General features: G+C 44.9%; 3 protein-coding genes across 3 annotated transcripts; 2 read left to right on the top strand and 1 right to left on the bottom strand.

Annotated features, from left to right (window-relative positions):
- Positions 1–48,966: 48,966 nt before the first annotated feature.
- Positions 48,967–50,267, top strand: LOC125521528 (putative aquaporin TIP2-2). The gene is made up of 3 exons (XM_048686581.2): positions 48,967–49,188; positions 49,286–49,533; positions 49,626–50,267. Exons 1-3 carry the CDS (start codon positions 49,059–49,061, stop codon positions 49,992–49,994), a joined length of 747 nt encoding a protein of 248 aa, XP_048542538.1. The 5' UTR covers positions 48,967–49,058; the 3' UTR covers positions 49,995–50,267.
- A 10,695-nt stretch (positions 50,268–60,962) lies between these two features.
- LOC125521708 (uncharacterized) lies at positions 60,963–62,321 on the bottom strand. The gene is made up of 4 exons (XM_048686766.2): positions 61,960–62,321; positions 61,783–61,881; positions 61,551–61,682; positions 60,963–61,455 (listed from the first exon to the last, which is right to left on the bottom strand). Exons 1-4 carry the CDS (start codon positions 62,198–62,200, stop codon positions 61,250–61,252), a joined length of 678 nt encoding a protein of 225 aa, XP_048542723.2. The 5' UTR covers positions 62,201–62,321; the 3' UTR covers positions 60,963–61,249.
- Positions 62,322–66,287: 3,966 nt separating this feature from the next.
- On the top strand, positions 66,288–67,326 carry LOC147960178 (uncharacterized). Its single transcript, XM_087533195.1, has 2 exons — positions 66,288–67,170; positions 67,271–67,326. Exons 1-2 carry the CDS (start codon positions 66,288–66,290, stop codon positions 67,324–67,326), a joined length of 939 nt encoding a protein of 312 aa, XP_087389321.1.
- The last annotated feature ends 4,763 nt before the right edge of the window (positions 67,327–72,089 follow it).

Here is a 72,089-nt window from a genome sequence, read left to right as displayed (position 1 = left end):
GCTCGGGCCGCATGTATATTTATGGAAGGATTGTCGTGGCTTACAAGGTTTGGAATATCGCTAGGATACTTCCAGAATACATCGAGAGAGGGAGATATAACTTTGAGAGGAAGAACAGAACATAAGAAGAGATAGGAACAGAATACAGTTTAAACAGATGTCTCTACAAACTCTATTCTAACACGCTGAAGCGAGGTCCCAGAGGCGGCATAGAGCTTTTTCTCATGATGCATCACCGATGGATGGAGGAGGAAGAAGACTTCAGCACCCCCAAGAATTTGAGTGTATTTCTATTTTTTGTAGGGATCACTGTGTAAGGACCTGTCATAGTTAAGGTCAACTCTAATGTCACACACCAAAACATACATGCCCAATATTTGCGGACATGTCTGAATGTATTCGCGGACATAGATAGGGGAGGAGGCCATCCAACAGCAGGCTTCAAATTCAGACCGTGTGATGGCTAATATATTGGGGAACGTAGTAATTTCAAAAAAATTCCTACGCACACGCAAGATCATGGTGATGTATAGCAAAGAGAGGGGAGAGTGTTGTCTATGTACCCTCGTAGACCGACAGCGGAAGCGTTATAACAACGCAGTTGATGTAGTCGTACGTCTTCACGGCCCGACCGATCAAGCACCGAAACTACGGCACCTCCGAGTTCTAGCACACGTTCAGCTCGATGACGATCCCCGGACTCTGATCCAGCAAAGTGTCGGGGAAGAGTTCCGTCAGCACGACGGCGTGATGACGATCTTGATGTTCTACCGTCGCAGGGCTTCGCCTAAGCACCGCTACAATATTATCGAGGAATATGGTGGAAGGGAGCACCGCACACGGCTAAGAAAACGATCACGTGGATCAACTTGTGTGTCTAGGGGTGCCCCCTGCCCCCGTATATAAAGGAGCAAGGGGAGGAGGCCGGCCGGCCCTAGGGCGCGCCAAGGAGGAGGAGTCCTCCTCCTAGTAGGAGTAGGAGTCCTCCTCCTAGTAGGAGTAGGACTCCCCTCTTTCCTACTCCTACTAGGAGGGGGAAAGGAAGGGGGAGAGGGAGAAGGAAAGGGGGGCGCCGCCCCCCCTTTCCTAGTCCAATTCGGACCAGAGGGGGAGGGGCGCGCGGCCCACCCTGGCCGCTCCTCTCTCTCTCCACTAGGGCCCATGAGGCCCATTACTTCTCCCGGGGGGTTCCGGTAACCCTCCGGCACTCCGGTTTTCTCCGAAATCATCCGGAACACTTCCGCTGTCCGAATATAGCCGCCCAATATATCAATCTTTATGTCTCGACCATTTCGAGACTCCTCGTCATGTCCGTGATCACATCTGGGACTCCGCACTAACTTCGGTACATCAAAACTCATAATATAACTGTCATCGAAACCTTAAGCATGCGGACCCTACGGGTTCGAGAACAATGTAGACATGACCGAGACATGTCTCCGGTCAATAACCAATAGCGGAACCTGGATGCTCATATTGGCTCCCACATATTCTACGAAGATCTTTATCGGTCAGACCGCATAACAACATACGTTGTTCCCTTTCTCATCGGTATGTTACTTGCCCGAGATTCGATCGTCGGTATCTCAATACCTAGTTCAATCTCGTTACCGGCAAGTCTCTTTACTCATTTCGTAATACATCGTCTCGCAACTAACTCTTTAGTTGCAATGCTTGCAAGGCTTATGTGATGTGCATTACCGAGAGGGCCCAGAGATACCTCTCCGACAATCGGAGTGACAAATCCTAATCTCGAAATACGCCAACCCAACATGTACCTTTGGAGACACCTGTAGAGCTCCTTTATAATCACCCAGTTACGTTGTGACGTTTGATAGCACACAAAGTGTTCCTCCGGTAAACGAGAGTTGCATAATCTCATAGTCATAGGAACATGTATAAGTCATGAAGAAAGCAATAGCAACATACTAAACGATCGAGTGCTAAGCTAACGGAATGGGTCAAGTCAATCACATCATTCTCCTAATGATGTGATCCCGTTAATCAAATAACAACTCTTTGTCTATGGTTAGGAAACATAACCATCTTTGATTAACGAGCTAGTCAAGTATAGGCATACTAGTGACACTCTGTTTGTCTATGTATTCACACATGTATTATGTTTCCGGTTAATACAATTCTAGCATGAATAATAAACATTTATCATGAAATAAGGAAATAAATAATAACTTTATTATTGCCTCTAGGGCATATTTCCTTCATAATAGTGGGCCAACAGTTGCACATGGCCGTGGAGGGAGGTGGTCAAACTCATAGTTGGCCAAGCGGACTATCCCGACACTCATGAACCTCCTCTAGTTTGTGTTCCGATTAGTGAGATTTCAGAGACCCGGACTGGTTCGTGAACGTTGTATACATGACATTGGATGAGAACAAGTGTCCAGATCGCACGGTCCGGACAATTAGGGGTCACTAGTGAGGGCAGGATGAGTCGTAGCCCATGAAATCATCTCACAATAGTGGGGAGAGAGCAAACGAAGCCGGTGGCAATATATGTGACTAATATCGCACGACAAAAGGGGTTCTTCATAATGGTGAATATGGAGATGCGCGCATTGTCCAACACTCAGTTTCCGACATAAAACGATTTAGGCTACTCGTAATGGGTAGTATCATGCATATGATACTAGTGTATGATAGTACCTCCGTAATGCATAGTATCATAGATTAATATCTTAGATGACCTTATTTATTGACATGCAAGACACGTACTAGTACAATATTTATTATGATACGGTATCATGATATGATACTCAACCCTTCTTTCTTTATTTAATTATATGCCATCACATCAAAATTGCATATTTGGCATGCATGATACTAGCTATGATACTCCCATTACAAGTAGCCTTACAACACGCAAAGGGAGGGCACGCGTGCATGATTCAGAAGTTTGTTTTATGATTAGAGCTTAATTACTCCATGCATGCAACTTTCGATACAACTTTTGCCAAAGAGTGCATGCCTCCCTCACCCACTCCACCTCCCATGTTTTTTATTGCGACTTCTAAATTTGAATCTATAATATCTTTTTGTAGCGACCCGACCTGAATGGATCAAGTCTCTGTGCTTAAGTGTCATCCCTGGATCGGTATGCTGACACACACAGTACTCGAGGATTTATAACAGAGGTAAATCACATGTATAAGTAACATAAATACTATTACCTCGATCCGAATAGCGGAAGTAACAAGGTTGTGGATTCCCATCAACCCAACGGCAAAGTTGAGTGTAGAAATCATAACCCTAACGTATCACTTACTCGTCGTAAGATTCCTGCAACATGAGACGTTGCAGCCACAAAGGGTCAGTACATTGAATGTACTGGAAAATTCACACCATAGAGAATGATGAACAATGGCTATCACTACATGCATATTTGGCTGGTGGGAAAGCTCTATGGTTATAAGGTTTTTGCGAAAAGCCAATTTTTCCCTACTGCAAAGAAATAAATTTTATTTAACTATCATGGTGGTTGTTGAACATTGAGAATGGTTGATAGCATTCCCAATCCCAATTAAGTAACATCATTAAAACCCAACAATATTAATTAAAGTAACATGATGAGATCAACAGGATAATCCAAGTACTAGATACTCAAGATGTCCATAACCGGGGACACGGCTAATCATGATTAGTTTATACACTCTGCAGAGGTTTGCGCACTTTTCCCCACAAGACTCGATCTACTCCGTTGGATTTCTCGCACTACATGGTGTTTGAGAAACGGATGACCGAGACATAGTCTTTCAGAAGCGTCTGCACCTTACGATGGGTAGACTGTACCACCTACAACCCCTACATCTGCTAGTCTACCACTGTAAGAGTTCACACGACTTAATCAACTATGCTAGAGCCCATAATAGCTTGTGGCTGCACACGGAAGTTTCTAGCATGAATAACCTTATGATCCCTTTGAGCCTGGGTGGCGAACCATAGGATGATCACACGGTATATCCCCGGGATCTCCTAGGACAACACTGGTATTTCCCTAGGTGTCCGGGCAAGTCCACTGGTATATCCCCAGGGTGCCCCAACCAATCCACCCAGATGTGTATTAAAGTAGCCACCTTAAGTTAAACCTTAGTTAACCATAATCCCTCACATCTGTCATGAAATACTCTCAAAACCCAATCCACGTCTACGAGCATAGCATGGCAATGTAAGCATAATGTAATAGTAACTCCCAAGGGTTTGAAAATAAGTAGGTAATAGGTTCTACCTCGTCATCTACTTCCCAACCCACAAGTTAATGACATCCTAACCATGCAGTGTTTGAGGATTGGAACTAATGCATAAAAACTGGGTGACAAAAGGGATATGATCAAAGTGTGAACTTGCCTGCAATGTTGATGAAGATGATTTGCACTCAAAACTCTTGATAGATCTACTCGTCTCACTCCGGTCAATCTATCGTAAGCAAGCAATAGTAACCACACATAAGCAATCACTCAAAAGACCAGAAAGAACGAAGAAGACGATTCGGAAAACTTCAAAACCAAGAAAATAACTCTTGCAACATAAAACAATTTCTAACAGTACCAAAATTATGTGAATTTGGCCTTATTAGAATGTTTAGGTCAAGAGCTTCGATTTGCAAAAAGAATCAACTCAAACGGAGCTACGAAACTCAAGTTATGATCAAACGAAGTTTGAATTCAAATCTGATCTAATTAAAATTTAAAACTTTTCAAAAACATGTTTGAGTTGGATTATTGGATAGAGGGGATCATAACGAAGACGTGGGCGTTGGTTTCGTCTAATTCCGACTAGCGAGCAAAAAGTTACGGTGTTTCAAAGATCATGGGCTATTCTGCAAATAAGTTATTCACAAACGGGTCCCTGGCCGAAATTAAAAAGAAAAGAAAAAAACCTATCTAATGAACGTTCGCTACAGAGGCATATTCGAAGAAAACCATTCACTAAAGAGGCCTAACTGGTGAACGCTCGCAAAATAAACTAAACTAAATATAGAAAACCGTTCTAAAAGAAAAACCGATCTATATATGTATATAAACCGAAGAAAAACCGGGGTAGGTTAACTCGGTTTATACTGGTTCAAGGAAAAAAAGTCCGGCGGCGGCGGCAGTTAACTCCGGCGGGCGGCGCGGCAAGACGGCGGCTCCGGCGAAGTGCGGCAGCGACTTGCGGCGCGTCGGGCGGCGCGGGGCAAGACAACGGCGCAAGCGGCGGCGGCAGCAGCAGCTGCAGCGGCGGCGAGTAGTGGCGAGGGCGTTGAGCGGCGGCGGTGCTAGATGCGAGCGGCGGCGGCGGTTGACCACGGCGGCGGCGACTGCGGGAGGAGGCGGCGGCGCGAGGGGAGAGGGGCGGCGCGGCTTTATAGGAGGGGAGGGGAGGTGGTGGCGTGGAGGAGGGGCGACGGGCGCCGTGGAGGGGCCGGACTCCGGCGAGTCCCTGTCGGGCACGGCGGGAGCTAGGCGGTGGCGGCGCGGGCTGGCTGGGCCGTGGCCTGTTGGGCCGGCCCAGTTCGGCGGCGGAGGAGATTTTTTTTAACATTTTAACAGACAAAGAAAAATGGTAAAACAATTTAAATAGGGATATTATATAGGCGTATAATATACCAAAATTTTCAGAAAAAGATTTTCTACGACTTGAACATTTTTCTAGAATTAAATAAAATACACACAAATTCTAATAAATCAAAGAGTGCTACTGGTCTATTAAAATCCAACAAAAATCATTTTTAAAATACCAAAATGATTTCAAATTAATTTTTCTCCAATTTTCCATTGTAGGGAATCATGTTACCCTAATTTCCATATATTTTATTTTTGGAGAAAAATAATTTGAATAAAACTCAAATAACCCAAATTGAAAAATAATTTCAAATGGATTTTAGATTTGAGTTCTTTGAAACTCCCAACTCATATTTCATATAATTTGAAGAAGTCATTTTATCTTCTCTCGCGAAAATCATTGAGTTGCATAAAGTTTCAGAATTGGAGATATTCTCAAATGAAATTCAAATATTTTCAACACCCCTTGTCATTTAATAAATGGAAGAAGTCATGTCATCTTCTCTCCAAGGTTTCGTGATGAAAAATTATTTGAATTCACGGAGAGCATAAAGGCAAAAATGAAAGTTTGGGAAAGTCCTTTTATTCCCTCTCATTTAACTTTCAAAAAGTTTCGAATTTCACTCACTTTCAGTCAATCAATCAAACAGTCAATCAAATCTATCTATTTATTATAACATTCCAAAATTTTGAATTTTGGGATGTTACAAACCTACCACCCTTAAAATGAATCTCGTCCTTGAGATTCAGAGAGGCTAGCAAGAAAAGGTTTGGGTTTGGGGGTCTCCTCAAAATTTCATCAATCGTGTCCGGGGTCTGGGGTGCTACCACCCTTAGAAGCATGGTTACGGTTCCATCAAAACTCATATACTCCATCCATATTGTTAACAGTGTCGGTCTTCTCAGATCTTCAGTATAATTCCTTTCTCTGGGCTCTTCGGTAACGGCATAACCTTTTCCTCAATTCTTTGTTCTTTCATCTTGGTAAGGTTATTTCCGAGACTGAGTCTTCTTAGCTGACGGGTCTGGCGCCAACACTAAACAACTATCGATATCTCATGGTGGTCAACGATTTATGGTTTCTCCTGCAGGAAATGGGTCTGGGTTGATCCTCACCGTATAACCTACGGTTGGCAAAAGCTGCCTTGTATAAGGGAAAAATTTCTTATACCATTCTAAGGTTCAAACAAGGTTTAATACCGTCGTCTCTCTACTATAGGTAGGTCACTCAGATTTACCATCCCATATAGCAAGGCGAATAATAAGAGTAAGTCGGTATGGTGATCAATCCATCCCGCACCCAAATCATTACCTTGTATACGGTGTAGCGAATCTCGCGTTCTAACACTCGGTCATCCTCACAAGCATTGCAGAATTTCTCTTATCCACGAACTGCGTTCGGAATAATCCATTGATTCTGCAAGCCAAACAACATTTATCGTTCCTTCACAACTCTCAGGTTTTGCGTTGCTCCTATAAAATTGTCTTATTGATAAAATCGTAACTTCGCCTAGGGTTTTTCCTTCAGCAAGAATGTGCTTGCTTCTGGGCAGGTCCTGGGGCCTGTGGGTTATGGCACACCTCATCACTTGTAGTCCTTGAACTTATCATCGGGCAACTGATCATTATTCCAACTTCCAACTTCCTAGTATTCTTAAATCCATCCAATTGTACTGTCTTCCTTCCTTCTATTGGCACCAAACTAAGATGTGATTATTCAAACTCATCACAGAGTTACAATCGTTCCATAATACCAACATCATACCTCCTTTATATCCAATAGTAATTCATCTCTTCATTCTCGTGGGTTATCCCACATACCAAGATATAAACTTATACTTATGGAGTCCATATTCCACTTCGTGGAACATTATTATCCTTTCCAGGGTCAAGCGTCCTTACAGGGGAATATTGGCCATCTCTGCATGGCACTTCTTCAAATGGGAAACGTGAAACACATCATGAACTCCTGACAGTCATTCGAGTGACTCCAACTTGTTGGCCACTTCTCCCATACGCTCCAAAACTCGGTATGGTCCTACAAATCTCGGGGCCAACTGTCTCTTAACTCTAAATTGTTTAACTCCTCGCAGAGGGAACACACGAAGACATGCTCTGTCTCAAATTTCATAGACTACCTCCTTGCGTTTTTGAGTCTACATAACTCTTCTGCCTGGATTGAGCTACCTTAGTCTATCTCGAATCAACTTAACATTCTCTTCTGACTCCTTGATCACATTTGGTCCAAACAACTGACGGTCTCCACTTCATCCCACAAACTCTTGGGGCATCACACATATCGAGACAAAACTCGTATTCATTTTGTCCGAAATCCACTCAGTGGAGTATTCTTATCTTTTCCAGGGGTCAAGGGTTCTTACAGGGTACTACCACCCTTAAAATGCACAAATCTTCCATAGACCATATTTCTCTTATCCTCAAAATGGTCAAAATCCTTCTTCATAGAGTAACAACTCATAAAATCCATATCAGTACCAACGATGCTACTTTATTCATTCTCAAATGATTACAATCTCTCGCTTCTCCATTGCATGTCTCAACTCAACACCTCAATATAGAAGAAAAATGTTCTCACTTCTACTACATTTCTTTTGTTGCAAACTCAACTATCTAGCACAAGTTTCCTTCTCCTTAGGGCATTCTCTGGCAAAGTGCCCTGCTCCATTACAACTAAAACATATTACTTCTGACAAGTATCGAGATTTCCTTTTTGGGCAATTGTTGAGGTAGTGCCCTGACTCCTTGCACCTGTAACAGGTGATATGACTCAAGTTTTTCCTGGAATCCAATCTTCTTCTCTTCTTGGACCTTTCCATGCCAATCATGGCTTCTATTTCTTGTGGGTCATATTCTACTTCCTTTGTCGGGAATTCTACTAGATCCCCATTCATACAATTCTGGGAGATGTGTCCTTCTTCTCCACATGAATAGCATGACTTGGTGCAGGGTTTACTCGGGTCTTCTTTAGATGTGTCCTCCATATCTTCCTTCATCACGGGTTCTTCTAAAATTTCCATAAGGGCTCCTTTCTTTACTTCTTTCTTCTGCTGGATGGTTCGTTGAATCATGGGGTAAATGTGACACTGAGCAGGATAGTGGGTAGTCCCTTCACACAAGAAACAAGTAATCTGCCTAGTTGGGCATTCTTCAACTGGGTGACTTCCTTCACAATTTGGGCATTCATCCTTGTGTTCTTTATGGGTGTGTCCTATTTCTCCATAAATCTTGCATGCATAAGGTTTCCTCATATCCTTTCCATAAGGCTTCAACTTCTGGGACACAAGGTGAGATCTTTGTAGGGTCAACTTAAATTCTTTCCAAGTGGTTACTCCTTGCCATCCATTGATGGTTTGGTACGTCCTCCACCAAGTAGCAGCACCTCTTTCAAAGCACTGAAGAGCATGCTGGGTCATATCTTTTTCGACTATAGGGTTGTTCTCCATATGATCCTCCATGTTCTGAATCCATCGGTCTGTCTCCAATTGACTCATCGGTCCAGAAAATATAAGCTCATCTTTATTCATCCTCTATAGGGTCCATGGGTTTGGGGTGAGATAAGAGAGGTAGAGAGGGATACACACAATACAAACAAAAGTTTTGAAAAGACAGATTTTATTTTTGGCTGTCAGGAAAAACATCAAACAATTGACAGCTCACAAACATCGCATCTAACGTAGGTATATAACAGGGGTTTGGTCTTCTAAAGGTCAATAAATCTTTAACGTCTCCAAACTTTTCAAGCCGTGTTCTTGCCTCCAATGGCTTCTTCTGATCATACTTGTCTTTCTCAAATCCTTTTGCCAGATCATTTCTGTTGTCGCAAAGTCTATCATGACGTCCTTTAATATTATGGAGTTGCATTCCAAACTTCTGGTTTCAACATCCATCGCATGAACCATGGTCCTACTGTCCTTCAGTTCCTGACGAATCTCCGGTATCTCGAGGTTTTGCTCCTCCAGCTTGGCTACTTCAGCTTCTTGGACCTAAGTTCTTCACGAAATGCTTCCTTGTCAAAATACAGCTTCCTGCGGGTCCATCTTAAAATTCCTGATGTAATTCTCTAGATCCTGGTGATACACCAGCTAAGGTTAAAATTGCATCCTTTGCTGATAGATGCTCCATCAGCCTTCTTCCATCAAATCCATTCTGAAGAAATGCATCCTTAACTCAGCATGGTGACAATAGCATCAGCGGGCGATGACATCACGGATAACCGTGTTTCTGCTCTTGCCATTCCCATGAGCTATCATTCCATAGTTGATATCTCCCGCCTTAGGGTTTTCTTTGACAAAACTTCGAGTTCTCATGCTCCTTGTTTTAGTCTTTCTCCGATACACCTTGATCTCGGGTATTGACAACTTCCATAGTATGCCAAGTTCCATAAGGGTAGCCTTCCTAGGTCATACAAATCTAGAAATTGTACAGGGCCTTCAAATTCTCCTAGTCTTTGGAGTCTTCAACCATTGCAGTTTCCATTATTATAATGTATGGTAAAATCCTCTCCATTCCGAATGGTCTCAGTTGTCCGATATCTTATACTTCTTGGAGTGGTCTCATCAGTCAAATCTTCGTGTGGTCAAAAGGGGAAAGGGGTATGGTCTCACTAAGGGAATTTTTGAATAAGCTCAGAAGAGAAGAGAGGTAAAAGATCTTTTTGAAAGGGAAAGTTTTAGAGAAAATCCTTTCTATGGGCTTGCCAGTTTCTAGGGTCACGTCCTACAGTCAACATGTGCTCTGATACCATCTTGTAGCGACCCGACCCGAATGGATCAAGTCTCTATGCTTAAGTGTCATCCCTGGATCGGTATGCTGACACACACAGTACTCGAGGATTTATAACAGAGGTAAATCACATGTATAAGTAACGTAAATACTATTACCTCGATCCAAATAGCGGAAGTAACAAGGTTGTGGATTCCCATCAACCCAACGACAAAGTTGAGTGTAGAAATCGTAACCCTAACGTATCACTTACTCGTCATAAGATTCCTGCAACATGAGACGTTGCAGCCACAAAGGGTCAGTACATTGAATGTACTCGCAAATTCACACCATAGAGAATGATGGGAAAGCTCTATGGTTATAAGGTTTTTGCGAAAAGCCAATTTTTCCCTACTACCAAGAAATAAATTTTATTTAACTATCATGGTGGTTGTTGAACATTGAGAATGGTTGACAGCATTCCCAATCCCAATTAAGTAACATCATTAAAACCCAACAATATTAATTAAAGTAACATGATGAGATCAACAGGATAATCCAAGTACTAGATACTCAAGATGTCCATAACCGGGGACACGGCTAATCATGATTAGTTTATACACTCTGCAGAGGTTTGCGCACTTTTCCCCACAAGACTCGATCTACTCCGTTGGATTTCTCGCACTACATGGTGTTTGAGAAACGGATGACCGAGACATAGTCTTTCAGAAGCGTTTGCACCTTACGATGGGTAGACCGTACCACCTACAGCCCCTACATCTGCTAGTCTACCACTGTAAGAGTTCACACGACTTAATCAACTATGCTAGAGCCCATAATAGCTTGTGGCTGCACACGGAAGTTTCTAGCATGAATAACCTTATGATCCCTTTGAGCCCGGGGTGGCGAACCATAGGATGATCACACGGTATATCCCCGGGATCTCCTAGGACAACACTGGTATTTCCCCAGGTGTCCGGACAAGTCCACTGGTATATCCCCAAGGTGCCCCAACCAATCCACCCAGATGTGTATTAAAGTAGCCACCTTAAGTTAAACCTTAGTTAACCATAATCCCTCGCATCTGTCATGAAATACTCTCAAAACCCAATCCACGTCTACGAGCATAGCATGGCAATGTAAGCATAACGTAATAGTAACTCCCAAGGGTTTGAAAATAATTAGGTAATAGGTTCTACCTCGTCATCTACTTCCCAACCCACAAGTTAATGACATCCTAACCATGCAGTGTTTGAGGATTGGAACTAATGCATAAAAACTGGGTGACAAAAGGGATATGATCAAAGTGTGAACTTGCCTGCAATGTTGATGAAGATGATTTGCACTCAAAACACTTGATAGATCTACTCGTCTCACTCCGGTCAATCTATCGTAAGCAAGCAATAGTAACCACACATAAGCAATCACTCAAAAGACCAGAAAGGACGAAGAAGACGATTCGGAAAACTTCAAAACCAAGAAAATAACTCTTGCAACATAAAACAATTTCTAACAGTACCAAAATTATGTGAATTTGGCCTCATTAGAATGTTTAGGTCAAGAGCTTCGATTTGCAAAAAGAATCAACTCAAACGGAGCTACGAAACTCAAGTTATGATCAAACGAAGTTTGAATTCAAATCTGATCTAATTCAAATTTTAAACTTTTCAAAAACATGTTTGAGTTGGATTACTGGATAGAGGGGATCATAACGAAGACGTAGGCGTTGGTTTCGTCTAATTCCGACTAACGAGCAAAAAGTTACGGTGTTTCGAAGATCATGGGCTATTATGCAAATAAGTTATTCACAAACGGGTCCCAGGCCGAAAATTAAAAAGAAAAGAAAAAAACCTATCTAATGAATGTTCGCTACAGAGGCATATTCGAAGAAAACCGTTCACTAAAGAGGCCTAACTGGTGAACGCTCGCAAAATAAACTAAACTAAATATAGAAAACCGTTCTGAAAGAAAAACCGATCTATATATATATATATAACCGAAGAAAAACCGGGGTAGGTTAACTCGGTTTATACCCGTTCAAGGAAAAAAAAGTCCGGGGGCGGCGGCGGTTAACTCCGGCGGGCCGCGCGGCACGACGGCGGCTCCGGCGAAGTGCGGCAGCGACTTGCGGCGCGTCGGGCAGCGCGGGGCAAGGCGACGGCAGCAGCAGCTGCTGCAGCGGCGGCGAGTGGTGGCGAGGGCGTTGGGCGGCGGCGGCGCTAGATGCGAGCGGCGGCGGCGACTGCGGGAGGAGGCGGCGACGCGAGGGGAGAGGGGCGGCGCGGCTTTATAGGAGGGGAGGGGAGGTGGTGGCGTGGAGGAGGGGCGACGGGCGCCGTGGAGGGGGCGGACTTCGGCGAGTCCCTGTCGGGCACGACAGGAGCTAGGCGGTGGCTGCGCGGGCTGGCTGGGCCGTGGCCTGTTGGGCCGGCCCAGTTCGGCGGCGGAGGAGAATTTTTTTAACATTTTAACAGACAAAGAAAAATGGTAAAACAATTTAAATAGGGATATTATATAGGCGTATAATATACCAAAATTTTCAGAAAAAGAGTTTCTACGACTTGAACATTTTTCTAGAATTAAATAAAATATACACAAATTCTAATAAATCAAAGAGTGTTACTGGTCTATTAAAATCCAACAAAAATCATTTTTAAAATACCAAAATGATTTCAAATTAATTTTTCTCCAATTTTTTATTGTAGGAATCATGTTACCCTAATTTCCATATATTTTATTTTTGGAGAAAAATAATTTGAATAAAACTCAAATAACCCAAATTGAAAAATAATTTCAAATGGATTTTAGATTTGAGTTCTTTGAAACTCCCAACTCATATTTCATATAATTTGAAGAAGTCATTTTATCTTCTCTCGTGAAAATCATTGAGTTGCATAAAGTTTCAGAATTGGAGATATTCTCAAATGGAATTCAAATATTTTCAACACCCCTTGTCATTTAATAAATGGAAGAAGTCATGTCATCTTCTCTCCAAGGTTTCGTGATGAAAAAGTATTTGAATTCACGAAGAGCATAAAGGCAAAAATGAAAGTTTGGGAAAGTCCTTTTATTCCCTCTCATTTAACTTTCAAAAAGTTTTGAATTTCACTCACTTTCAGTCAATCAATCAAACAGTCAATCAAATTTATCTATTTATTATAACATTCCAAAATTTAGAATTTTGGGATGTTACACTTTTGACCCTGAAGTCGAATTCATATTTCATTTGCATATTCATGTTTGCTATGGCGAGTTCTTTGAAACAATACCACTTTGGAATACCTTTTGAATTTCACCAAGTTTCAAGTGTTAAAACTTGGTAGGAACTTCCAACTCATGAACAAACTTGGTAGAAATGAATGATAAATTCATCAATTTTCAAGTACTACTAAAACTTGATAGGAATGGATGATAAATTCACCAAGTTTCAAAAACTAAAACTTAAATCTTACACCCTAAAACGTAAGACCATAAGTCCTAAACCCTAAACCCTAAAATCAAATAGAACTTGGAAAAACTTAATATTACATCTAACAAGTTTTAATATTTAAAACTTAGGAAAAAAGTTACGCAATGTATTCGAAATTGGTCCTGTTCGAAAGTACCCATTGAAACGAATACGATATGCAAATGACACTTAATTGGACTTTCAGCTCAAAAGATGTAGTAGATTCAAATTTGAAGAGGAAATGAAAAGTATGGGAGTATCGGCGGGAGGAGCCACCAACAACTAAGAAAAGTTTGCATGCATGGACCCCCATACAACAATTAAAATCTAATAGCATAAACGAGTCCATCAATCTTGAACAAATGGGTGGCCCTATGTGTGTGTGCCCTTATGAATTTCCGAGTTTCCAACCACGACAATGGGAAGAACATGTAAAAATTTCTTAGGGTGGGGGGCAACTCGGTAATTTTTTTGTGCTATAGAATTAGCTTGAATCAAAGAAGCCCTAAAACGCGGGCAATGAATGATTTTATGCCAAGCCAAGAGCATGCCCATGAAAGAAAACACAATGTATTTTTTCCTTTGGAAAGTCAAGATACCCCATCCAAGCATCCTTATCATTTATGGCTACAGTAGTTGTACAGGGCACAAGAATATTTGCGCCAAATTTTAATTTCTATGAAGTATCAATATAGCAGTCAGTCGGATATCTACTACTATCGCATCCACTTTTATAGTTCCATCCCTGTCATAATACCACATGATCGCCAGTATTTCTGTCTCCAAAGGACTATCAGGAATTCAGGATAACACTGCTAACTGTTGCTGCACATTCACACAGTCGCGTATAGACACACACAAAATATTTTCTGGTCCCTAATCCCATGCTCTGGCTAGGCTGCTCTCTCATGGACCATCACCCTATTGCCTCCTTGGTTAGCATCGGCAAAGATTCCATCCTATCTGCTGCAGTCTTCACACATGTTGCTGTCTGCTGCCATTGCCATTGCGTCATGGTCATGTTGATGTGGTTCAGTTTCTTCAGATAATTTGCCTCCGTGAACCATGTGCGTTATCATTCCCATATTATCTCAGACGGTTGATAATGTGTTTTGCAAAAGAGTGCAGAGCACAGAGAAACACCCGTTCAAAACTCTGTTGTATAACTGAACTTGAAGGATATGGTGCTACCATCACCTTAATCAGCCGCTGGCTCGGTGCTCACCCTGAAATTTGAACGAATTCAGTTGAAATATTTTTGCAAATATATTCTACAGTATATTCGTCAAAGATATAAATTAAGGCCTCCTTTGGTTTGGAGGAATTTCATAGGAATTCTAAAGGATAAGATTCTTATAGGATTTTTTCCTTTAGAGCCCTTTGGTTCATAAGAATGGATTCTTATTTCTATATAGGATTGGTTCCTATCCTCCACATTTCATAGGAAAATAAAAATGAGCCTAGACTCAATGAAAAAATTCCTTTTGTGTCAACCAAATGACATCTTACTTCCTATTCCTACTCATAAGATTTGAGACACATGTCATCTTATTTCCTACAAGATTCTTATTCCTACGATAATTCTATTCTATGAACCAAAAGATGCCTAACTAGTACTCCATTTCAACTTGTTAATTTGCCGGAGAAGTATTTTCATTGATTGTCCTAGCTGTCTGGTAGGAATCAAGTTGTTGGAATCATGCCATGTACCGGGTGTTGAGTGACAAACTACAGGATCCTATTTTCCCGCTCAATCGTAATCATCCACCGCCCCACATCCAAAGAAAGAGTTCCCTGCAGCCCAGTGGATGCACGAAAAGTGAACAATCTCGAAACAAAGAACAACAGCACGGGTTTGGCCTGCAGCTATTCTCATCGCTATAGGCGTGAATAATTCAAAAGAGAAGCTAAGCTAAGCTAAGCTAAGCTAGCGACGGTAGCATTCCAAGATGCATGTGCACCTATGGTGAAATTTCCAGCTGTTCTCATGTCGACGGAATGGCGCAAACTACAGACATTGGCGTCCTCGGGCCTCCAGGATGCATGTTCAAGAAAACTGTAGTGATTGGCCTGTTCCCATGTCGACCGAATGGCTCAAATGACAATTTCACACTCTCCGACGTTGGCATCAGTTCGTAGTTCGTACCATAGACTCTTGCACGACCTCAAAAAAAAAAAATGGGGGGGGGGGGGGGGGGGGGGACGTCTGATCTCGAACTTGTTGTGCGACCTCGACTGAAATCAAATGCGTTTCCTATCAATCAATGCAGCCACCCCTGGCTGGATCCATCTGTGCGATAACATTCTCTAAAATACGAGAGTGACATGTGATCAGCTAACAACTGATCGCCATTAATCAACCTAATCCCAGGCCAAAAACAATGTGCACTTTTTAAAAAAGAACCTCTCCCGTCTCCTCTTCTTGTCAGCTACAAGAAAGAAAGGAGGAATAAACCCAACGTACGATTCCTCCTAGAGATTTTTTCTACATATTTTTGTGGTCTAAAAAAGAGAGGGAAAAAAAAACAGAACCGAGCGTACCGCGGTCACGTCACGCATGCACGGCCCCTGTCCAATCACATCCCCTCCTGCCGCCCGCGGGCCCCGCCCACGATGGGGTCGCGTACCGTGGCCCCCCACGAATGATTGATGGGGGCGTGCTACAACTCTCCAGACGCTTCCGGGTATGGTCTCCGGACGGGACAGCCACAGCTGGCGTGCCGGCATTGGATAAGAACGGGGTGTGTGCGCCACGTCCGCCGTGCGCTGTTTCTGTCATCGTCCGGCTTATGGAAAACTTGGCATGCGACGCGACAGTAACAGTGGTGCAAAAGCACACCGAAAGTTAGCCAGAGATGGAGGAGGTTTGGCCGGCCAAGGCTCCCGAGTTTTCTTTTTCGCGAATGCTCGATGGTTCGGTCGCGTTACCTCGGTGAATCGATGATAGTTCAGTTGCGTCGCTTATCGATGATGTTGGACTTGATGAACATTTTTCGTCTGGAACTGCATATAAAATACAGTAGACCGTAAGAAACATTCCTACCATTTTATTTCAAGTCTTCCGGACTAAACAGTCTCCACAGGGGCAAAGAAATCCTTATACCATGGTTGCAGCTAAATTGGCGCCTACGCCACCGTCGCAACACGGCCGACCCTGATGGTAGCTGCTGCTAAGGATGGCAATGGATCGGGTTTGGATCGGGTTGAACAATATCAAATCTATATCCATATTCATGAAGACTGTCTTTGCCCACCCATGAAAAAATCTACGGATGAAAAATTGTGTCCATGTCCAAACCTGATGGATATCCATACCCGCTGGATATCCACTGGGTCCTCTCAATACATATAAATAAGAAATAACACAGTGTTAACATGAGGTCCTCCATTCTTCACCTCGTGGCAGGTGAGGCTTCACTTATGGTAAACATCAACTTGTGGCAAATCAACGTCCACTGACAATCTAATATAATTTAGTGTTTTTCTAAAAGATGAGAATGACGAGTCATTTAACAAGGAGATAAAAATAAGGGAAGGTACCATGTAGTATGTTACGACGGGGATTGAATGACAACTAATAGAAGTTACAGCGAGGATTATGTAATTTCGTTTGCATGTTTTAGATAACAAAGTGGAAAATTGCAGTGGGACATGTAACTGTGGGGTAGGGATAGCAGATTTTGGCCCATTAAATCATACTATCGGGTCGGGTTTGGGTATGCCCATGGGCACAAGATTAGATCCATGCCCTATCCACGAGCAATCGGGTCGGGTTTGGGCGCTGCCCATGGGCACAAAAGCATATCCAAATCCTGTCCATTCGGGTCGGATATCCATGGGTATCTATGTCCATGGGTAAAATTGCCATCCTTAACTGCTGCTGTGGCCGGTTGAACTAGTGCTTCGGCCGCTTCTAGCACTAGGTTGCCTGGTTGCAACAAAAACCTCGCCATAGTAGTAAATCTCCTCCCGAGTCTAGCTTTTGCCACCGCCGGCAAACTCCATCGCTGGTTCCAGCAAACTCCACCGTCGGTTCCAATAAACTCCACTGCCGGTTCAACCATTCTCATAGCAACAATGTATTTTTTGAGAGGCGAGAATCCAAGTGTTGTGCAATCCTTCCTCAGAGTTAAGTAAGGATCACAATCCTTCACACCATCCACTATGCGCAAGAACACATGCTTGCACATTCGGTAGCGACTGCAAAAGAAGCCTTCATCAAAGATCGGGTTGATTTCGTAGTAGCCGTCCTACAAATCAATATGACCCTTACCCTATTTCGATTCATAGTTATCCTGCCCAGTGCTGACACCAAAACTTTAGAACATGCTGCCCTTCCTTCTCCATTGCTTCGAGGATGCTAGTCATCATCACCGTCGTTCCATGATGACGGATCGAAGAACTTGTAAATGAACACATCATTCGATACAACAAACTTATCATCTAACTCCATTGTGTGTACCTACAAAATAGCAACAACAATAGTTAAAAAGTTCTTCGGACATTTCTTCGAATAGGTGGTGGGCGAGGTATATGGCAGTTGCGGCGTCCAGGGGAAGAACAGTGTTCGGGGCGACGTTGATGTCCATGGGGGATGCTCTGGGCAGGACAGGCGATGGTGTCCAACGACGATGCTCGGGGCGGCGACATGATGGGAAGGACGCATGCGCGTGCACATACACATGACAGATAAGAGGAGGAAGAGGGCAAGCCAAGGGCGGAGACGGGGATCGATTTGGTCCTTTTGCGACGAAACCAGCTTGTTCGGCCCGATGATGGACATGTTTGGACAACCCGATATTCACCTCACATTTAAGCTGAATTTGGACTGATCTGAACAGGAGGAGGTCATTTAGAGAGGCCTATTGGGACGGTATTTTTTGTCTGAACATTGTTCAAACTTCTCCATCCGAATAAATTGGGCGGACATGGGAGGCGCCTTGGAGATGCTCTAAGGCCAACTCCAACATGGTGACCCACTTGTTTCCAGTTAGGACCGAGAGTATATTGACCAGAGGGGAGGCCAATGGGAGATTCAAAATTTCTTTCAAAACTTCGAATCTAGACAATTCATAGCAGCGGAATAGATTAAGTATACATAGTACTGAAGAGAAATATTCAGAGCGCAACCGAAAGATAACACAGAGAAACTAAGCGAATTTTCAGTGAAAGATATGATGACCTTCTTGGTATAGTAACACAAAATTTTCAGAATGACGATGGTAAAATAGAAAGATAGCAAGATAAGTAACATGGAAAAACTAACAGAAAGGGATACAACAGTAAGTGCTAACTACAAAAGAAAATACAAAATAATTGATAGCACACACAATAGAGACAACGAACGAAACTACGAACAGATATGCTACATATAGATGATCAGGAAATGCGTTCGGAACACTGAGCACGAAAGGTAAACTAGTGAGGATATTGCAGTACAATAGAATGAACCAGTGGTGCTCGATGACGACATGAGATTTGGTAAACTGGTTCACTCTTCTGCAAAAGAGTTACGTCTGGTTGGAGGGACTTGTGATTGAATGCGGGAGCAAACCTCTCTCCGTCATATTCTCCTTCAACCGGAAACTGATCAGACTTCGGTTGAATTCACTTGTGGTAGATGCTTATCGGTGATCTCCAAACTTTCTATAGACTTCTTCGTGAACCACAATTACTCTGGATTGCTGAAGGCTTTGCTTGGTGAAGACAATTACTCTTCGACACTCAAGCCAACACCTATCCGTCATAAGTGTGCAGCTCTTAAGAGTAATAGGTACAAGAACTCTAACTCAGATTTATTGCGATGCTCAACCATTGTCTAAGTTTAGGCTCTTGATTTTTCCTCAGTGGATGTAAACTCAAATCTCTCAAGAGGGGTGTCAATCAATCTTCTCAGAATCTCAAGCGGAGTAGCCAACGATCAACGTTGGAGCTGGGTGGTTATTTATAGCCAAAGCCTTCCCTGCTGGGAAATTACCATTTAAGACACGAAGCCCAACCAATGGCCAATCGACATGTTTTCAACGGTTGGATTTTGAGCATAACGGTAAAATTTCTTGCGGAGCAAGTAATGCTAACTCAGTCTGAAAGATATCTCTTGTAGCACAGAAGAACATTATCTCTGGCTGACAAGTAATCATTCAGAGCACAAAGAGATTTCTCTCAGTCTTTCATAGGTTTCGGCTAAGCATCACAGCGGACCTAAGCTTCGAGAACATATACCCCTCTTAATAATACGATGGTCCTATGTCTCAAATAAGAGAAAGAGGAACAATGATACAATGCTACGTCTTAGCTTCGTCTTCAATCTTCTGGACTGCAGTCATTCTTCTTCCGACACACCAAATAGAAATTGCTTTGTGGAGACAAAAAATTTAAGGGGTCAATTTCTTCTCACGATCTTTTCGGTGTCATCTCTTCTCGAAATGTATCCCTTCCTTCTCTGTAACGCAGATGATCTTCGATGAAGTTCTTCGTACTTCAAGATGGAATATAACATTCTTGTCAGATCTCCATGGACTATTTCTCTCAGTGTGCACTAGCAAACAAATCAGTCCATGAGTATTTTGGCAACAATCTCCAAAACACAAGGGGGCAAGCCATTGCACCAACATGTCCGTTTAGGTCCCCGCGGGCAAAAATCATAGCCAAACACGCTGATGCGAACGGGCACTTGTCCATTTTTCTCCAAAAGACCCATTTCGGGCCCAAATTTGGGTCGACTTTGCATCCACGCGGACACGCCGCGGACGCCCGCGACACCCTCCCCTTGTCCTCCCCTAGCCCACCTGTCTGCGACACAACCACGCCCTTCCCCCCAATTCTCTACCGAACCCTCCGGCGCTCCTGCCCTCCAGCTATGGCCGACCCCCAACCCGGTCGCCGCCGTCGATGAGACCGTAGGAGCCAAAGAAGGTCTGCACCCCAGAGGAGACGATGAATAGGGTTACCCAGAGGAAGAAGGAGGTGGAGAAAAAAAGAAGTCACTGCCGATGCAGCCACTCAGGCCCAGGCCATCGCTGCAGAGAGTGAGGCCCTCATCGCCAAGGCCGCTCAACAGGGCCTCCTCCTGCTAGGGTAGTAAGAGCTGCCCCTTCTCGCCACTGCCGTCACGGCCAGCATGGGCTCATTGACGGCCCGCCCACACCAAGGCATCTGGAGTCGTCATGCTTGTCAACAACACTGTCGGCGTATGGGTACCTTCCCGAACATGACCCTGCCGCATCCCGCTTCTCCACTTCGCCTTGGGATGGCTCGCCAAAAATGGGAGACTTCATGCCAGTCATCCCTGTAGTGCACATTGGCTGGCGAGTAGGGGATTAATAGGCTAATCGGCAAGTTAATCAATCATTCAATCAATTAATCGGCTGATGTTTTAATTAGTTTATTGACTACGCATTGAATCTAGGAGTAGGAATTAATCGACAAATTAACTGGTTAATCGGCTGAATTCTTGGACAGGAGACACACAAAAGAAGAAGCTCGTGATCGATGAGATCAATGCCTGGTCATGAGCAAACGAGATAAAGCTTGCCCTAATCATGAACGAAGTGTAGATCATGGCGAGCGACTTCGGTAAGATGTCCCCAAGAAGAAGGGTTTGGTTCCAGAAGAAGCAATAGGAGATGCTCGAGCTACATGCATGATCATGTTTGGCCGAGATGCATGAACTATGAGCAAGACACGGTTATTTTGTATACGGCATGAATTCTAGCTTCATTTTGCAAGAGATGCAAAAACTACAACGGAGATGCGATTGTTTTATACGATGATAGAAAATATATTTGTTTTAAAAAAACCTGTTCAAACGGACCAAATAGGTCGGCCGGTTGGGCGCGGCAGACCCGCACCTACAGCCAACCCAAACGAACAAATTACACGTCCATTTGCATGGGCTCATAGGAGCTGAGTTAAGTACCATCAAGATCATATTTGATGCAGTATATTATTGCTAGTAAAATGCCTATACGTTGCTACAAACTTTTTGTATGTAACAATAGTTCAACATCAGGTATGTATAATATATACTTTACCCTCGTACTAATTATGCTTATGCATAATTGTCGACCTTTTTTAATATAAAAACCCTCTTTCTCACTCTGTCTCTCATCTCCAACACTCTTCTTTCTCTTTCTCCATCCATTTTCCTATTATGCCCTCATCTTCTTCATCCTCTCAAATTCGCTCAATCAGTTATTTAAGTGTTCAATTATATACAAAATAATATTTTTCAGTGTAATATTTTCAGGACTAAGAGCATCTCTAATAGACGGTCCATATGTAAAAATAACCAACTTTTGAATCTTCTCAGGCAAAAAATATCTCTCCAACAGATGGTTCATATGCAATTTTTTTTTTACATTTCCGGCTCCACGAGATGTAAAATACAACACCTCGCGGTGCAAATTTACATCTCCGGAGGCAGGAAATGTAAAAACCGCGGCCGCGCATCAACGCCCAACCGCCCTTCAGTTCATTTCCCCCCTTTTTCCTCCCGCCCGCCCGCCGCCGTCCCGCCGCAGCTCCCCAACACCGCCCCACCGCAGATCCAGCCCCGTCCCTATCCCCGCCGCTGATTCCACCCGCCTGGACTGCCGCTCGCCGTCGTATGGGTGGATCGGGCCGTCGCCGCACCGCGCCACCCCGGCCCCGTCCGCCTCCGCTCCGGTCGCCTCCGCCCCATCCCGGACTCGTCGGCCTTAGCCCCGCCCGCTTTCGCCCTGCTCCGGCCTCCGCCCGCCCCCGCCTGCACCGCTCGTAGCCGCCGCCCGCCCTTGCCGGCACTGCACGCCGCCGCCCCGCTCCGTCCGCCTCCACCCCACACCGCACGCCGCTGCCCGCTCCTCGCTTGGCCGCCACCCCGACTCGCTCCGACCGCCGCCGCCACCCGATGACGCCGAAGAAGACGCCGAAGGGCAAGTCGGGTTTCTTTGACGTGAGGGTGAAGCCCTCCGGGAACTTCGAAGTGGAGTTCTCCGACGCCGGACGGCGTTGGTGGCTCGGCATGTATCCCACCGCCGACGAGGTTGCGCGTGCCTACAACATGGTGGTGTGGCGTGTCAGACGGCCGAAGACGGAACTCAACTTCCCGGCAATCGAGAACTGGGCAGTGGCGGAGTGGCTCGTGTTGTAGGGCATACGGATGGAGGAGATGCCGAAGAAGAAGAAGAAGAAGAAGAAGAAGAGACCGGCGGTTGTCGTCACTCCCGGTGAGAGCGACGAGGCGGTGATGGCTCGGTTTCCACAGGAGCATCCCGAGTATGCCCAGGCCGAGCAGGAGTTCTACTGGAAGCGTGATGCCGAGGAGGAGGAGGAGGAGGTGAAGAAGGAGGACGAGGCCGGCCCATCGACGGTGATCCCCATCCTCCATCATCGTCGAAGGAGGACGAGGAGTCCTGGGGGCTCTCGGATGACTCTGAAGAGTCGTACTGGATGCCCTCAGACAACGAGTAGTTATGCTAGTTTAAATTTATGTCATCTATGTTTGAATTTGATGTTTGAACTATGTTGAGATGAAGTAGTAGTTGGTCGTTTTCAGAATTTTACATCTTCGTTTTGGACCATCTGTTGGAGTTGCTCTTTTACATCTCCATTTTGGACCATCTATTGGAGTAAAGCCTTTTTCGGAGATGTAAAAAGCACTTTTTGGTGATGTAAATTCTTACATCACCGGTTTGGATCACCAAAATATACATCATCTATTGGAGATGCTCTAAGCATTATATTTTCCACCACAACAAAAGGAATTTCAAGGAAATTGTTTTGGGTGATTCGCTCTGTTCTTAAAAGTTTTCAGGGGTCATGAGAAATATTTTGTGGAGCACTATAACACACTCCACACATGTGGTGGCATAATTTTTCATTTTCTGATAAGAAAACGTACAATTTTTTATCTATTTGTGTGAAGCATTGTAAGCAGGATAGTTAGGTTTGTGTGGATATCATGATACGCACCGGAATATCTGCAAGTTTAAAATATTTCATGGCAATAATCTATGTACTCTATTTATAATTCATTTTTCACTATCATAAACCAAGCATTATAAACACTACTTGCCTTGGTCCATCAAGTATTCTCTTAGCCCATTGAATAACCTTAGCAAGAATTTTTTTACACAGAGCAAAATGCTAATATTTATACATCAAATACATCCAAGCTTAACCAGCCTTTAGATTTTTCCTACATTAAAACCAATTAACTCTTCTATGAGGTAGTTATTTCACCACATGCAAATTTCTTCTGATTACCTCCATCCCCTTATAGCAGCACCCCTCATAAGCACTCCTACTTCCTATGAAGTTGAATCTTCATCAAATGTTAATGTCTCATTTTCTTCCTTGACGTCTTATAGTATTTATTTTCATGGATATAGGGTGCTTTGCTTCCACTGTGGTGATATCCTGCTATGTCATTTGTAAAAACATGTCTACTTTGTAGTATCCAATGTATCATGCACTTGTGTCTTCTTGCCGTATAGTCTCAACTGCAGATAAGGCTTCAAAAACAACAGTTACGTGTAAGATCTGGGCTATTTACTTAAGTGACATTGATGGTAGCTATCTGCAGTTTTTCTTCAGTCAACAGCTCCGACTAGCGTACCCGCTGATAATTCTATCTTGGTTGTAGGCAAGTAGGCTGGTATGTTCATCTATTATCAGGAACTCCTCTTCACATCTGAATTTTGGTGGAACAACAATTCTACTGAGACCTTGGCATTAAAAGCAGCGCGGCAAAGACCGGCAAACAAATTTTGTCAGATAATAGAAATTTAGAATCATTCAGGGACATAATACCACTCTGCTATCAAATATAGCATAATTGCATCACAAAATATTTGAGCTAGCATGTCTTCTTTTCCCAGTCAAATATATGCATTTCTTTTCTCAAAGCTAGTCTTTGCTATAAAAATAACTTTATAAATTTACTTTGCAATTTGAATATGGTTAGCTCTTCTGCCGCTTTTACGGATTATGATGGTTCTATTCTATCTATATAGCTATGAGATACTGTTGGACTGAAAAGGTCAAGAGTCTTGATGTTGCATAACAACACAGTATGATTAATTGTCAGTCTCACCTACAAATCTAGCTTGTGTAGGATACAGTAATTCTGATACCCAGAGACTAAAAAGTGGTGCCTGAATAATACTATGAAAATGATGGCCTAAATAAAAATTTTCTCATAAGATTGCATGCGTAGCAGATTGCTGACAAGAAATAAATTACACTAAAAGGATGAACAAATCCGACATTATGGGGAGAGAGTACAACAGTCATGAAGAGTGGAGTATATTATACCTAATATGTGCTGCCAAAGGTAACGCCTTCAAGATGAATTGTCAAACTGATATCCAAGGTTGTATTATTGACGTGAAGTACCAATACATGGGAGCAATGAACATGGCGATAGTGGTCGATGACTGCACAAAGGCGACCGCCGTTCAAATAAATAACACACCTGTTACAGAAACCCCGCATCACCATCTAGAGGAGAATCATTTGGAGGAAACATACAGTGGAGGGCCGAAGGGGATGGAGAGGGCCGCTCGTCGCCCGTCGCTAGCTGCCCTCGTTGCCGCACACGGAGGCCTGCCTTCTCACCAGATCGGGTCAGAGCGGCGTCCCGAGAGAGAAGATGCACACGGTGTCCGCCCCCTTGATCTACCTCTCCCGGCACGGCCCATCCCGACGAGATGTGGCCGTGATGGATCTGGCCGCCACCCGCTGACTTCCTCGACTCGATCTGGGGCCTTCCCGCTTTAAGAAAATAAGGTGAGTGGAGGGCGGCGTCGGTGGGGAAGAGGGCGGCTTTGGGTGGGGGAGAGGGAACAGGGCAGCTGTGCACAGGCGTTCGAGGGGGCCTCGTTCGCCTGATGAAATTTCTTTGTTATGATTTACACATTAATTTTCTTAAAATCGGTTATTTGTTTCCTAATTAATGTGATTGAGCGATTTTTCTTAAAATCAATTATTTGTTTTCTAATTAATGTGATTGAGCGATTTAAGGTAATGTTAATTAATTTAGATTTGATCTTTAGAGATTGATCATGATTGATTCTACATTACTAAATAATTTGCGTCAGCATGGAAAATTCTGATATGTTCAGATTCCTTTCATTGTGTGAGATGGTGACGCGAAAATAAACCGATGAAGTGGGGGAGGGGACGAAAAAAATCTACGAAAAAACCAGCGAAAGTGGGAGGTGGGACGAAAAAAAAATCTGGAACGGAGACTACCAGCTGCTCCATTAGGAGTAGAGATTGAGCGATTTAAGGTAATGTTAATTAATTTAGATTTGATCTTTAGAGATTGATCGTGATTGATTCTACATTACTAAATAATTTGCGCCGGCATGAAAAATTCTGATATATTCAGATTTCTTTCATTGTGCGAGAGGGTGACGCAAAAATAAACCGGTGAAGTGAGGGAGAGGACCAAAAAAACCTACAAAAAACCAACGAAAGTGGGGGGTAGGACGAAAAAACCCCGGAATGGAGACTATCAACTGCTCCATTCGAAGTAGAGATCGTCAGTCTCACCTACAAATCTAGCTTGTGTAGAATACAGTAATTCTGATACCCAGAGACCAAAAAGTGGTGCCTGAATAATACTATGAAAAGGATGGCCTAAATAAAATTTTGCTCATAAGATTGCATGCGTAGCAGATTGCTGATAGGAAATAAATTGCACCAAAAGGATGAACAAATCCGACTTTATGGGAAAAGAGTACAATAGTCATGAAGAGTGGAGTATATTATACCTAATATGTGCTGCCAAAGGTAACACCTTCAAGATGAATTATCAAACTGATACTCAAGGTTGTATTATTGACGTGAAGTACCAATACATGGGAGCAATGAACATGGCGACAGTGGTCGATGGCTGCACAAAGGCGACCGTCGTTCAAATGAATAACACACCTGTTACAGAGACCCCGCTGATGACCCACAAGTATAGGGGATCTATCGTAGTCCTTTCGATAAGTAAGAGTGTCGAACCCCAACGAGGAGCAGAAGGAAATGAGAAGCGGTTTCCAGCAAGGTATTCTCTGCAAGTACTGAAATAAGTGGTAACAGATAGTTTTGTGATAGGATAATTTGTAACGAGCAACAAGTAACAAAAGTAAATAAAGTGCAGCAAGGTGGCCCAATCCTTTTTGTAGCAAAGGACAAGCCTGGACAAACTCTTATATAGGGAAAAGCGCTGCCGAGGACACATGGGAATATCGTCAAGCTAGGTTTCATCACGTTCATATGATTCACGTTCGGTATTTTGATAATTTGGTATGTGGGTGGACCGGTGCTTGGGTACTGCCCTTATTTGGACAAGCATCCCACTTATGATTAACCTCTATTGCAAGCATCCGCAACTACAACAAAAATATTAAGGTAAACCTAACCATAGCATGAAACATATGGATCCAAATCAGCCCCTTACGAAGCAATGCATAAACTAGGGGTTAAGCTTCTGTCACTCTAGCAACCCATCATCTACTTATTACTCCCCAATGCCTTCCTCTAGGCCCAAACAATGGTGAAGTGTCATGTGGTCGACGTTCACATAACACCACTAGAGGAGAGACAACATACATCTCATCAAAATATCGAACGAATACCAAATTCACATGACTACTAATAGCAAGACTTCTCCCAATGTCCTCAGGAACAAAAGTAACTACTCACAAAGCATAAACATGTTCATAATCAGAGGGGTATTAATATGCATGTAGGATCTGAACATATGATCTTCCACCAATTAAACCAACTAGCATCAACTACAAGGAGTAATTAACACTACTAGCAACCTACTAGCACCAATCCCAGACTTGGAGACAAGAATTGGATACAAGAGATGAACTAGTGTTTTGAGAGGAGATGGTGTTGATGAAGATGTTGATGGAGATTGCCCTCTCCCGATGAGAGGAGCGTTGGTGATGATGATGGCGATGATTTCCCCCTCCGGGAGGGAAGTTTCCCTGGCAGAACAGCTCCGCCAGAGCCCTAAATTGGTTCCGCCAAGGTTCCGCCTCGTGGCGGCGGAGTTTCGTCCGAGAAGATGGCTTGTTATTTTTCCCCATCGAAAGACTTCATATAGTAGAAGATGGCCACCGGAGGGCCACTAGGGGGGCCACTAGGTAGGGGGCGTGCCCAGGGGGTAGGGCGCGCCCCCACCCTCGTGGGCAGGGTGTGGCCCCCTGGTGAAGTTCTTGCTCTCAGTATTTTTGATATATTTGGAAAACGTCTTCCGTGGAGTTTCAGGACTTTTGGAGCTGTGCAGAATAGGTCTCTAATATTTGCTCCTTTTCCAGCCTAGAATCCCAGCTGCCGGCATTCTCCCTCTTTATGTAAACCTTGTAAAATAAGAGAGAACAGGCATAAGTATTGTGACATAATGTGTAATAACAGCTCATAATGCAATAAATATCGATATAAAAGCATGATGCAAAATGGACGTATCAACTCCCCCAAGCTTAGACCTCACTTGTCCTCAAGCGAAAAGCCAAAATCGAAAAATATGTCCACATGTTTAGAGATAGAGGTGTCGATAAAAATAAAATACGAACATGAGGGCATCATGATCATTCTTAGAACATCAACTTATATATAATTCTTGTCATATGATTTCTTATGCTAGAGTAATAATTCAATCACAATTTCAAGTATGAATCGTAAAGTTCATTGAAAACTAACAAACTATAATCTCAGTCATTGGAGCAATTGCAATTTATCATAACATAGGAAAGAGTCAACATATAAGAGCTTTTCAGCAAGTCCACATACTCAACTATCATGTAGTCTTTCACAATTGCTGACACTCATGCAATACTTATGGGTATGGAGTTTTAATCGGACATAGAGGAAGATAGGGGCTTATAGTTTTGCCTCCCAACGTTTTACCTCAAGGGTAATGTCAACAATAATAGTTAATGAAAAACTCATATCCAATTAGCCATATATACCAGGATCTTTTCCTACATACTGTGCTTGCCAAAGGATAAAGTGTTAAAAGGAAGGGTGAAGATCACCATGACTCTTATGCAATGTAGGAGATAAAAGTAAAAGATAAGCCCTTCGCAGAGGTAAGCAGAGGTTGTCATGCGCTTTTATAGTTGGATGCATAAAATCTTAATGCAAAAGAACATCACTTTATATTGCCACCTGTAATATGGACCTTTATTATGCAGTCTGTCGCTTTTATTTCTTCCATATCAGACGATCGTATAAAGCTTATTTCTCCCACACTAATAAGTCATACATATTTAGAGAGCAATTTTTAGTGTTTGCACCGATGACAACTTAGTTGGAGGATCTTACTCAATCCATAGGTAGATATGGTGGACTCTCATGGAAAAACTGGTTTAAGGGTATTTGGAAGCACAAGTAGTATCTCTACTTGGTGCGATGAATTTGGCTAGCATGAGGGGGACAGGCAAGCTCAACATGTTGGAGGATCCAAGACAATATAACTTATCTCAGATGTAAGAAAACATAACCCATTACGTTGTCTTCCTTGTCCAACGTCAACTCTTTAGCATGTCATATTTTAATGAGTGCTCACAATCATAAAAGACGTCCAAGATAGTATATCTATATGTGAAGACCTCTCTTTCTTTACTTCCTATTAATTGCAACGATGACCAAAACTATGTTTGTCAACTCTCAACAACTTTTATTCATCATACTTTTTCTATGTGAGCTCATTACTCTCCATAAGATCCATATGATCTCTTTGTTTCTTTTTATTTCTTTCTCTTTTCTTTTATTCACTTAGGATCATGGCAGATAATCAAGCCCTTGACTCAAAACTAATCTTTATTATATAGCTCACGGACTCGATTACATAGAAGGATAGTAAAGCAAAACTCACAACTAGATCATACTAAGTACTTTTATTCTACTAGATCAAGATATTACCAAAAAGGATCGAACTAAGAAAAACGGTAAGGATAAAAGTGATGGTGATACGATACCGGGGCACTCCCCCAAGCTTGGCAGTTGCCAAGGGGGGTGCCCATACAAGATGCTCAATTCTTCTTTGTTGGTGGAGACAGTGGTGATTTTCTTGATGGCGTAGGTTTCTTCCTTAATTTACGCTTGAGGACAGAATTTTGGTCCCTTAGGTCCTCGATCTCCTGCTCCAGGCTCAGTATCTTTTTGCATAGTTCCTGTTTGTTTTCCTACAAGAGGCGAAAAGGGATAAACTCGATCTTAGGTTTCTTCACTCTATCACGGAGGCTTGTCTTTTTGAACTCCACATGCATGTCCCCAGGTTGAGGTAGTGGGACTTCATCTTCATCTGAGCTCGTCTCCTCCTTTCCCTTAGGTTCATAGTCCTCTTCTTCTTCCGTAGTCCAACCACAATGCTCCACATCCCCATAGACTTTAGGATCTGCAAGGTAATCAGCTATATAGCTCTCTCCTTCTGAATCCTGGGACGGCATGTTGCTCAAATCTGCAGCAGGACAGCTCGAAACAAAGAAAGGAGATTTTTGCGTGATACGGGGAGTCAAAACCTTTGGGAGATTACATAGTGAATTTTTACTGACCAAAATACGTGTCGTGTACGAAAACGGAGTCCGGAGAGCACACGAGGTGCCCACGAGGTAGGGGGCGCGCCTAGTAGGGTAGGGCGCGCCCTCCACCCTTGTGGAGCCCTCGTGTCCTTCCCGGACTGCTACTTACTTTTCTATTTTTCTAAATATTCCAAAACGGGGAAATATTGCCTTAAAAACTGTTTTGGAGTCGGTTTACTTACCGTATCACATACCTATTCCTTTTCGGAGTCTGAAACGTTTCGGAAAGTGTCCCTTATGTATTCCTCTGGGGTTACGGTTTCAATAACATTGGTTTCAACATTTATGGGATTACCTGAGATATAATGTTTGATTCTTTGACCGTTCACCACCTTTGGATTTGTGCCTTCGAAGTTGTTGATTTTTATGGCACCGGAACGATAGACCTCCTCGATAACGTAAGGACCTTCCCATTTAGAGAGAAGTTTTCCTGCAAAAAAATCTTAAACGAGAGTTGTATAGCAATACATAATCACCTACATTAAACTCATGCTTTTGTATTATTTTGTCATGCCATTTTTTAACTTTTTCTTTAAACAACTTGACATTTTCATAGGCTTGGGTTCTACATTCATCAAGTGAGCCACTATCAAATAACCTCTTCTCACCGGCAAGTTTGAAATCATAATTGAGTTCTTTAATATCCCAATATGCCTTATGTTCTAGTTCGAGAGGTAAGTGACATGCTTTTCCATAAACCATTTTATACGGAGACATACCCATAGGATTTTTATATGCAGTTCTATAGGCCCATAATGCATCATCAAGTTTGTTGGACCAATTCTTTCTAGATCTATTAACAGTCTTTTGCAAAATTAATTTAAGTTCTCTATTACTCAATTCTACTTGACCACTAGACTGTGGGTGATAAGGAGATGCAATTCTATGATTAACATCATATTTAGAAAGCATTTTACGGAAAGCACCATGAATAAAATGTGAACCACCATCAGTCATTAAATATCTAGGGACTCTGAATCTTGGAAAAATAACTTCTTTAAGCATTTTAATAGAAGTGTTATGATCATCACTACTAGTTGGAATAGCTTCTACCCACTTAGTAACGTAATCAACATCAACTAAAATATGTGTATATCCATTAGAGGAAGGAAAGGGTCCCATATAGTCAAAGCCCCAAACATCAAATGGTTCAATAACGAGTGAATAATTCATAGGCATTTCTTGATGTCTACTAATATTACCAATTCTTTGACATTCATCACAAGATAAGACGAACTTACGGGCATCCTTGAAGAGAGTAGGCCAATAAAAACCAGATTGCAATACCTTATGTGCAGTTCTATCTCCAACATGGTGTCCTCCATAAGCTTCGGAGTGACACTTGGGTAGGATCTGTTCCTATTCATGCACAGGTACACAACGTCTAATAACACCATCTACTCCTTCTTTATAAAGATGTGGGTCATCCCAAAAGTAATGCCTGAAATCATAGAAGAACTTTTTCTTTTGCTGGTATGTGAAACTAGGTGGTATAAACTTAGCAACAATGTAATTAGCATAATCAGCATATGATACGTCTCCAACGTATCTATAATTTTTGATTGCTCCATGCTATATTATCTACTGTTTTGGACTATATTGGGCTTTATTTTCCACTATTATATTATTTTTGGGACTAACCTATTAACCGGAGGCCCAGCCCAGAATTGCTTTTTTTTGCCTATTTCAGTGTTTCGAAGAAACGGAATATCAAATGGAGTCCAAATGGAATAAAATCTTCGGGAACGTGATTTTCTCACCGAACGTGATCCAGGAGACTTGGACCCTGCTCCAAGGAAGAAAAGAGGCGGTCACGAGGGTGGGGGGCGCCCCCCTAGGGCGCGCCCCCTGGCTCGTGGGCCCCTCGTTGCTCCTCCGGCGTACTTCTTCCTCCTATATATACAGACGTACCCCCAAACGATCATAACAGGAGTCAAAAACCTAATTCCACCGCCACAACATTCTGTATCCACGAGATCCCATCTTGGGGCCTGTTCCGGAGCTCTGTCGGAAGAGCGCCGTCATCACGGAGGGCTTCTACATCATCCTAGCCTCTCCGATGAAGTGTGAGTAGTTTACCTCAGACCTTCGGGTCCATAGTTAGTAGCTAGATGGCTTCTTCTCTCTCTTTGAATCTCAATACAAAGTTCTCCCCCTCTCTTGTGGAGATCTATTCGATGTAATCTTCTTTTTGCGGTGTGTTTGTTGAGACCGATGAATTGTGGGTTTATGATCAAGTCTATCTATGAATAATATTTGAATCTTCTCTGAATTCTTTTATGTATGATTGGTTATCTTTGCAAGTCTCTTTGAATTATCCGTTTGGTTTGGCCAACTAGATTGGTAGTTCTTGCCATGGGAGAAGTGCTTAGCTTTGGGTTCGATCTTGCGGTGTCCTTACCCAGTGACAGAAGGGGCAGCAAGGCACGTATTGCATCGTTGCCATCGAGGATAACAAGATGGGGTTTATTTCATATTGCATGAATTTATCTCTCTACATCATGTCATCTTGCTTAAGGTGTTACTCTGTTTTTAACTTAATACTCTAGATGCATGCTGGATAGCAGTCGATGAGTGGAGTAATAGTAGTAGATGCAGAATCGTTTCGATCTACTTGTCACGGACGTGATGCCTATATACATGATCATGCCTAGATATTCTCATAACTATGCTCAATTCTGTCAATTGCTCAACAGTAATTTGTTCACCCACCGTAGAATACTTATGCTCTTGAGAGAAGCCACTAGTGAAACCTATGGCCCCCGGGTCTGTTCTCATCATATCAATCTCCATCACTTTAATCTTGCTTTGCTTTTTTACTTTGCTTTTACTTTTTACTTTGCATCTTTATACGAAAAATATTATATCTATCAGATCTCACTCTCATAAGCGGCCGTGAAGGGATTGACAACCCCTAATCGCGTTGGTTGCAAGTAGCTATCGCTTTGTGCAGGTACGAGGGACTTGAGCGTGGCCTCCTACTGGATTGATACCTTGGTTCTCAAAAACTGAGGGAAATACTTACGCTAGTCTGCTGCATCATCCCTTCATCTTCGGGGAAAACCAACGCAAGCTCAAGACGTAGCAAGAAGGATTTCTGGCGCCGTTGCCGGGGAGTCTACGCAAAAAGTCAACATACCAAGTACCCATCACAATCCCTATCTCTCGCATTACATTATTTGCCATTTGCCTCTCGTTTTCCTCTTTCCCCAATTCACCCTTGCCGTTTTATTCGCCCTCTCTCTCTATCCTCCCTCTCTATTTGCCTCTTTTGCCCGTTTGCTCTTGTTTGCTTGTGTGCTAGTTTGCTTGCTTGTCGTTATGTCTGAAATTGGGGAAGTTATCGCCAATATGGGCGATAACAATATCATGGAAAATTATGATGCTCCTTCTAAAGAACCTACCATCTTTCATACAAAAAAATTCCGTGTTGGTAGTGGTAATATTATTGGAAAAGGAGTTATTCAAGATTTCTTTACTTGTGCCTGTGCTTTACCTTCTATGGGTAGTTCTATCCTTCACAGAACTAGTAGTCTTGCGGACTCTATTGCCATGCTTGTAGTTGAACTTGAAAGATAATTCATGCACATGCATCCTTCCATACAAAGGATTTTTTTTGGAATTTTCTAATATTGAGCATTCTTCTGTTAAGCGTGCTGCTACTATGTTTTTGGCTCATGAGTTTAGATTCATAATAAGAGAAGCCAAAGAAATCTTTGTGCATTATAGGGTGGACGCTTGCCGTCCTCCCATAGAGGCTATCCTCATTGATCAAGAAGAAATAATGCGTTTTCAATCTCTAGATTATGTTGCTTTCAATGAAAATCTTAGAAGAAGGGTTCCTACCAATGTTTTAGTTGATAGAATTTATGAACTTAATGATGATTTGGCTATTCGAAATAATGAGCTAGGATATTCTCTTGAATATAGGCTTACAAAGTTCTGTCAAAAGAATGCTTATAATGATGAATTGGTTGTGCATTATGAAGGACCAAAGGAGGAACCTATACCTCCCAAGGTTGATCTTGGGGATTTTTGTCCCGTTAAATTTAGTCCTTTTGATTACTTTTGCTTGCCTCAAAGAAAACTTGCTGCCGAACGTAGAGAATATGAAATTAGTTTTAATAATCTATCTTACTATTATGGCAATACCTAGATCTATCCTCGCTTTTATGCCTAGCTAGGGGCGTTAAACGATAGCGCTTGTTGGGAGGCAACCCAATTTTATTTTTATTCCTTGCTTTTTGCTCCTGCTTAGTAATAAATAAATTATTTAGCCTATGCTTTGGTTGTGTTTTTTGTGTTTAATTAGTGTTTGTGCCAAGTAGAACCGTTGGGAAGACTTGGGGAAAGTCTTGTTGAACTTGCTGTAAAAAACAGAAACTTTAGCGCTCACGAGAACTGCTGTCATTTTTATTTGAAGAGTGCTATTTAGTTAATTCTTTTTGAAGATGATTAATAGATAGATTCCTCACGTCCAGCAATTTATTTTAGAATTTTTGGGGTTCCAGATCTTGCGCTAGCTACAGATTACTACAGACTGTTCTGTTTTTGACAGATTCTGTTTTTCGTGTGTTGTTTGCTTATTTTGATGAATCTATGGCTAGTAAAATATTTTATAATCCATAGATAAGTTGGAATACAGTAGGTTTAAGACCAATATAAATAAATAATGAGTTCATTACAGTACCTTGAAGTGGTCTTTTGTTTTCTTTCGCTAACGGAGCTCACGAGTTTTCTATTTTGAGTTTTGTGTTGTGAAGTTTTCAAATTTTGGGTGAATTCTTTTGATGGATCATGGAACAAGGAGTGGCAAGAGTCTAAGCTTGGGGATGCCCATGGCACCCCCAAGATAATTCAAGGACACCAAAAAGTCAAAGCTTGGGGATGCCCCGGAAGGCATCCCCTCTTTCGTCCACTTCCATCGGTAATTTACTTGGAGCTATATTTTTATTCACCAACATGATATGTGTTTTGCTTGGAGCGTCTTGTATTATTTGTGTCTTTGTGTCTTAGTATTCCACAATCATCCTTGCTGTACACACCTTTTGAGAGAGCCATACATGAATTAAAATTTGATAGAATGCTCTATGTGCTTCACTTATATCTTTTGAGCTATGTAGTTTTGCTCTATGTGCTTCACTTATATCTTTTGAGCTAAGTAGTTTTGCTCTATGTGCTTCACTTATATCTTTTGAGCTAAGTAGTTTTGCTCTGTGTGCTTCACTTATATCTTTTGAGCGTTATAATTTTGCTCTATGTGCTTCACTTAGATCTTTTAGAGCACGGTGGTGGATTTGTTTTAAAGAAACTATTGATCTCTCATGCTTCACTTAAATTATTTTGAGTCTCTTAATAGCATGGTAATTTTCTTAATAATAATATGCTTGGTATTCAAGATTTGAGAAACTTTCTTTTGAGTGTGTTGAATATTAAGAAAAGATTGAAGCATGATAATTGTTTTGAGATATGGAGGTGATAATATTAAAGTCATGCTAGTTGAGTAGTTGTGAATTTAAAGAATACTTGTGTTGAAGTTTGTGATTCCCGTAGCATGCACGTATGGTGAACCGTTATGTGACGAAGTCGGAGCATGATTTATTTATTGATTGTCTTCCTTATGAGTGGCGGTCGGGGACGAGCGATGGTCTTTTCCTACCAATCTATCCCCCTAGGAGCATGTGCGTAATACTTTGCTTTGATAATTTCTAGATTTTTGCAATAAGTATATGAGTTCTTTATGACTAATGTTGAGTCCATGGATTATACGCACTCTCACCCTTCCACCTTTGCTAGCCTCTCTAATACCGTGCACCTTTCGCCGGTATCATACACCTACCATATACCTTTCTCAAAACAGCCACCATACCTACCTATTATGGCATTTCCATAGCCATTCCGAGATATATTGCCATGCAACTTTCCACCACCTAGTTCATCATGACACATTCATCATTGTCATATTGCTTAGCATGATCATGTAGTTGACATAGTATTTGTGGCAAAGCCACCGTTCATAATTTCTTCATACTTGTCACTCTTGATTCATTGCATATCCCGGTACACCGCCGGAGGCATCCATATAGAGTCATACTTTGTTTTAGAATCGAGTTGTAATCATTGAGTTGTAAATAAATAGAAGTGTGATGATCATCATTCAATAGAGCATTGTCCCAATAAAAAAAGAAAGGCCAAAGAAAAAAAAAGAAGGCCCAAAAAAAGAAAATAAATAAAAGGGGCAATGCTACTATATTTTTTTTCCACACTTGTGCTTCAAAGTAGCACCATGATATAGCGAGTCTCATATATTGTGCTTCAAAGTAGCACCATGTTCTTCATATAGAGAGTCTCATATGTTGTCACTTTCATATACTAGTGGGAATTTTACATTATAGAACTTGGCTTGTATATTCCAATGATGGGCTTCCTCAAAATTTCCCTAGGTCTTCGTGAGCAAGCAAGTTGGATGCACACCCACTAGTTTCTTTTGTTGAGTTTTCATACATTTATAGCTCTAGTGCATCCGTTGCATGGCAATCCCTACTCACTCACATTGATATCTATTGATGGTCATCTCCATAGCCCGTTGATACGCCTAGTTGATGTGAGACTATCTTCTCCTTTTTGTCTTCTCCACAACCACCATTCTATTCCACCTATAGTGTTATATCCATGGCTCACGCTCATGTATTGCGTGAAGATTGAAAAAGTTAGAGTATGAAACAATTGCTTGGCTTGTCATCGGGGTTGTGCATGATTTAAATACTTTGTGTGGTGAAGATGGAGCATAGCCAGACTATATGATTTTGTAGGGATAACTTTCTTTGGCCATGTTGTTTTGAGAAGACATAATTGCTTTGTTAGTATGCTTGAAGTATTATTATTTTTATGTCAATATAAACCTTTGTCTTGAATCTTTCTAATCTGAATATTCATACAACAGTTAAGAAGATTTGCATTGAAATTATGCCAAGTAGCACTCCGCATCAAAAATTCTCTTTTTATCATTTACCTACTCGAGGACGAGCATGAATTAAGCTTGGGGATGCCTGATACGTCTCCAACGTATCTATAATTTTTGATTGCTTCATGCTATATTATTTACTGTTTTGGACTATATTGGGCTTTATTTTCCACTTTTATATTATTTTTGGGACTAACCTATTAACCGGAGGCCCAGCCCAGAATTGCTGTTTTTTTCCTATTTCAGTGTTTCGAAGAAACGGAGTCCAAACGGAATAAAATCTTCGGGAACGTGATTTTCTCACCGAACGTGATCCAGGAGACATGGACCCTGCTCCAAGGAACAAAAGAGGCGGTCACGAGGGTGGGGGGCGCCCCCCCTAGGGCGCGCCCCCCTGCCTCGTGGGCCCCTCGTTGCTCCTCCGACGTACTTCTTCCTCCTATATATACACACGTACCCCAAACGATCAGAACAGGAGCCAAAAACCTAATTCCACCGCCGCAACTTTCTGTATCCACGAGATCCCATCTTGGGGCCTGTTCCGGAGCTCCGCCAGAAGAGGGCCGTCATCACGGAGGGCTTCTACATCATCCTAGCCTCTCCAATGAAGTGTGAGTAGTTTACCTCAGACCTTTGGGTCCATATTTAGTAGCTAGATGGCTTCTTCTCTCTCTTTGAATCTCAACACAAAGTTCTCCCCCTCTCTTGTGGAGATCTATTCGATGTAATCTTCTTTTTGCGGTGTGTTTGTTGAGACCGATGAATTGTGGGTTTATGATCAAGTCTATCTATGAATAATATTTGAATCTTCTCTGAATTCTTTTATGTATGATTCGTTATCTTTGCAAGTCTCTTCGAATTATCCGTTTGGTTTGGCCAACTAGATTGGTAGTTCTTGCCATGGGAGAAGTGCTTAGCTTTGGGTTCGATCTTGCGGTGTCCTTACCCAGTGATAGAAGGGGCAGCAAGGCATGTATTGCATTGTTGCCATCGAGGATAACAAGATGGGGTTTATTTCATATTGCATGAATTTATCTCTCTACATCATGTCATCTTGCTTAAGGCGTTACTCTGTTTTTAACTTAATACTCTAGATGCATGGTGGATAGCGGTCGATGAGTGTTGTAATAGTAGTAGATGCAGAATCGTTTCGATCTACTTGTCACGGACGTGATGCCTATATACATGATCATGCCTAGATATTCTCATAACTATGCTCAGTTCTATCAATTGCTCAACAGTAATTTGTTCACCCACCGTAGAATACTTATGCTCTTGAGAGAAGCCACTAGTGAAACCTATGGCCCCCGGGTCTATTCTCATCATATCAATCTCCATCACTTTAATCTTGCTTTGCTTTCTTACTTTGCTTTTACTTTTTACTTTGCATCTTTATACCAAAAATACCAAAAATATTATATCTATCAGATATTCCTCTCGTAAGTGATCGTGAAGGGATTGACAACCCCTAATCGCGTTGGTTGCGAGTAGCTATCGCTTTGTGCAGGTACGAGGGACTTGAGCGTGGCCTCCTACTGGATTGATACCTTGGTTCTCAAAAACCGTGGGAAATACTTACGCTACTCTGCCGCATCATCCCTTCCTCTTCGGGGAAAACCAACGCAAGCTCAAGACGTAGCAGCATACCATGGAGTAGTATGAGAAGCATTTATGACATTTAATTGCTCATCCAAAAAGCTATCATCAATAGGAAGTGGGTCATCAAGCACATTTTCTAACCTAGACAAGTTGTCTGCAACGGGGTTCTCAGCTCCTTTTCTATCAACAATATGTAAATCACATTCTTGCAGCAAGAGAACTCATCTAATAAGTCTAGGTTTAGCATCTTTATTTTCCATGAGATATTTAATAGCAGTGTGATCAGTGTGAATAGTTACTTTAGAATCAACAATATAAGGTCTGAACTTATCACAAACAAATACAACTGCTAAGAATTCTTTTTCAGTGGTAGCATAATTTCTTTGAGCATTGTCTAGGGTTTTGCTAGCATATTGAATAACATTTAATTTCTTGTCAACTCTTTGTCCTAGAACAACACCTACAGCATAATCACTAGCATCACACATAATTTCAAAGGGTAGATTCCAATCAGGTGGCTGAACAATAGTTGCAGAGATCAATGCTTTCTTAAGTATTTCAAATGCTTCTACACAATCATCATAAAAAAACAAATGGTATATATTTTTGTAATAAATTAGTCAGAGGCCGAGAATTTTTTGAGAAGTCCTTAATGAACCTCCTATAAAATCTGGCATGACCAAGGAAACTTCTTATACCTTTGATGTCCTTGGGACATGGCATCTTTTGAATAGCATCAACCTTGGCTTTATCAACTTCAATACCTCTTTCAGAAACTTTGTGCCCCAAGACAATACCTTCATTAACCATAAAGTGGCACTTTTCCCAATTCAAGACAAGATTAGTTTCTTCGCATCCCTGCAAAACTCGATCAAGGTTGCTTAAGAAATCATCAAAAGAAGATCCATAGACGGAGAAATCATCCATGAAAACCTCTCAAATCTTTTCACAAAAGTCAAAGAATATAGCCATCATGCATCTTTGAAAGGTAGCAGGTGCATTACATAAACCAAAAGGCATACGTCTATAAGCAAAAGTACCAAAAGGGCATGTAAAAGTAGTCTTTGATTGATCTTTGGCTGACACAGGTATTTGAGAGAAACCAGAATAACCATCTAGAAAGCAAAAATGTGTATGTTTGGATAATCTTTCTAGCATTTGATCGATAAAAGGTAAGGGGTAATGATCCTTTTTAGTTGCCTTATTTAATTTGCGGAAATCAATTACCATCCTATAACATGTAATAATTCTTTGAGGAATCAATTCATCTTTATCATTAGGAACGACAATAATACCTCCCTTCTTAGGGACACAATGGACAGAACTTACCCACTGACTATCAGCAACGGGATAGATTATACCTGCCTCAAGGAGCTTTAGTATTTCCTTTCTTACCACTTCTTTCATTTTAGGATTCAGCCGGTGTTGATGATCATGAACTGGTTTAGCATCTTCTTCCAAATTAATTTTATGTTGACATAGAGTGGGGCTAATGCCCTTAAGATCATCAAGAGTATACCCAATAGCAGCATGGTGCTTCTTCAGAGTTTTCAATAATCTCTCTTCCTCATGCTCTGAAAGGTTAGCACTAATAATAATAGGATATATCTTTTTCTCATCAAGATAAGCATATTTAAGAGTATCAGGTAACGGTTTAAGCTCAAACACGGGATCACCCTTGGGTGGAGGAGGATCCCCTAAGATTTCAACAGGTACATTGTTTTTTCAGAATAGGTTCCTGTTTAAAGAATACTTCATCTATTTCCCTTCATTCATTCATAAACATATCATTTTCATGGTCTAGCAAATAATGTTCTAAAGGATCACTAGGAGGCACGACAATAGAAGCAAGACCAATAATTTCATCCTTACTAGGTAATTCTTCTTCACGGTGTTGTCTACTAAATTTAGAGAAATTAAATTCATGAGTCATATCATCTAAACCGATAGTAACAACATCTCTTTTGCAATTTATGGTAGCATTAATAGTGTTCAAGATGGGTCTACCAAATATAATGGGACAAAAGCTATCTTGTGGGGAACCAAGAACAAGAAAATCAGCAGGATATTTAGTTTTCCCACACAAGACTTCAACATCTCTAACAATTCCCATTGGTGAAATAGTATCTCTATTGGCAAGTTTAATTGTGACATCAATATCTTCCATCTCAGCAGGTGCAATATCATGCATAACTTCTTTGTATAATGAATAAGGTATTGCACTAGCACTAGCACCCATATCACATAAGCCATGATAACAATGATCTCCTATTTTAACAGAAATAACAGGCATGCCTACCACATGTCTAGGTTTATCTTTAGCACAGGGTTTAGCAATTCTAGCAATTTCATCATAGAGATAAATAACATGCCCATCAATATTATCAGATAAGAGATCTTTAACAGTAGCAATATTAGGTTCAACTTTAACTTGCTCATGAGGTGTATATGTTTTAATATTGCTTTTACGAACCACAGTTGAAGCTTTAGCATGATCCTTTATTCTAACAGGGAAAGGTGGTTTCTCAACATAAGAAGTAGGAACAATAGGATCATTATAAGTGACAATCTTTTCTTCAACTTTAATAGGTGCAGCTACTTTTACTTCTACGGGAGGATGATATTTAAACCACTTCTCCTTGGGGAGATCAACATAAGTAGCAAAAGATTCACAAAAAGAAGCTACTATCTCAGAGTCAAGTCCATATTTAGTGCTAAATTTACGGAAAATATCGGTATCCATAAAAGATTTAACACAATCAAAACTAGGTGTCATACCTGACTCCTTACCTATGTCGAGGTATCAATCTTCAGAGTTGCGTTTAATTCTTTCCAATGAATCCCATTTGAATTCAATAGTCTTCATCATAAAAGAGCCAGCACAAGAAGTATCAAGCATGGTGTGATTGTTATCAGAAAGCCGAGCATAGAAATTTTGAATAATCATTTTTTCTCGAGAGCTCATGATTGGGGCATGAATATAACATTGATTTAAGCCTCCCCCAAGCTTGAGCGATGCTTTCTCCTTCGCGAGGCCAAAAATTATATATGTAATTGCGATCACGATGAACAAGATGCATAGGATAAAACTTCTGATGAAACTCCAATTTCAATCGTTTGTAATTCCAAGACCCCATATCATCACATAGCCTATACCATGTCGATGCATCTCCCTTCAAAGATAAAGGGAAGACCTTCTTCTTAACAACATCTTCGGGTACACCCGCAAGCTTAAATAGTCCACAAACTTCATCCACATATATTAGATGCTCATCAGGATGTTTTGTTCCATCTCCTAAAAAGGGATTAGCTAGCAGCTTTTCTATCATACCCGAAGGAATTTCAAAGCATCCATTTTCATTTTCAGTAGGTTCAGTAGGTTGAGGAGCAACTCTTTGCTCTACTGGTCGGGGTGAACATACCCCGAACAAGCCCCTCATAGGATTACTTTCCATAATAACAAGTGACAGTAAATTTCAGCACACTATATAAGTTTTTCCTTACCAAATTCCACCTAACAAAGGCGCTTCACTCCCCGACAACGGCGCCAGAAAAGAGTCTTGATTACCCACAAGTATAGGGGATCTATCGTAGTCCTTTCGATAAGTAAGAGTGTCGAACCCAACGAGGAGCAGAAGGAAATGATAAGCGGTTTCCAGCAAGGTATTCTCTGCAAGTACTGAAATAAGTGGTAACAGATAGTTTTGTGATAGGATAATTTGTAACGAGCAACAAGTAACAAAAGTAAATAAAGTGCAGCAAGGTGGCCCAATCCTTTTTGTAGAAAAGGACAAGCATGGACAAACTCTTATATAGGGAAAAGCGCTCCCAAGGACACATGGGAATATCGTCAAGCTAGTTTTCATCATGTTCATATGATTCGCGTTCGGTACTTTGATAATTTGGTATGTGGGTGGACCGGTGCTTGGGTACTGCCCTTATTTGGACAAGCATCCCACTTATGATTAACCTCTATTGCAAGCATCCGCAACTACAACAAAAGTATTAAGGTAAACCTAACCATAGCATGAAACATATGGATCCAAATCAGCTCCTTACGAAGCAACGCATAAACTAGGGTTTAAGCTTCTGTCACTCTAGCAACCCATCATATACTTAATACTCCCAAATGCCTTCCTCTAGGCCCAAACAATGGTGAAGTGTCATGTAGTCGACGTTCACATAACACCACTAGAGGAGAGACAACATACATCTCATCAAAATATCGAACGAATACCAAATTCACATGACTACTAATAGCAAGACTTCTCCCATGTCCTCAGGAACAAAAGTAACTACTCACAAAGCATAAACATTTTCATAATCAGAGGGGTATTAATATGCATATAGGATCTGAACATATGATCTTCCACCAATTAAACCAACTAGCATCAACTACAAGGAGTATTTAACACTACTAGCAACCTACTAGCACCAATCCCGGACTTGGAGACAAGAATTGGATATAAGAGATGAACTAGGGTTTTGAGAGGAGATGGTGCTGATGAAGATGTTGATGGAGATTGCCCTCTCCCGATGAGAGGAGCGTTGGTGATGACGATGGCGGTGATTTCCCCCTCCGGGAGGGAAGTTTCCCCGGCAGAACAGCTCTGCCAGAGCCCTAGATTGGTTTCGCCAAGGTTCCGCCTCGTGGCAGCGGAGTTTCGTCCGAGAAGATGGCTTGTTATTTTTTCCCATTGAAAGACTTCATATAGCAGAAGATGGCCACCGGAGGGCCACCAGGGGGCCCACGAGGTAGGGGGCACGCCCAGGGGGGTAGGGCATGCCCCCACCCTCGTGGGCAGGGTGTGGCCCCCCTGGTGAAGTTCTTGCTCTCAGTATTTTTTTATATATTTAGAAAACGTCTTCCGTGGAGTTTCAGGACTTTTGGAGCTATGCAGAATAGGTCTCTAATATTTGATCCTTTTCCAGCCCAGAATCCCAGCTGCCGACATTCTCCCTCTTTATGTAAACCTTGTAAAATAAGAGAGAATAGGCATAAGTATTGTGACATAATGTGTAATAATAGCCCGTAATGCAATAAATATCGATATAAAAGCATGATGCAAAATGGACGTATCACCTGCATCGCCATCTAGAGGAGAATCATTTGAAGGAAACATAGTGTGGAGGGCCGGAGGGGAGGGAGAGGGCTGGCCATCGCCCGTCGCCAGCCGCCCTCGTTGCCGCCCACGGAGGTCTGCCTTCTCACCGGATCGGGTCGGAGCGGCGTCCCGTGAGAGAAGATGCACACAGTGTCCACCCCCTCGATCTACCTCTCCCGGCGCGGCCCATCTCGACGAGATGTGGCCGTGATGGATCTGGCCACCGCCCCGCTGACTTCCTCGACTCGATCTGGGGCCTCCCTGCTTTAAGAAAAGAAGGTGAGTGGAGGCGGCACTGGTGGGGAAGAGTGAAACGCCCTCGATGCGGCTATATCTCCCACGTGTCGAAGCACGACTTAGAGGCATAACCGCATTGCAAGCAATGTCGCAAGTGAGGTAATCTTTACACAACCCATGTAAAACATAAGGGAAAGAGATACATAGTTGGCTTACAATCGCCACTTCACACAAATACATGAATAAAGCATTACATCAACCAAATACAATCAAGGTCTGACTACGGAACCAAAAAAAAGAAGAACCCCAAATGCTACAAAGGTCCCCGATCGACCCCAACTGGGCTCCACTACTGATCAACTAGAACGAAACAACACAAAGGACAAGATCTTCATCGAGCTCCTCCGTGAGCTTGGTTGCGTCATCTGCACGGTTCAACGGCACCTGCAAGCTGGTTTTGGAAGTATCTGTGAGCCACGGGGACTCAGCAATCTCGCACCCTCGCGATCAAGACTATTTAAGCTTATGGGTAAGGTAAAGGTATGAGGTGGAGCTGCAGCAAGAGACTAGCATATATGGTGGCTAACATACGCAAATGAGAGCGAGAAGAGAAGGCAAAGCAAGGTCGATAAAAGTATGATCAAGAAGTGATCCTAGAACAACCTACGTCAAGCATAACTCCAACACCGTGTTCACTTCCCGGACTCCACCGGAAAGAGACCATCACGGTTACACACACGGTTGATGCATTTTAATTAAGGTCAACTTCAGGTTTTCTACAACCGGACGTTAACAAATTTCCATCTGCCCATAACCGCGGGCACGGCTTTCGAAATTTCAAATCCCTGCAGGGGTGTCCTAACTTAGCCCATGACAAGCTCTCACGGTCAACGAAGGAATAGACCTCCTCCCGAGACATTCCGATTAGACTCGGTATCCCGGTTCTACAAGACATCCTCGACAATGGTAAAACAAGTCCAGCAAGACCACCCGATGCGCCGACATCCCGATAGGAGCTGCACATATCTCGTTCTCAGGGCAACACCGGATAAGCAATCCGTACAACTAAAACCAGCCCTCGAGTTTCCCCGAGGCGGCGCTGCAAGGGGCTCTAGTTTGGACCAACGCTTAGACAAGCACTGGCCCGGGGGGGGGGGGGTTAAAATAAAGATGACCCTTGGGCTGGCCTAACCCAAGGGAAAAAGAGGCTAGGTGGCAAATGGTAAAACCAAGGTTGGGCCTTACTGGAGGAGTTTTATTCAAAACGAACTGTCAAGGGGTTCCCATTATAACCCAACCGCGTAAGGAACGCAAAATCCGGGAACATAACACCGATATGACGGAAACTAGGGCAGCAAGAGTGGAACAAAACACCAGGCATAAGGCCGAGCCTTCCACCCTTTACCAAGTATATAGATGCATTAATTAAATAAGATATATTGTGATATCCCAACAAAATCCATGTTCCAACAAAGAACAACATCTCCATGTTCCAACAAGGAACAAATTTCAATCTTCACCTGCAACTAACAACGCTATAAGAGGGGCTGAGCAAAGCGGTAACATAGCCAAACAACGGTTTGCTAGGACAAGGTGGGTTAGGGGCTTGGTTCAACAATATGGGAGGCATGATAAGCAAGTGGTAGGTATCGCAGCATAGGCATAGCAAAAGAGCGAGCATCTAAGCAAGCAAAGATAGAAGTGATTTCAAGGGTATGATCATCTTGCCTGAAATCCCGCAAGGAAGAAGAACGAGTCCATGAAGAAGACAAACGGACGAAGTCGAACGGATCCTCACAAACGCGACGTTACCGAAACCAACCCGAAGAAGCAAACACCGGAAAGAAGCACACAACAAAGTAAACAACCAACACATGAACATGGGATGATATGCGGGATGCGGTATGCGATGGATATGCATGATTTGCAAGGGAATGAATGAACCTGGCCTCAACTTGGAAAACCAAGTGTGCCACTGGAAAGATGAGATGAAATCGCTTGAAAATGATATAAAGATCACCGAAAACGGAGTTACGGTTTGGAAATGGCGAGCAATTCAAATATGGCACCGGTCTGCGATATACAGCAAGTAGCCATCTAAATGCAACAAGATGAACATGCTACAGCACTCAAACATGGCAACAACATACATGGCAGGGATCCATTCATGATGCTTAACAAAAGTCTAGCACTGAGCTACGGCCAATTCATACATTAACAGGTTCAAACAAGCATGGCAAAAATGCATATGGTAAACAGATTTCAGCCTTAGTGAAATTAACACTTGTCTGGAATTTCAGATTAGATAGCACTCTTCTAACAGCATTTCGGGCATCAAGATGAACTCAAAAGAAAATGATGCAATGAGATGAAATGATGTACTCTCTGAGATGAACATTTTGATATGCTATGTGCATGAATCGGAGCTACGGATGCAAAGTTACGGCACGATGAACATGGGCATATGAATCTGGGAATTTCGGGGACTTAGTGAAAATATACCCTCCGCAAAAAGTCAACGGGACGAGGAGAAGCGGGACGGCGAGATCCGGATCGGGAGATGCGCGTTTGGATCGGTGGACCCGTGGATCTCATCCAACCGGCCGGATCCGGCGATGGGACGGCGACCGGCGATACCGGCGATGGAGGAGGCGGCGCGGGAGCTCGCCGGCTATGGCGATGGCGAGGTCGGTGGCGGTGGCTGGAGCCAAAGCGGCGAGGCAGGGGCGCTCCGGCGAGGCACGGGGCGGCGACCTCGGCGCGGGAGGCGGCGCGTGGACCGAGCGGCGGCGAACGGCGAGCTGGGTGGCCGGGGAAGCTCAGGTGGCGGAGCGGCGGGATTCCGACTGCCGGAGGTGGGCGCGGGCGGCGCGGACGGCGAACGCCGGCGAGGAGGCGGGCAGCGGCGCGTCGAACCCACGGGCGGCGGGGACGCTAGGCGGCGGCGCGGCGCGATTGGGCCGCGGGGGCCCTCCTCGGGCCCGGGCGGGCCGCGGCGCGGGAGGTGGCCGGCGGGCCACGTGGCGCGCCAGGAGAGGCTGGAAGCGGCGGCGCGGGGACGAGCGGACATGTCCGTTCGGTGAGGATGTGTCCAGCGGCGCGGAGGGAGTTGGATCTAGGGTTTGGGGTAGGAAAGATCCGAAAATTTCGGGGGAGACACATATTTATAGGTAGAGGGAGCTAGGAGAGTCCAAATGAGGTGCGGTTTTCGGCCACGCGATCGTGATCGAATGACCGAGATGATGGAGAAGGTGTAGATGGGTTTTGGGCCACTTTGGAAGGGTGTTGGGCTGCAACACACACGAGGCCTTTTCGGTCCCTCAGTTAACCGTTGGAGTATCAAACGAAGTCCAAATGGTACGAAACTTGACAGGCGGTCTACCGGTAGTAAACCAAGGCCGCATGACAAGTCTCGGTCCAATCCGGAAATGTTTAATCCCCACACATGAAAGAAAGGTAGAAATGACCACCGGAGGAGAACGAAGTGCCGGAATGCAAAACGGACAACGGGAAAAATGCTCGGATGCATGAGACAAACATATATGCAAATGAAATGCACATCAAGACATGATATGCAATGCATGACATGCAAGAAATGACACGACAACAACAACGAATAACTGGAGGACACCTGGCACATCGGTCTCGGGGCGTTACAAAGAGGGCGACTTTGGGTAGGGGAAAGGGAAGAGGGCGGCTATGCACGGGCGTTCGAGGGGGCCTCGTTCGCCTGATGAGATTTCTTTGTTATGATTTACACATTAATTTTCTTAAAATCGGTTATTTGTTTCCTAATTAATGTGATTGAGCGATTTTTCTTAAAATCAATTATTTGTTTTTTAATTAATGTGATTGAGCGATTTAAGGTAATGTTGATTAATTTAGATTTGATCTTTAGAGATTGATCGTGATTGATCCTACATTACTAAATAATCTGCGTCAACATGGAAAATTCTGATATGTTCAGATTTCTTTCATTGTGTGAGAGGGTGACGTGAAAATAAACCGATGAAGTGGGGGAGGGGACGAAAAAAAATCTACGAAAAAAACCTATAAAAAATCAGCAAAAGTGAGGTGGGACGAAAAAACCCCAGAACGGAGACTACCAACTGCTCCATTAGGAGTACAGATGATTGAGCGATTTAAGATAATGTTAATTAATTTAGATTTGATCTTTAGAGATTGATCGTGATTGATTTTATATTACTAAATAATTTGCGCCAGTATGGAAAATTCTGATATGTTCAGATTTCTTTCGTTGTGTGAGAGGGTGACGCGAAAATAAACCGGTGAAGTGGAGGCGGGGACGAAAAAAATCTACGAAAAAAACCAGCAAAAGTGGAAGGTGGGACGAAAAAAACCTAGAACAGAGACTATCAACTGTTCAATTAGAAGTAGAGATTATTATTGAGCGATTTAAGTTAATGTTAATTAATTTAGATTTGATCATTAGAGATTGATCATGATTGATTTTACATTATTAAATAATTTATGCCAGCATAGAAAATTCTGATATGTTCAGATTTATTTTATTGTATGAGATGATGACGCAAAAATAAACCGATGAAGTGAGGGAGGAAACGATTTTTTTTATGAAAAACAACTTACGAAAACCAGCAAAAGTGAGAGGTGGGACAAAAGACCCTAGAACGAAGACTACCAACTATTACATTAGGAATAGAGATACACGATCCTAACACCAAAAATAGGCATGCATTTTTTCTTATTTCAAACTGAAGAGCCGCTCAGCCCATTATAAGAGCACACTGGCCGAGTCTCTGATCCGTATTCTTAGCGACAACATTCCGTCTCATCCTCCCCAGCTCGGTTTTTGGGCCATTCTAAGCCACCATGCCTGCCTCCATCGCCTTCGGTCGGTTCGATGACTCCTTCAGCTTGGCCTCTTTCAAGGCCTACATCGCCGAGTTCATCTCCACCCTCATCTTCGTCTTCGCCGGCGTCGGCTCTGCCATCGCCTACTGTGAGTTCTGTTACAATTACGGCACATGCATGCTCTGCTCGTATGGCTAAAGTGGAAGACGACGAGTGCGTGCTAACGAAAAGTTAAAAAATTGCAGCCAAGGTGAGCGGCGGCGCGCCGCTTGACCCATCCGGGCTGATCGCCGTGGCGATCTGCCACGGGTTCGGGCTGTTCGTCGCGGTCGCCGTCGGCGCCAACATCTCCGGCGGCCATGTGAACCCTGCCGTCACCTTCGGCCTCGCCCTCGGCGGCCAGATCACCATCCTCACCGGCATCTTCTACTGGGTTGCCCAGCTCCTCGGCGCCATCGTCGGCGCCTTCCTCGTCCAGTTCTGCACCGGCGTGGTACGTATCCCCAGCCCATGTACATGTGTGCGCTTTCCGGCCGGTGGAGCACGAAAACGAACGACGCTGATACGGACTGTTTTCTTTCTCAGGCGACCCCTACACACGGGCTTTCCGGCGTGGGCGCCTTCGAGGGCGTCGTGATGGAGATCATCGTCACCTTCGGGCTCGTCTACACCGTGTACGCCACCGCCGCCGACCCCAAGAAGGGGTCCCTCGGCACCATCGCTCCCATCGCCATCGGCTTCATCGTCGGCGCCAACATCCTCGTCGCCGGCCCCTTCTCCGGCGGGTCCATGAACCCTGCACGCTCCTTCGGCCCCGCCGTTGCCAGCGGCGACTTCACCAACATCTGGATCTACTGGGCCGGCCCGCTCATCGGCGGTGGCCTCGCCGGCGTCGTCTACCGGTACCTGTACATGTGCGACGACCACACCGCCGTCGCCGGCAACGACTACTAAGCCAGCCATGGGAAGATCATTCGGTCTTTGGTTTCCATAATGTCTTCGGCAACATAAGAAGTGCGTACGTGGTGGTCACTCTCAGGATTGTCTGGATGATGTGAGGAACGTCATGTTGTTTGGTTCCGATCGAAAGCCCGCGAGGCTGTGGCACTTGGATGATGCATGTTTCTGTATCTGTACTGTGATGGATGTTGTGAAGTTGTTGGGGTTTCAAGATTCTTCAGTTGAGTTTCCTTATGCGATTCAATAAGAACATCATTGTTTAGTGCATTCCCATGCCCACTGGCCAAACTTCTGTGGTGTACATGTGTCGTTTAACATACCTCCACTTTCGTTTCTATCAAATTTGTTTGGTACTCCTTTCGGTTCTTTTTATTCCGCATATAAGATTTGTTTAAAGGCAAACTTAGTAAAAATTTAACCAGCCTTATAGAAATAAATATCAACATCCAGTATACGAAACCAACATCATTAGATGCGCCATGAAGTTAAATTTTATATTGTATAACTTTAGTATCGTTGGTGTTGATGTTTTTTCAAACAAATATGGTTAGACTTTACAAACTTTGACTTCTAACAAAACATAGTAAAAATGAGCGGAGGGAGTATTTGGTAGGTGATTCTTGACCGAGGGCATCGTGGATTGTACATACGTATGAGGTAGAAGTCGGTAGAGCACAATACAATGGCACAAATCCGTGTGGGAGTTTGTGCATTACTTTGAGCTATATAGAATAGTCAGAACGATTGTGTGTTTAACAAAATAAAAAAATCAAAAAAATTGCACGCAATATGCAAACCGTCTAGATGGATCCATACTCGGTCATCATTATACGATGCATAAGCGGAGAGCTTATGGCTTTTGGGTGCAATCAACGAGGGACAGTAGCACGAGATACGCACTACAACCGGTTTAAATGGCGGTCTAGTAATAGGATACTTGTAGACATTTTGTCCTATTTGTGATGGTTGAGGCCATTTATTTTCTATCCTTTTCTTTTTACGGAGCTGCTCTGAGACTTTGATACTTGGTTCGTTTTAATAAATAATTGTATGCATCGCTCAATGTAGAGGCTGGTGATAATCCTCTTTTTCGGAGAAAATAAAACCCAGACCTCAATTTGACCCTTCTCTGTTTGTGTTATGTGTTACTGTATTTGTCAACGCCCGTATATCAATTAGAGTTACATCTCTTTTTTTACCACGTTACTGCATCTTGGATGTTTTTTTCATCATCTTTCATAATGAATTCTTCAGATGGATTAGAAATCAAAATAATTAGTTCATTCCTAGCTCTTCACAGTCATTCATCATCGAGATGAGAACAACTAGCGCAGTGCGGTGTCACATTATCCAGCAATACAATTGACGACACACAGTTTCAATAACACGAATCCGCACGGAGGAAGGGTGAATTCTTGGGTTTCAAGATAGAGAGGGAGATGACACACACGCCCGCGAGAGGAAAAGCGGTGGTTCTTCATTTCCCTGAATGAAGTCGAAGGCACCGAGAGAAAATAGTTGTTCCCTAGTGGGCCACCGACTGAATTGGCCTTGGATGTTCATGGGCTTTAGTCGAAGATCACCGGCCTGCACCACATTTCACATTTGTCGTGTGGTAAATGCACACCCCCGATAGATAGATGGGCCCGCCTATTGAGTGAGCGAGCCACTGGTTTTGGGAATTTCTAAAAGGTTCCTGACCGGTGTTGGGAACCTTATAGAAGGTTCCTGAACCAGTTTTATTCTTTCTTTCTTTTTTGAACTGGTATTTCAAGTTTTCTTTCGGTTTTTTGTTCATCATGTTTCTTTTTTATAAAAAGTATCATAAATTTCAAAAATATCTAATATATTCAAAAAATGGTTTGGAATTTGAAAACCCCGATAATTTTCAAAAAATTGCTCACGTTTTCAACACTATTTGGAGTTTGATTCATTTAAAAAATGTTTGCGTCTTCAGAAATAAAAACAATTTAAAAAATGTTCAGAATTTTCAAAATTCGTTGGTACTTTTTTCAAAATAAAATTGCATTTTCAAAAATTATTCATAATTTCAAAATATTTAATGTTTAAAAAAGTATTAGCATTTTCAAAATAGTCCATGCCGTCTATTTTTATTTTTTTGTGTTCTTTGGAAAGATTAAAAAATCAATTGCTACAGTAGACACCGAGAGCCGCTACTATGCTAATGGGCCGGCCTGCACTCTCGCTTGTTGATCTAAGCTTTGATCAGGCGGGCCCTTCATGTTAGTTGTTGTGGGATTTTTTTTAGAGAAAAGGCCAGAGCCCGACTTTATAAATAAAGCCACATGGCAGCGTCACGAGACCAAACAGGAAAGAGACCAGTTAACGAGGAGAACACACACAACGCACGGAACGAAAAGTATATAAGAGTAGCCAAGGAAGGATGGATACAGGCAACTGCCATACACGGCGCACAGGCCGGAAAGGAGTGAGACCTAAACTCCGCAAACAGCACCACCAGGATTAGACGACAGGATCCCGTCCGGAGATGTGAGATGCCGAAGCCCGGATTTTGTCGATGAGCAGGTCCAGGGCATCCCGATCAACCTCCTTAGTCAATGATCTCCACTGCTGCAATAATATACATGATTTGAAAAGAACGTCAGCAGGCTTAGATGGGAAGATATGCTCAATAGTAAATTTGTTCCTAATGGTCCATAGAGCCCAACATAAGGCACCCAGGCCAACCCAAAACACCCTCTTGGTGACCCCAACCAAAGCTTTGGCTAGGGTTCGAATATCGGAGAAAGAAGAGGGGTTCCAAGAGACCTGAAGCCAAGATCTGACACAACACCAAACCAGCTTGGCCAGCACGCAATTGAAAAAGATGTGATCAGAGTTCTCCAAGGCCCACATAGATGACAGAAATCCGAGCCAAGCCCATTGCGCTTTTTAATCTGGTCAGCAGCCGGCAGGCGACCACAAAAGGCTTGCCAAAGGAAAATTTTAATCTTAGGAGGAACTTTGGACTTCCAAACACAAGAGAATCTGGTCGAAGGAGTACCACCAATAAGTCTAGAATAAAGCGACTTGACCGTAAATCTACCTGAGGCCGAATGAGGCCAGACTACAGAATCGGCCGACTCCGAGAGCACGGGGAAGAGGGCAGAGAGACTTTGCCAATCTTCCAACTCTTCAGGAGACAGGGCCTGACGAAAGGCCAGATCCCAGTTATTAGCCGCCACCTCCGCGATGGAGATACCCGAATTAGGACAGTAAGAGAACAAAACCGGAAAACTCTCAGCGAGGGGGGCATCCCCCGACCACCAGTCCAACCAAAAGCGGACTGCCATCCCATTACCAACATTAAATTTAACATGTTCCAGAAAAATAGGTCTGACTTTGACAAGGGATTTCCAAAATTGAGAGCCGCGCCTCGCGGTGGCAAACAGCGGGTTGGAATGTGGGAAGTATTTAGCCTTAAGAATCGAGAACCAAAGCGAGTCAGCCCCACTAGTTAAAATTTTCCACTACCACTTGATAAGCAAACAAATGTTCATCACCCGAGTATTAATAATACCTAACCCCCCACGGTTTTTAGGCTTACACATATGCTGCCACTTGACCAGCCTATATTTCCATTTGTTATCCGCGGAATTCCAGTAGAAGGCTCCCCTATGTTTGTCGAAGCCAGCATGCACGCCATCCGTAAGAAGATAGAAGCCCATAAGAAACATGGGGAGAGAGGATAAGCAGGAGTTAATTAGAGCAACTTTGCCAGCATTGGTATTATATCTGCCTCTCCAAGGGAGCACCCTGTTCCCCACTTTAGCGACCGCCGGAGCGAAATCTTTAGCATGGAGCACGCCAGGAGAGATAGGAAGGCTTAGATATTTAAAGGGAAAGGAACCCAAAGAACAGTTCAGAAGCCTGGCAACCTGTAAGGCTTCCGCCTCATCCACACCCATCACCAGGACCTCACTTTTAGCGAAATTAATCTTAAGACCCGAAACAGCTTCGAAACACAACAGGATGAATTTAAGATTGGCAATGCAGGTGTCATCCAGCTCCACCAAGATAATTGTATCATCTGCATATTGCAAGTGGGAAACACCCTCCGGAAGTAAATGAGAGACCACAGGAGCAATGTGCCCACAACGGGCCGCCCTGGAAAGCATGCACGAGAAGGCGTCGGCCACAAAATTAAAAAGAACAGGGGAAGCAGGATCCCCTTGGCGAAGGCCCCTACCATTGGCGAAGAAATTGCTAACAAAACCATTAACCGAAACGGCAGTATGGCCACCCGAGACCAACTGCATGATACGATGAACATAAGCACCGTCGAAACCTTTAGCAAGAAGGACCTGCTTGAGGAAGGGCCAGCTAACGGAGTCATAGGCTTTCTCAAAGTCTAGCTTAAGGATAACCGCTTTAGCTCTCCGAGCGTGAAGATCGTGAACAATCTCATGAAGGGATAGGATACCATCAAGGATGAAACACCCTTTGATGAAAGCAGATTGATAAGGACTAATAACTCTATGAGCAACCGGCGACAAACGATTCGCAAAGCCTTTAGCCAGGAATTTGGCGAAGTTGTTAATCAAAGCAATAGGTTGGAATTGGGAAATAACATCAGCACCCTTAACCTTGGGGATCAGGGTTATCACTGCATAGTTCAGGCGGGAGATATCGACAGTACCAAGACAGAAGCCCTGGATAACATTACAAACCAGCTGTTTCAACTGGGGCCAGAATTTCCGAAAGAAAGGAATAGAGAAGCCGTCTGGCCCAGAAGCAGCATTAGGATTGGCAGTGTTAACAGCATCCCAAATTTCCTGATCAGAAAAAGGGATCATCAAAGAGGCATTCTCCTCGGGTGAGATTTTAAGACCTAAGTTCCAAAGGGAGGGAGAAATGGAGAAGCCCGATGGAGGTTTAGCCCCCAACAACGAAGAGAAGAAATCCACCACATGAGCCATAATAACAGACTGCTCCGAAGATCGCACACCATTAATGAGCAGGCTATTAATACCACATCGTCTACGCCTGCCGTTCGCGATCGCAAAGAAATACGCCGTAGGGGAGTCGCCTTTTAGAGTCCAGTTTAGAGTACCCCGTTGACGCCAATAAATCTCAACCTGATGGTGTAACTGTATTAAAGCAGCCTCCAGATTATAACGAACCGCCCAACCATCGTCAGAGAGCCCAATAGAATCAGCCGCGTGATCCAGCGACAAGATCTGGTCTTCGAGGAAAGATTTGGTGCGACGATCCTCCGCCGCACGATTACGAGACCAACCTCTAAGGAATTTACGCAGGTTATAGGAACACGAATGCCAATCATCCAAAGGCCCAAAGGAGCGAGCATTGGATGACAGAGAAAGGGAGATCTTCGCCGCAACCATATAGACAAAGCCATCCACAGCCAACCAGGAGGCGTCAAATTGAAATCTAGCCGGAGGCCTGAGGCTAATGGAACCATCGTCAAGAATTAAGGGGGTATGATCGGAACCAATAATGCATTTGGCGTAAAGAGAGGCCCTAGGGAACAAGGAATCCCACCTGGGACAAAGGAAGACTCTGTCAAGCACTAATCTAATAGGGATTGACTGATGATTGGACCAGGTATAACGAGCTCCCCTCCCGAGGCAACTCACGAATAGCATTGGCACTAATGAAGTCGTTAAAGGCATTAGCCAGCGGCCAGGAGAAGTTATCATTACTTTTGTCATTAGGGCACCGCAGAAGGTTAAAGTCTCCCCCGATAACCATCGGTAAATTACAAGCATCGATCTTCAACGAAAGTTCATTAAGAAATAAAGGCGACAAGGAATGGTCCGCAGGCCCATAGACGACGATAAACTCACAAAGAGTATTCTGAGCTTTATGAGAGAGAACAACACTGGCCCAAAAGATCCCATGATCAAAAGCAACAAAATCAAAAATATCTTTATTGGAGCCTATCAAGATCCCGCCAGAGTGCCCCGAAGCAAGTAAAAAGTTCCAATTAAATCTGTCCATGCCCACAATAGCAGAAAAGTCATTAGGGGAGAAGGATTCCTTGAAGGTTTCTACCAGCCCCACAAAGTCAATAGAGTTAGAACGAACCAGATCTTTAAGTTGGTCACGGCGCCCCCTAGCACCGAACCTCCTAATATTCCAGAATAACGCCCTCATTTATAAGAGAGATTCTTGATTTGAAGGCTCGACCTGCAAGGGGCCACGCAGGGTTTAGCACGCTTATTGGTGCCCCTTTTAGACAGGTTGGATTGGGGCTGGCCACTACCAGCGCCCGCGTCCACGACCGGACCACTACTAGAAGCCCCTACCTGAGAGGCAACGACCTCTTTGGCTTTGGCAATGGCAGCCTGAGCCATCTCGTTAGCCCGAATAATAGCAAGAAGAGAACTAGGAGAACCAACAGACGAATCAACCACCACCCCCACATCCGACATAATATTTAAAAGATGATCATCCGAAAGAGAAGGTAGAACCAACCGAACCGGAGAAGCAACAACAGAGGGAACGGGAGATGTACCTGGGGGAGGGAGATCCTTCACCGCAGCCCGCTTTTCAGCCCGCTCTAGGATAGAAACACCTGAATTCGCCACCCGCCTTCCTTTGCGAGCCGTGGACACATGGGATCGAACTGCAGGCGACCGCGCAGCAGGAGAGCCAACATGGGGACCCGAACGGGACATAGATCCCAAATCTTGATCAAGACGCCGACAGACCCCCGTCATGGAGTGCTTCGAGCCCGACGAGTTCTGGCTCTTAGCCGAGAATTTGCGCACTGAGGATTTCTTCTTCCGGAGGGACTGGGATTCCACCACATCGCGAGCCGGGGAGGCTGGAAGATCTTCAATTCCCGATCGAGTGGGGGAGAGCGGGCGGACAGGAAGATTGGAGCAAGCACCAGAAACGGGGGTAGCAGAGCAGGGCGGGAACTTCAACATATCAGCACCAGCAGCAGGGACATTGGGAGCAGCAGACGGGATCACCGAATCATCACGAGGAGCAACACCAGAGGGAGCTTGGGATTGAAACAACTCATGTTCAGAATCTGCCAAACCATCCCATTCAGATTGGGTGAAGCGGAGGTTAGACCCATGGCTCTGATTAGGGCCACCCAGAGATCCGCCCCCCTCCTTATCATGCTTGTCCGAAGGGTTAGAAGGGGGAGGAGGGGGAGGTGGAGTCTGAAAAGCAGCCGCCCCCTCCACCCGCACCCGAAGCTTAATACCATTGGGAGAAGGGAAGATATCAATCGAGCCATGAACCCGTTCAGGATCCACACACCAAACCTTCATCCTAGCAGGGCCAACCTTGTTCAGAGAGTCTTCATCCACCTCGATGGGCTTCCCAATCAGAACCCCGAAAGACATGAGAAAAGTAGACGAACGGAGACCAGCAGGCAAATCGTCAATCAAAACCCAGACTTGAGAGAGAGGACCAACTGCCGTACCACTGCAAGAAGCCACTTTAACAGAAACCACCAATTGATTGAGGGGCAAGGTGAAGCTAGTGCATGAGGCAATCATCCGCAAACATTCTTTGGAGGGAAACACCACAGAGAACTCAAATTCAGATATCTGCACAACTTGCCAGTCCCATCGAGCCTCATCCCAAATGCGAAGCCCTTCCAGAAGAATTTGGGGCGAAATCTTTTGATCCTTGACCGTAACAATAGCAGTATTAGACAGAGCAGGTGCCACCTCCCGGACAGGCAGGTCACCGTCGAAGGAGAAAAAGGCGCAACCGGGGAGGCCCGAGCCGAACTGGATGACCGCGGGAGGTTTCTGCCTAGCCATGCAGTTGACCGTGAGGTGACCATCAGAGCGACAGATCAGGCAAAAAGGAGGGTTGGTGCAGCGAGACTGGAAATGGCCAGGCCTGTGACAAGCGAAGCAGGTGAGCGCCGAGGGGTTGTTATGGGAAGCAGAGGACGGGCGGGATTGCGGAAGCAACGGAGGAGGAGGAAGGATCCCATCCCCCATCCCCGGAAAAGGGGGCGCCCCAGAGGCCGGACCGGGCGGCCGACGCGCCGGCCCCGCGAAGGACCAAGGCGGCGGACGAGCACCCGCACCAACCCCAACCGAGCGAGAAGGAGGAGGAGGGCGCGACGGAGCAGATGGACCGCGGCCCACTCCCGGAGCAGGAAGGGAGGCAGAAGACGAAGAAACACCACCGCCAGAGGCCACCGCCGCCTCCCACGGGTCCAGCACCGGAGAGAGAGAATGGCCAGATCCAGAGCCCTGCGGGCCGGATCTGGGCACACCAACCCTCTCCGAGCGCTGCGACCACTCCGGACCCGAAGCCCGAGCCTCGTGGTCACGAGCCACCTGCTCGCGCGCCGCCTGTTCCGCCTCCAACTTGGAACGGAGCGAAGCCTCGAGCTCCAGATCCACCATGGAGGAAGGGGAGTCCTCACGGCGTCGCTTGCTGCCCGAGAGCGCCTCGCAGAAAGAGCCCCGCGACTTGTCCATGGATAGCACCACAGCAAAAGGAAGGAGGAGGGGTGGAGGTGGGGAGGATCTAATGAGGCGACGAATGGGAAGACTGTGACGGTGCAGATCGAAAGCGGAAGCCGGAAACCCTAGCAAAGGGGAGGAAGAGCCGCGGGGGATCCATAAATAGCCCGTCCGAGCCGTGCCCACCTGGGCCCGACTCGCCACATGGGCCAAAGAAGGTTGAGGAGCAGGAACCCGGATGATGGGCCCAACTGGGCCGGACGGGACCAGAGGGGGGAAATCTGCCACCGACGAAAGAGGGGGAGGAGAGGCAGGCCCACTGGGCAACGGCAAACCGCAAGGCGCATCAAGCCCACCCGAGGGGACGTCCCGTGGCCCGATGGCCATCGCGGAGAAATCGAGATCTAGGTTACATGATGCCACCAGCGACCCCGCCGTCGCCGCAGCAGAGGCTGCAGGAGAGAGGGATGGGAGGCCACCAAGCTCCCCATCAGGCGCACTGCCCAGGACAACAAGATCAGGTGACGCAACAGCAAACTTACCAGACTTACGCCGCCGCCGAGAGATCCGAATCCAGCCATCGACCGACGAGGACGCGTCCACCGACCGGCCCCGGCCACCAGGAGCGAACTTGCGGGGACGAGGAGCGGCGGAAGGCACCACCACCCCCCCAGCACAAGGCACGGGACCACAGGGGGAAGGGATCGACGACCGCGAATCCTCCTCATCAGACGCAAGGGCCCAGAAACGAGATCCGAGCACCGGCAGCGGTGAAGACAGAGGGGAGAACCCCACCCGCGGGGAGCCTGGGGAGGGGAGAGAGAGAGCACCTGCAGGCGGAGAGGGGGATGACCGGGCACCGGCCAGCGGGTCAGGGCGGGGAGCGGGACGGCTAGGGCAAGGAGGGGAGGAGGGGGGGGAGGAGGCGAGGGAGGAGAGAGGAGGGAGGGCTACTTTCTTCATTGTCAACACCTTTGTTTTGTCTATGCATTCACACATGTACTAAGTTTTTGTTGTGGGATTCGTGACCCGCTTCCTCCTCTAAGAATCCTATATTTCTATATCTGAGAGAGTAATCCCCATTACTTGTAATTTATCTCAGCATATGCGTGCTTACACATCATGAAAATTATTGTAGTAGTTAGATTTACTAGCTTGATCTACTAGCATCCGTCCGATCTACACATGATAATCCTCTATCATGCAACATACATTAGTGCATAAATGGGTTCTAAATCACATTGCATTTGATTGTGACATGCCCTACAACCCACTACATAATTTTTCTAACCATGCCAGATCGGCAAGTCATGCATGTAAGTTATAAGTAACAATTTTTTGCATTATTACATATGCATGCAACACTCCCATGCCATATCATGAGTTCATTCATGCAGGTCATCGGTTAATTTTTTGTATTAAGTTTTATGCTCTCAAGGATACTGTATATGTGTTGGGCACGAGGAGCATACCCATGCAGCTGATCCTTCACTTTTTTTAAAAAAAATAGACATGCTTTTAGCGGAATCTATTTTTTTTCTCATGTATACATCATTTAGTTATATGTTCATAATTTTTTCAATATTCTAAAGTGTGATTCAATAATACTATCACACTTTATTTAAAGTAGTTTTAGTTACTTATGTAGCACCTAATTATTTTGAATAGGATTATCGCATCAACGTGCGAGATATTATCTTGTTTGCTTGTTCCTGAGCGAACTATTGTGGGGAACCGTTGCTTCATGTGATGAAAAAATTCTATCAACAGAAAGTGGGTTTTGGCCCCACGCCATATTCATCACAACCAAGAGCCTAGGCGATATGCACATTTTACCCCACACTTCATTAAGATAAATACTCTACTTTCATGCATATTTGATCACCACTCCATCGTTTATACTTTGAGTTCGTATTAATTTGCAAATAATTATTGGAGCGGCCGTTGGAGTGGCATGCGCCCACCATTCGGCCTCCCCGATTCAATGACCTCCTTGCCACGATCGGCCTCACGAGCCAACGACCCCCATCTTGTGCTTGTCTCAGGGTGGCACACCCATGGCAGGGCAAGGAAGCCACCGACCCTCCTGGTTCTGACCATCACACGCCCTGCCGGCAGCCACCCAACAGTACAAAGGGATGACCCCACGCCCCGTGTTCGCGCATCAAGGTTTGCCTGGGTTCTAGGGGGAAAGGAGAGATGACAAGGGAGGAGCCCCGCCCCCGCCCCCGCTCCCGCCTACCTTGCCTGAAGCTTTGCCTGGCGGCGGTGAAGGGATGGAGAGAAGCGTGGGGCAAGGCTAGCAGAGCGATTGGGATCGCCTCTCGTGTCGCCCTAGGAAGGCGATCATGGGGGCGAAGTGTTTTTTCCCCGTCGAGTTGTTTGTGTGTCCAACTGTAGACCATCTGTATAGCGCACTATGGTACATTCTATATAGTCCACTTATATGTAGTAGTTTTTTTTGTTCTGAAGAAAAGTTTGAAACTCTCGGCATCTACACCATTATAGATTACATATAGTCTCATTCAAATTATGATACACACACATAACCATTTTATCAATTATTAAGTAAAGTACATAACAAAGTCAACCACGGAGTACGACTGTACGAGGCGTGCAGATATATCTCATCACCTTTAGTCCTAATCATCGGGTCTAATGGACATCAAGTAGTAACAATTCTGTTGACGCGCTATTCTGCCATGTTGGATTTTATTTCTGCAACCACCGACACCAAATGTATACTCTGATCCTATAGGGAAATTGGGACCGTATGGTTCCCAACCAATCAAACGCCACACCCTTGGTTTAAAATCACTAATTCACAAAACAGTTTGGACTCTGGACCCAGAAGAAGGAAATCACTATCAGGAGCCCCAGCAGCCAGTGCGCCGGTGGTGCTAAACCGCCTGCAGCGCCGCCCTTCTGGACGGTGAAGGAGACGGGTGCTGGCGGTGACGTGCTCGGGTCGGAGCCGTTGAGTATGCCGATCCCGAGGTCGGAGCAGCCTGATCCCAGAGAACCTGCACGGTGGAAACACCAAACCGCCGGCGAGGCAGCGTTAGCCTAGTCAAGTAGTCATACTACCTCGGTCACGACAGGTTGCCGAGTCACTCACACTGGCGGTAGCAGGGGTAGGCGTCGTCGTCGAGGAGGTTCCTGAAGCCGTCGGGGCAGGCGCACCTGTGCGCGAACGCCGAGGACTCCACCTTCTGGCAGGTGCCGCCCCCGCAGTACTGCATCAAGCAGGCTGCGCCATTGGAAGGTACTAGGATTCAGTGACGAATGCTTGAATGAGTAAACTGTAAACAGAAACTCTTTTGCGATCATCTGAGGATGTGATTGATTACGGTCGTAGACTGAGAGGTTTGTCAGCGGTGGCGCTGCTGGCGGCGGCGGTGCCGGAGCCGGAGGAGACGACCCGTCCTGGCACGAGTAGTTGATGGTGCCTGCCCAGACAAATTACGGTGGTCGATTCTTATTGATCCGCCCATCATCAAGAAACCTGGCGGGCAGGGTGTACGTACAGTTTGGCATGACGCAGGGGAGGAAGGGGAAGTCCACGTCGCCGAGATGGTACCGGCTCCAGCCAGGATTGCAGCGGCACGCGAACCCGAACATGTAGTCGCCGGACTCGCCGCAGCTCCCCATGCCGCACTTCACCTTGCCGCACAGATCCCCAGCTGCACGGGCTCCTCGAGGCAGCTGCACTAGCAGCAGGGCGAGCAGGCACGCCAGCGCGAGGGCCGGCCTGTTGGTACGCCCCATTTCGCCGTCCCGGACCGGCCGGATCGAGCTGTACGTGCGTGTGATTTCTTCTTGTGCACGGATCGAGTTTGGTGTACGAGGACGACGAGGGAGACGAACTTATGTATGGAAGCTCATTTAACTAGTACTAGTAAGTCATAGCCGCCGGACGGGCCATTAATTTGGCATGCACTCGCGTGGAGGAACGGAAGCAGTCAGATTTGACGTGAGATCGATCGACGACCTCGGCCTGCCCAGGAAGGTCGCTGGTCCAGGCTCGTCATCTCTTCCAGAACATAGACTATTTGCAGGCCGGAACGGCGAGACCTGAGGTTATTTTCTTCAGTTGATCGAGAAGGGCTGAACTTTCCTTGATAGCGAGTGGACGCATCCGTTGGTCGAGAAGAGATGAACTTTCTTACTCTACTCTAATTTCATCGTGAATGGACGGCGCCTTGGTTCACTCTTAATGGTTGGTGCTGTGCACGCAGAAAGAGTAATGCTACACATACAAAAGGATACAGGCTTTTACACAAAGGTGAGTTTTGATTGAAGATTAAGGAGGAGAAGGGCTCATCCCCCATGAAAATTAGGAGAAAGAGGTTAGTTAGTTTGAAAAGATTCTAGTCAACGTGTAAGAGCATGTAAACCTTTGTATGTTTAGCATGATTGATGCAGAAATAATGCTCTTTAATCTACAAATTTGCAGATTCGTTAAGATTTTTTTGAACACTTTCTCTTTTTTTGAACACACCAGTATACCTGTTTGGCCTGCATTCATGTACACTGGTTCGGGCTTGCCGAGTATCATGATTAGTTAAAAAATATTAAAATAATGCATAATTTATTTTACCTTGTCTTGTACTTATACATGGGCCTACGAGGCTCAAATATTAAAAATCGATGCCATCAATCTCCCTCCATTCCTTCTGCATGGTGTCAGCCTAACCCTGATTCACAACCCTAGCCGCCATCGTCGCTTCCGCACCACGCCGCCCCTGGGGCGGTCGATCTCCATGATCGTCACCGGGAGCTGCACCGCCCGTACTTAGGGTTTATTCGCCGGTCGTCTTGACCGACTGCCCTAGAAAGTTTTTTTTCGGTCCTTGATCCTGGTTTTTCTCTCACGCCAGTCATCTTGACCAATGCTTCTTTTTTTGTTTTTCCAATCAAGATAGGTCTGCGTCGCCCACCGCTGCCGTCGACCCTCAGGCAACTCTATTTCGGATTCGGGGTCGATTCCACCGGCCTCTTCTTCGACATGGCGGTCTAGCACGATATGCAAAGGCCGTCATCCGCACGTCCATCTGCTGTCGCTCTAGCCCGTACGTCATCGCTATGATTGGATCGGGTTCCTCCGTGAACCTTCACCCCGCTCGGCTGCAGCAGGCTGCTGGGCCCTAGCGCCGGCACACACGTGATGTGTCGGCTGGTTACGTTTGTGTTGCGCCGCTCTGTGCCCCACTCGGGCATGGGCCATGCGCACGCACCGGTAGTTCGCATGTCCGTTCAGGCGCCACCTCCGTGGCTCGGGTCTGTCGTTACCAAGCGGCGTCCTCAACCGCGCGCCCGATAGGATTGATCACCCGTCCTCCCGCAATCCGCCCCATCCGCGCCACGCGACCGTCCTGGCCAGTCCTGACTTGGAGGAGGCGCCCAAGTAGGATCCCTCCTACTTGGGGCGCCCCTTGCTGCTCCCCTCCCTCTCCCACCTATATATATGTGGGGGGCACCGCTAGAACACACAATATTGATTCTTAGCCGTGTGCGCCCCCCCTCCATAGTTTATGCCTCCGGTCATATTGTCATAGTGCTTAGGCAAAGCCTTGCACGGATCACTTCACCATCAAGGTGACCACACCATCGTGCTGATGACTCTCCCTCGACACTTTGCTGGATCAAGAGTTCGAGGGAAGTCATCGAGCTGAACGTGTGCAGAACTCATAGGTGTCGTACGTTCGGTGCTTGATCAGTCGGAATGAGAAGAAGTTCGACTACATCAATCGTGTTGTCAAACGCTTTCGCTTTCGGTCTACGAGGGTACATGGACACACTCTCCCCTCTCGTTGCTATGCATCTCCTAGATAGATCTTGCGTGAGCGTAGGAAAATTTTAAAATTGCATGCTATGTTCCCCAACACCTATTACTCTTGAGAGCTGCACACTCTCTAGACGGATAGGTGTCAGCTAGAGTGTTGAAGAGTTGTTGTCTTCACCGAGCAAGATCTTCAGCAACCAAGAGTGCTTGTAGATCATGAAGGTCGATCGAAGGTTTGGAGATCGTCGACAAGTATCTACCACGAGTGAAATCAACAAGAGTCTGATCAGCTCTGAGTTAAAGGAGAATAGAGCAAAGAGAGTTTATCTTCTGTGTTAAATCACAACCCCTCCAACCAGACATAGTCCTTTGGCAGAAGGGTGAACTGGTCTACCAAATCCATCTGTCGCCATCGAGCAACACTGGTTCATTCTACTTTACTGCAATCCCTTCAGCAGTTCACTTTCGTGCTCTATGACGACTGTTTATCTGATCATTTATCATCTCTTGCATTTCATTCGCATATGTCATCTCTGTTGTTCTCATAAGATATCATTCATTGCCTATCTTGTTGCATTCTCATATTTCATCTTAATCATTACAGTCATTTCATTCACTTCATCTGTGTCAGTTCTCATACTTTTCTTTTTTTGTTCATGTCGTGTTTTATCTCCTGCCACTACATGTGTTCACCTGTTGCATTACCATCATTGTAGTTAAACCTGTGGTATCTCAAGCCCGTATCATAATTGCTTCCTATGTCAATAGATATGCTCCTCAACATCGTACTTGATTGAGTTCTTTTCTACCGTACTTTATTTCTGCTGCTATGTTTCGGATCTGATCAAAACATTCGCAAGAATTTTTGAATCTCCCATTCACCACCCCCCTCTGGTCGATATACTCACGGTCCTAACACAAATCCTTGTCTTTGTCAAGTTCCTGGTTCTATCACTTCACTCCTTACTTTCTGTTTAGCTTCGTGAAGTTATTGCTGCCTGCTCTCTTTTGAATACATTGTATGAAGACATTCACCCCGACTGCATATTTGGCCTCATACTATCTTCCTATTCTGATATGTTCTACCTAGGCTGCTACTTGTCTTCGTGCTTTCTCTGTATTATACCTTGACTATTGCATGACTAGTGTAGTTTATCTTTCGTTGTATTTTGTGTAGTTCTCTGTTTTACCTGCATGTCTTGAAGACTATCATAGAAATCGCCTATTCAACCCCCTCTAGTCGATAACTAGCACTTTCAGATAGAAAAAAATCTTATGAGCTGGGGGCCATGGCCTAGGTTGGCCCCATGAAGTTACACTATTGCTTGAGTGTGTCTGCCCTAGCAATGACATGTGTAACATATCCTACAACTTTGGAGGCTCTTGCTTGTTGGGAAGGGCTAGCATTCATGATGGACCTTTATCTACAGGACTTGCAAATTGCATGAGACTGTTTAACATCGTCAACGACATCGCTACAAAGACAGGAGAAAAATATGAGGATTTCATCAAATAATTTAGCACTCGTAGATCATCATTTACCTCTTATAATTTTGTTAATGAACAAAGAGGCTCAAACTATGAAGCCCACAACGGCACAACCTAGCTAGCTATGCTTCTTTACATCAAGGGCGCCACACTTAGCTTGGGATCCGCTATGATGAGATTTATATCCCGGTGATCATTAATCAATAAAGCCTAGTTGTTGTGCTAAAAAGGATGAGTTATTGAATAACATCTTTTTGCCATTTCTATGTCCTATTTTCCTTCCTTTCTGCACATAACTAATTTAATAACAATTTTTTACATGCAATCTTTGAAAACTCTGCATGCATGCACAACAACGGACAAGAAATTGGATGGTTAGAGGGTTAGTGGTATCCCCAGCCCACCAGCGTACAAGTCTTGGTGCTCGCATTATTCCTGGATTTATTTCAGAATTTTTGGTGATGCGCTTTCAGTAGGAGGAGATGTTTCATAAATCTCAAGATGATATGTCGGCTCAGTCTCTCAAAGGTGCTCATAGGAGTAGGGTGTGTGTGTGTGTTCATAGGGTGAGTGTATGCGCATATGTATGAACCCTTGAGTCTGTCCACTTCGGCCTCGGATCACTGCCCGTTGTACCTGTCGCCCAAGGAACACCTTCAGCCAAGGAAGAGGTTCAGGTTTGAGCTTTTCTGGACCAAGCTTGATGGATTTTTGGATGTGGTCGCTGCAGCATGGGTTTGTGAGAAGGAGATCACGGACCCTTTTGTGTGCCTGGATGTGCTTCTACGGAACACAGCGAAGTACCTCACGGCTTGGGGACAACGGAGGGTGGGCAACACTAAGCTTCAAATTGCATGTGCAAATCTGGTCATCTTGAGATTTGACTATGGCGAGGAGATTAGACTGCTCTTGGAGGGGGAAAGATGGCTACGAGCCACGCTCAAGCAACTGCTTCTCGGGTTGGCCTCGCTTGAAAGAACCATTGCTAGGCAAAGATCCCACATAAGATGGCAGCAAGAAGGAGATGCCAGCACCAAACTGTATCAGATAGCTAATGGAAGGAAGGCCAAGAACTTCATACCAGCAATTACCAGAAACGGGCAGACGATCCCTGACCAAAAGGGTAAAGAGGAGGCCTTCTTTGATGCCTTCAAGGAGATCATGGGGAAGGACTCGGCTCGTGAGCACACGGTCGATCTTGACTTTCTGAACATCCAATCGTTGGATCTCTCAGAGCAAGACCTGGTGCTCCAGGAGGAGGAAGTATGGGATGTGATCAAGGAGATGACGTCGGACAGGGCGCCGGGGCCGGATGGATTTATCGGAGCCTTTTTCGAAAAAGCTTGGAGCATGGTCAAACGAGATATATTGGCAGCCCTGCACAAATTGTTCCTGGATAATGGGCGTGGCTTTGGGAGGCTTAACCAGGCCCTGATCTCCCTCATCCCGAAATCACCGGCGGCATGTACTGTTAAGGACTTCCGGCCGATCTGCTTGGTGCATAGTATACCTAGGATTGCATTCATTAAAGGGCACAACATTCATGACAATTTTCTCTTGTTCAGGCAATTGGCACGGCGACTCCATAACAGGAAGGCTAAAGGAGTGTTGCTTAAATTAGACATCTCGAAGGCATTCGATTCTCTATCTTGGCCTTTCCTCTTCGAAGTTCTGCGTGCGAAGGGCTTCTCCGAGCGGTGTCCATCTTCGGTCTCTACGCTTCTATCAACGGCCAGCTCCCGAGTGCTTGTCAATGGATGTGCAGGGGAGAAATTCAGGCACGCTTGTGGCCTGAGGCAAGGGGAATCCATGTCGCCTTTGTTGTTCGTCATCGCGATGGATGTGCTTACAACTATCATTATCAAGGCACACAACTCCCAGATTTTGAGCAAGATGGACGGATGCAGCGCCACGCAACAATTGTCCCTATATGTTGATGATGTGATCTTATTCATTAAACCTAACTATGCGGATCTGTCCTTTGTGCAAGAGACACTAAAGATTTTCGGAGAGGCATCCGGGCTAAAGATGAACTTTGCTAAATCGTCTACCATACTCATTCGAGGGGAAGAAGGTGATGAGGAGCTGGTCCGGAGCATGGTGCCCCGGCAGATTGAAAAGTTTCCATGCAAATACTTAGGCCTGCAACTCAGCATCAAGCAGCTCAAGAGATCTGATTGGCAACCGATGATTGACTTAGCTCTGAGAATCTTGCCGGGATGGCAGAGGGGGGTGCTGACCCGACCCGGAAGGCTGATCCTAGTTAACCAGGTAATGAGGGCAAGGCCTACACATCACATGATTGTTGCACAGGCTCCTAAATGGGCGTTGGAGAAGGTGGACAAAGGTTGCAGAGCTTTCTTTTGGGCAGGTTCAGATCATATTCGTGGAGGGAAGTGTGCCGTGTCTTGGCAGCGGGTTTGCAGGCCAAAGCAACTTGGTGGGCTAGGAGTAATAGACCTGCAAAAGCAGGGGATCGCGCTAAGGATAAGATGGGAGTGGCTCAACTAAACATAGGATTCTAGGCCTTGGCAGGGGCTCAGCGATCTGGTGGACAAGCAAGTAACATCGGCGTTCTGCAACCTCGTCAAATGGAGGATTGGAGATGGCTCGAAGGCACTCTTTTGGAAAGACAGATGGATTAACGAATCGACGTACGGGGCCTGGCACCCGCCTGGGTGGCCACGGTCAAGACACGTGTTACAAACCGTAGAACTGTCAACGAGGGGCTACATCTACATGCTTGGATGGAGGATATCATGGGGGTGTTGGACACGGATGGTGTCGGTGTCAAAATCGGCGGATCTCGGGTAGGGGGTCCCGAACTGTGCGTCTAAGGCGGATGGTAACAGGAGGCCAGGGACACGATGTTTTACCCAGGTTCGGGCCCTCTTGATGGAGGTAAAACCCTACATCCTCCTTGATTATTCTTGACAATATGAGCAGTACAAGAGTTGATCTACCACGAGATCGGAAAGACTAAACCCTAGAAGCTAGCCTATGGTATGATTGTATGTTGTCCTACGGACTAAAACCCTTCGGTTTATATAGACACCGAAGGGGGCTAGGGTTACACAAGGTCGGTTACAAAGGAGGAGATATACATATCCGTATTGCTTAGCTTGCCTTCCACACCAAGTAGAGTCCCATCCGGACACGGGACGAAGTCTTCAATCTTGTATCTTCATGGTCCAATAGTCCGGCCAAAGGATATAATCCGGATGTCCGGATACCCCCTAATCCAGGACTCCCTCAGTAGCCCCCGAACCAGGCTTCAATGATGATGAGTCCGGCGCGCAGTGTTGTCTTCGGCATTGCAAGGCGGGTTCTTCTCCAAATTTCGAACGTTTGTTTAAGCAGTGCCCGGTCCCATAAATGTTGAACCTCTTGGCTTCTGCGCCCAATAAGGGCTATCTTCCACGCGTTGAATGAATGCGAGGCGCCAGGGCATTTTTACATTCGCCCCCCTAGCCAGATAAATAAATTGTCTATTAAAGGGATGGGGATTCTTAGATCCAATCCATACCATCCTCCCCCAGCGAGAATCCATCGGAGCGCGCTTTGGAAAGATCCACTCCAGCATGGCCGACCTCCGCAGCTCCTCCTCCCGCCTCGTAGCCCTAAGCCTGGTGATTGGGAGAGGTGTTCAGTCCCACACAGTCGATTAGTCGAACTATAGACTAAGGGATTTCTCCCTCTAGCGTATATGGTGCCCGTCCGAGCCGGGCTCGCCACCTACAATGGCGGGGAGCAAGCGGAGAGCTTCCCCAGCCCCTCTACGGGGGAGCGGGTATGCCTTGTTCCTTATTTATTGAGGGGACTTGGATTTCCGATTCATCCGTTCCTCCGCGGGCTCCTGGAGTTTTACGGCCTCCAACTGCATAATTTCACCCCTTCTTCCATTTTACACATCGCCGGCTATGTTGCCCTCTGCGAGTTATTCCTGGGCTGCGAGGCTCATTTCGAGCTATGGAAAAGGTTATTTTGCCTCGTCCCTCGCACACAGAAGGGGTCACTTTATCAAGTGGGCGGAGCCGAAATATGGCGCATCGCCGAAACCGGATACCTGTCTGGTACTCCGAAGAAGACGTCCGAAGACTGGCCTTCGGAATGGTTTTATATGGAGGACGTCCCCCTTCCGGACCCTGTTCGGCGGGGTCTTCCTGAGTTCAGCAATGCTCCTCTGAAGAAACGCCGAAGTTGGCGCCCACGGAGCCCCCAGGAGGAAGACAACGGAGAAGTCCTTTACCTGATGAACCGGATTAAAGCGCTGGCTCAATCAGGATTGACAGTAATCGAGGTTATGTCAATATGCATAATGCGGGGAGTGCGACCACTTCAATATCGAGGGCACCCCTTGTGGTGTTTTAACAGGGAAGATGACGCCACCCGTTGCGGGCGTAAGGGTCCGGACAACGCTGCTGCTTTAGCAAAAATTCTGTCCGAATTGTTCAAGGGAGAGGAAGAGGAGTTCATCTGCATCAAGCCACGGGATGGATTCTCCATGTACAACCCTCCAAGCCGGGTGAGTTATATCTCCTTACTCCCATTCTTCCTGCATTCTTTGTCGTAGGTACTCACCTTGCCATTTTGCGGCAGGAACTGTGAAAAGCCATAAGGGAGGTCAGCAGCCCATCTCCACAACCAGGGGACCCTAACCGGGCCCTCCCGGACTCGAAGAAGATCCGGACATATTTGTGGAGCTGATAGACCGGCAGTTCTATCAATTAAGCTGTGATGACGCCATGGTGGCCATTACGGCCGACTATCCCGGACTGCTTCCTGCGTCGCATGTTAGAAAAACCAAAAATCCCAACTCCAAAAACTAGGATCCCCTTTTAGACACTTCACCTACCATATACGTATGGTGTTTTACAGGGAAGGCATTCGGGACGCCATGCCGAACCCGCAGCAACTTGCCAACAAGAGGCACCCAGGCCGGGCAGGACAAAAAGGAAGGCGGTCAGGACGGAGACGCTGGCGCAGAGGTATGACAGAAACCCCGCTCCGTGGTTATCGCCTTTCTTGAAATGTAATGACGTCCATGTTTCTTTAACAGAAAAAACGCTCACCGGAATATGTCCGGTGAGGCTGCCGATCACGCTTCCACCAGTCGGGCTCCAGGACCGGACATAGAGGCGGAAGCCAACATGGGGCGGACGCCGGATACTCCCCCTACAGAGGATGCGGATAGGCTATCCGCTACAAATTCAGAAGTGGAGAGCGCCATGAATCATAGGCGTCGCCGGGCTGTACTCCGCGACGCTTGTTTCTCACCAGAGGCATTTGATGCCTTCAATTCTAGAGAGGCGTACCTCCGTGCCGCTCAAAATGGTCTAGACAGAGCCACGGACCAGTATGTAAAAGATGTACGGGTAAGCAAATCTGACGATTATATGTATCAGTAGCCCTTGAGACTTGAAACAGTTAGAAGAACTGATTTAAGGATCATCTTATTGTGCAGGTTCTTACAGAGAAGAATAGTCGACTGTCACAAGAGCTGGAAGAATGCAAGACCCAACTTCGGGCTGCTATTGCCGCATTGAAGGAACCTAAAAAGTCCCCAGCTGGTAACATTTCTTTCAAAGAATGACAGGTACCATATAGCATGCGGCGTGGCTGCAGATCTAACAATAGATATTGCAGATGAATCCGGAGAGAATCCGGAGGAGCAACATGTTGTACGACAGCTAAAGGCTGGCGAACGCGTGCTGACTAAGGTCAGGCGGGAGAAAAACAATCTCCAAGACGCCAATACCAAGCTGAGCGTGGAACTGAAAGATGTTCGAGCCCAGCTTGCGGACTCCGAGAAGGAGAATAAGCGGCTTCGACGCGGCATTTTCAGTAAGTGCTTGAACGAACCCTTAAAAAAGGGGTCGGCGGAGAAGCCGGCTAATAGAGTTATGTCTGCAGGTATGCTGATGGGTCATCCCACGGAGGAGATGCCCGGGTCTGCGGGTGATCTTCTATCCGAGCTCTCACAACTGCACGAACAAGTTCGGCAGGTGATGCAAGGTGTTGCCCAGGCCTTGTGGCCAGCCGTCTCCCTGCCAGAAGGCATTGGAGAGCTTGCGGAGAAGCTCAAGGGTGCACGACGGTGCTTCCAATTATGGAAGATATCGGCCTGCCATCAAGGTGCCAGGGAAGCCTGGGCCATGGTGAAGACGCGGTATACCAAGACTGACCCGAACCACATGGCCGAGGTCGGACCTGTGGGGCCCGATGGGAAAGAGATCCCCGTTAGCTTAGTGTATGGGCAAGTAGAATTAGCCGCAAAGTATTCCCAACTGGATTGTAGGCTAGACCGCCTGTTGGATGGTATAGAAGAGGAATTTAGTCAGTCTACATGACTATGTAATTAAAGTGACATGTATAATGCCTTCT

The sequence above is a fragment of the Triticum urartu genome, chromosome 7A (assembly GCF_056163025.1).
Source record: "Triticum urartu cultivar PI428250 chromosome 7A, HENAU_Tu73, whole genome shotgun sequence".
NCBI lineage: Eukaryota > Viridiplantae > Streptophyta > Magnoliopsida > Poales > Poaceae > Triticum > Triticum urartu.
This window is presented reverse-complemented; position numbering and strand designations above follow the sequence as displayed.

What these genes read in the sequence shown, in the direction of transcription:
- LOC147960178 (XM_087533195.1), top strand. Translation starts at nt 66,288, where the DNA reads ATGTATGAACCCTTGAGTCTGTCCACTTCGGCCTCGGATCACTGCCCG. An exon ending in CCCGAAATCACCGGCGGCAT is followed by an intron (nt 67,171 to 67,270) that starts GTACTGTTAAGG and finishes TCTCTTGTTCAG; the next exon opens with GCAATTGGCACGGCGACTCC.
- LOC125521708 (XM_048686766.2), bottom strand. Translation starts at nt 62,200, where the DNA reads ATGGGGCGTACCAACAGGCCGGCCCTCGCGCTGGCGTGCCTGCTCGCC. An exon ending in AAACCTCTCAGTCTACGACC is followed by an intron (nt 61,683 to 61,782) that starts GTAATCAATCAC and finishes CCAATGGCGCAG; the next exon opens with CCTGCTTGATGCAGTACTGC. An exon ending in CTACCCCTGCTACCGCCAGT is followed by an intron (nt 61,456 to 61,550) that starts GTGAGTGACTCG and finishes TCCACCGTGCAG; the next exon opens with GTTCTCTGGGATCAGGCTGC.
- LOC125521528 (XM_048686581.2), top strand. Translation starts at nt 49,059, where the DNA reads ATGCCTGCCTCCATCGCCTTCGGTCGGTTCGATGACTCCTTCAGCTTG. An exon ending in CGGCTCTGCCATCGCCTACT is followed by an intron (nt 49,189 to 49,285) that starts GTGAGTTCTGTT and finishes AAAAAATTGCAG; the next exon opens with CCAAGGTGAGCGGCGGCGCG. An exon ending in TCCAGTTCTGCACCGGCGTG is followed by an intron (nt 49,534 to 49,625) that starts GTACGTATCCCC and finishes TTTCTTTCTCAG; the next exon opens with GCGACCCCTACACACGGGCT.